Below are 72,089 nucleotides of genomic sequence, written 5' to 3' on the forward strand. Positions count from 1 at the left end.
TCAGGGAACTGCACCTAGGATAATTAGTCGCCGGACGGACTGCCTGTTGTGAACCGGCAATTAGGCTTCTGCAGTAAGGGAATTATCAATGCTGTGGCCGCAGCCCCTCATTCAGCAATATAAGACCCTTCTGTACTGCCAGCAAGCCGCAATAGCCGTACACAACGCGCTGCCACCAGTCACGGTTACTTAATTCACAGTGTTAAATTAAGAGGGTCCGTGGCAAACCCCTTGAATTAGTAGCGATTATCTATCAAAGGCGTATAGTTCGATTCTTAGAGCATGGAGACAGGCTAAATATTAAATCATTTATTTTCCGAAAGAGGACAGTGATTACAGATGAAAGTTGCTATAAAATTGAGACATAAAATATGTTCAGTACAAATATAAAATAAAAGGATTAAAAACAGAGGTACACTCACGGTTGTTCATGACTCTTTAGGCAAACCCATGCGGCGGAGAAAGAAGGCGGAGCCACACATCTCCACTCATCTGGAGTTCTTGTCAGCACGAGGATCGGAGCTCTTCTGAGCTGGTTTTGCCCAGGGAATGCCTTATAGACTTTCCTAAGTGACATCACGGAGAGGTGCATTCTGGGTTAATCCCACCTCTTTCATCCAAGTTATGTTTTGGCTACAAAATCTTAGATTAGCTATAACTTTATGGGAGAAGCTGGTATGGACTCATCAGTGGTATCATGTTTCCCAGCGTAATGAGCCCATCAAGAAAACATCAAACATCTATGCGATATGACCGTCCATTTGGGAGCAAATCGTCTCTCAGGTTCTGGACAGGTTAGAACTTCGAAAGATACGCGGTATCGAAGCTGGGACCGCTCAGGTTACAAAAATATGATTTTCATATCTCTACTTGGTACGGTTTTCGCAGGGCAGGCTCTTAAAGGTTTACTTCTAACTCCTGATTTCAAACAAAGAGTTTTTTTTCCACACTTTTTTTTCTCTTTCAGCTGAGGCTGAGAGAAGCCAAATGGTGTGACAGGAAGTGTCCTAGCTAATTAACATTCCTGCTCTGCCAGAGGAAGTGGCAGGGTTGATAACACTTGGGGGGAAGGAATTCCTTCTACTGACAGTTTAAAATGTCCTAGGATGGAGGATTTCTAGCACAGTCCAACAGAAAACATATTTTGCAGACATTGTATATCACACCTCCCCCCTTAAGAGGGCGCTAAGGAGGCATTACCTCTCAGTAATCGGCCATGCGCACCTCAGCGGGTTCGCCCCGGCGAGACAACCCATCGGCATTGCCGTTTTCACTGCCCTTCCTCTGTTTTACAGTAAAGTCGTACTGCTGAAGGGAAAGGCTCCAGCGGAGCAATCTACCATTGGTTCCCGACACTGTGTGCAACCAGCTCAGTGGGTTGTGGTCGGTTACCACCGTGAAGGCGCGTCCGTACAGGTAGGGCTGCAAACGTTGCAGTGCCCACACCATGGCCAGACACTCCTTCTCGATGGTCGAGTATGCCACTTTCCTCGGCAAAAGTTTCCGGCTCAGGTACAACACGGGGTGCTCTTGGTCCCCCGAGTCGACCTGGCTAAGCACAGCACCGAGGCCAAACTCGCTGGCGTCGGTCTGTACCAAAAACGGGCGACTGCTGTCGACTGCTCTCAACACTGGAGAGTTGCACAGGGCTGCTTTCAAAGCTTGGAAAGCCGCCTCACAGTCATCTGTCCAGTTGACTGTTTGGGGTAGCCTCTGCTTGGTGAGGTCAGTCAAGGGTTTGGCAAGGGCGCTATAGTCCTGTACGAACCGCCTGTAGTACCCTGCAGTCCCCCAGAAGGGCTTCACCTGTTTCTTGGTCCTGGGGGTGGGCCAGGACACGATTGCTTCCACTTTTTCTGGCTCCGGACTCATGAAACCCCCGCCTACCCGGTGCCCCAGGTAGTGGACCACGCTCATGCCCATCTGGCACTTCCCCGGCTTGATGGTCAGGCCTGCCTGGTGAAGATGCTTGAGCACCTCCTGGAGGTGCTGAAGGTGTTCCTCCCAGGTGGAACTGAAGACAGCAATATCGTCTAAGTACGCTACCGCGTACTCCTCCAGTCCCCGAAGCAGGTGGTTGACCATCCGCTGGAAAGTGGCAGGGGCATTTTTCATGCCGAAGGGCATGACCGTGGACTCATACAGTCCAAAGGGGGTGATAAAGGCGGATTTCTCCTGCGCCTCAGGGCTCAGGGGAATCTGCCAGTATCCCCGACTCAAATCCATGATGGATTTGTAGTTGGCGTCTGCCAACCGCTCGAGCAGATCCTCGATGCGCGGCATCGGGTGAGCATCAGAGGTTGTGATGGCATTGAGCCCCCTGTAGTCCACGCAGAACCGGGTGGTTCGATCCTTTTTAGGCACGAGGACTACAGGTGAAGCCCACGCGCTTTTTGACCGTCGAATCACCCCCAGCCTTAACATCTCATCGATCTCTTGGCGCATGACTTGTTGCACTGTTTCAGAGATCCGATAAGGTGTTCGCCGTAATGGGGCGTGATTCCCGGTGTCCACCTCATGAACCGCTAACTCCGTCCTCCCCGGTTGGTTAACACGGCCCGGAAGGGTTCCAGGGTGGCCATCAACTGCAACCGCTGGGATACGGTTAGCGAACCACTTATCTCCATGTCCTCAATGGACCCATCAGCCTTGGCTTGGTCCAGCATGTCCAGGAGGGGATCTTCCTCCCCATCCTCTGGCAGATTGCAGACCGGTAGGAGGCAAGCCTCACGTTCGTAGTGCGCCTTCAGCATGTTGACGTGAAAGGCCTTGCGCCTACCCCGAGCATGGTCAAGCGTGACCACGTAGGTGACCGGGTTGAGCTGTTGGTGGACGACGTACGGGCCTTCCCAGGCTGCCTGAAGCTTATCCGTTGGTACAGGGACCAGCACCCACACCTTTTGACCCACCTGGTAGGTCCGCTCCCGGGCGTTCTGGTCGTACCAGCGCTTCTGGTCAGCCTGAGCCTGCGTCATGTTGTCATGCACCAACTGCGTCAAGGTCTGCATCTTGTCACGGAAGCGCATGACATAATCCACGATGGACACTTCTGTGGGGTTTGGCTCATCTTCCCAGGATTCTCTTATCAACCCAAGGGGTCCCCGGACTCGCCTGCCATACAGGAGCTCGAAGGGGGAGAACCCGGTCGAGGCCTGCGGAACTTCTCTGTAAGCGAACAGCAGGTGTGGGAGGTACCGCTCCCAGTCGCGCCCTTGGGTCTCAACCAGTATGCGGAGCATCTGTTTGAGGGTACCGTTGAAGCGTTCACACAAACCATTAGTCTGTGGGTGATACGCACTCGATACCAGGTGCGTCACCTGCATTTTCTCACAGAGAGCCTCCATTAGGCGAGACATGAATTGGGGCCCTTGATCGGTAAGCATCTCCCTGGGAAATCCTACTTTTGAAAAGATGGTCACCAGTGCGTCAGCCACCTTATCTGCCCTGGTTGAAGACAGAGCTACTGCCTCTGGGTACCGGGTAGCGTAGTCTACCACCGTGAGAATGTATCGCTTTCCGGAGCTGCTGGGGACGGACAGCGGTCCTACAATGTCCACCGCGATTCTCTGGAAAGGCTCCTCTATCACCGGCAAAGGAATAAGGGGAGCCTTAAGAGCAGGCCCCGCCTTACCCACTTTTTGACAGGTGGCACAGGAGCGGCAGTAGTGTGCTACATCTCTCCCCATCTTGGGCCAATAGAAGTGTTGAGACAGCCGTGCCTTTGTTTTGCTGATCCCCAAGTGTCCAGCGAGTGGAATCTCATGGGCAATCCGCAACAACTCAGTTCTGAACTGATAGGGGACGACCAGCTGTCTTTCCCTCAACCACTCCTTTTTAGGATCTCCGGGTACTGTCTCCCGGTACAACCTTCCTCGTTCCCAGAACACCCTCTCCTTATCAGACTTGGAGGTGGGCGTCTTGGCGAGACCTCTCAATTTCCCCAGACTCGCATCTAAGTGCAGAGCAGCCTGGAACTCCTTGCTGGAGGCTGCCAGAAGTGACGTCAGGGTACCTTCTTTACTGGGACCCTCTGGAACCGGCTCTGGGTTCACCTCTGGTTCAGTCTCTCCTGTAGCAGCAGAGGGTCCAGAAGACAGTGCGTTACCTGCGATCTGGGCACTCTGACTGCGTGTGACAGCTGCTATGTATGCTGCCTCCCTGGGGATTTCTACAGACCCACCAGCCGGTGCTGCCCTGGGCTCTACCTCCCCATCCACCCCCAACACTTCAGGAGCAGTGCTACTTATGGGCCAGTTACCTTCCTCGGTGGCACTGGTCAGCTGCATGGCATAACCTTCCTCATGGTCCCCATTCAGCTCCCCATTTCCTTGAGCACCGTTGCTTGCTCCTGCCAGGGGTTCCTCAGCCGTCTCACTCCGCAGAGTGACGGGGCTGAGCACCTCGGTACCTGTGGACACATCTACCGTTTCAAAGAAAGGGTTAACGGGTTCAGTCGGCACAGATACATCAACATCATCATTCCTAGGAAAAGAATGGTTATCAGTTTGCTTTGGTACATTCACATCAGCATCAGCATCATACCTGGGGAAAGAATGGTTGTTAGTTGCATCATTACTCATCAAGGCATTAGCAGGTAACACATTCAGTTTCCCATCATCATCATCATCATCATCATCAGGGTTAACGTTACCCTTATTATCAGTTTGGGGAAGGGTGTCAGGGACGTAGTATGCAACCATCCGCCCCAAGTCAGTCCCCAATAAAACATCAGTGGGCAAATTTTCAGACACTCCCACCTCCCTCAACCCGCTCCCAGCACCCCAGTCAAGAAAAACCCGGGCCACTGGCAAGGGACAACGGGTGCCTCCAATCCCGGTGACAGTCAGGGTTTTCCCCTCAACAAACTCTTCAGGGGCCGCCAGTCCAGGACGGATGATGGTTCGTTCAGCCCCGGTGTCCTTGAGGCCTGTAGCAAGACAGGCCCCCACCTGGACAGGTTGAACGTTGTCGTCAGCCCTCCCAACCACACCTCCCACCAAAAGAACAGAGGCGTTGGGCCCGGGGGCCTTGGCTGGGGGGTTCTTCGGCCTATTCGGACAGGCGTAAAAGAAGTGACCAGGCCGCTGGCAGTGGTGACACAGGCGACTGTCAGTAGCCAGCCTGTTGTTGGCAACAGGGATAGGGCTTCCGGAGGGACGGCTAGCTGGGGCACTGGGGTTGGTTGCAGGCTTACCCCCTTTCCAGCTGGTGGCGACTAGCCTCCGCGTCTCGGGCTTCCGGTTGGTCTCGTAGTTGTCGGTGATCTGCGCCGCTTTGTCCGCGTTCGTTGGTTCGCGGTCCAGGATGAACTGTCGGACCTCAGCTGGGCAGAGATGCAGGAACTGGTCTTTGATCATCAGGTCCCGTAGCTGCTCAAAGGATTCAACGGACAGTCCATGGATCCACTGGTCAAAGTGGGTCCTGAGTCCTTGCACCACATCACTGTAGCTATCGTGTGGGCCACGTTGGAGGTGTCGGAACTTCTTTCGGTATACCTCAGGTGTCAGCCGATATTTGGCGATCAGCGCCTCCTTTACGGCGCGATAGTCATCATCATGCGCTTGCGGAAGAGAAGCAAACGCCTCCAGAGCTTTGCCTTTTAGCCCTGGGGTCAAGTACCTGGCCCATTGGTCTTCGGGCAGACGGTACTGTCTGCAGGCTTTCTCAAAGGCTCGCAGAAATGTGTCCAAGTCCCCGTCCTTTTCCATCATGGGAAAATGCTCTAGTTCTAGGCATTGCCGCCTGGAACTACAGTGCCGTATTATCATCACCCCAAGCATTGCCAATTGGCACTAGCGTGCCGTATCATCATCACCCCCAGCAATGCCGCCTGGCTCTATAGTGCCGTATTATCATCACCCCAAGCATTGCCGTCTGGCACTATAGTGCCGTATTATCATCATCCCAAGCATTGCCGCCTGGCACTATAGTGCCGTATTATCACCCCCAGCAATGCCGCCTGGCACTATAGTGTCGTAGTATCATCACCCCCAGCATTGGTGCCTGGCATTATAGTGCCGTATTATCATCACCCCCAGCATTGCCGCCTGGCACTATAGTGTCGTATTTTCATCACCCCCAGCATTGGTGCCTGGCACTATAGTGCCGTATTATCATCACCCCCAGCATTGCCGCCTGGCACTATAGTGCTGTATTATCATCACATCTAGCATTGCCGCCTGGCACTACAGTGCCGTATTATCATCACCCCAAGCATTGACGCCTGGCACTACAGTGCCGTATTATCATCACCCCCAGCATTGCCGCCTGGCACTGTAGTGACATATTATCATCACCCCCAGCATTGCCGCCTGGCACTATAGTGCCGTATTATCATCACCCCCAGCATTGTCGCCTGGCACTAAAGTGCCTTATTATTATCATCCCCATTATTGCCGCCTGGCACTACAGTGCCGTATTATCATGAACCCATGCATTGCCGCTTGGCACTACAGTGCCGTATTATCATCAACCCAAGCATTGCCGCCTGGCACTACAGTGCCGTATTATCATCAACCCAAACATTGCCGCCTGGCACTACAGTGACGTATTATCATCACCCCAAGCATTGCCGCCTGGCACTATAGTGCCGTATTATCATCACCCCCAGCATTGCTGCCAGGCACTATAGTGCCGTATTATCATCACTCCCAGCATTGCCGCCTGGCACTATAGTGCCGTATTATCATCACCCCCAGCATTGCCGCCTGGCACTACAGTGCCGTATTATCATCACCCCCAGCATTGCCGCCTGGTACTATTGTGCCGTTTTATCATCACCCCCAGCATTGCCGCCTGGGACTATAGTGCCGTATTACCATCACCCCCAGCATTGCCGCCTGGCACTATAGTGACGTATTATCATCACCTCCAGCATTGGTGCCTGGCACTATAGGGCCGTATTATCATCACCCCCAGCATTGCCGCCTGGCACTATAGTGCCGTATTATCATCACTCCCAGCATTGCCGCCTGGCACTATAGTGCCGTATTATCATCTCCCCCAGCATTGCCGCCTGGCACTATAGTGCTGTATTATCATCACCCCCAGCATTGCCGCCTGGCACTATAGTGCGTTTTATGATCACCGCCAGCATTGCCGCCTGGCACTACAGTGCCGTATTATCATCACCCCCAGCATTGCCGCCTGGCACTACACTGCCATATTATCATCACCCCCAGCATTGCCGCCTGGCACTATAGTGCTGTATTATCATCACCCCCAGCATTGCCGCCTGGCACTATAGTGCCGTATTATCATCACCGCCAGCATTGCCGCTTGGCACTACAGTGCCGTATTATCATCACCCGAAGCATTGTCGCCTGGCACTATAGTGCCGTATTATCATTACCCCCAGCATTGCCGCCTGGCACTACAGTGCCGTATTATCATCACCCCCAGCATTGCCGCCTGGCACTTCAGTGCCGTATTATCATCACCCCAAACATTGCCGCCTGGCACTATAGTGCCGTATTATCATCACCCCCTGCATTGCCGCCTGGCACTATAGTGACGTATTTTCATCACCCCCAGCATTGCCGCCTGGCATTATAGTGCCGTATTATCATCACCCCCAGCTTTGCCGCCTGGCATTATAGTGCCATATTATCATCACCCCCAGCATTGACGCCTGGCACTAGAGTGCCGTATTATCATCACCCCCAGCATTGCCGCCTGGCACTATAGTGCCATATTATCATCACCCCCAGCATTGACGCCTGGCACTATAGTGCCGTATTATCATCACCCCCAGCATTGCCGCCTGGCACTATAGAGCTGTATTATCACCCCCAGCATTGCCGCATGGCACTATAGTGCCGTATTATCATCACCCCCAGCAATGCCGCTTGGCACTATAGTGCCGTATTATCATCACCCCCAGCAATGCCGCCTGGCACTATAGTGCCGTATTATCATCACCCCCAGCATTGCCGCCTGGCACTATAGTGCCGTATTATCATCACCCCCAGCATTGCCGCCTGGCACTTCAGTGCCGTAATTTCATCACCCCAAACATTGCCGCCTGGCACTATAGTGCCGTATTATCATCACCCCCAGCAATGTCGCCTGGCACTATAGTGCCGTATTTTCATCACCCCCAGCATTGCCGCCTGGCACTATAGTGCTGTATTATCATCACCCCCAGCATTGCCGCCTGGCACTATAGTGCCGTATTATCATCACCCCCAGCATTGCCGCCTGGCACTATAGCGCCGTATTATCATCACCCCCAGCATTGCCGCCTGGCACTATAGTGCTGTATTATCACCCCCAGCATTGCCGCATGGCACTACATTGCCGTATTATCATCACCCCCAGCATTGCCGCCTGGTACTATAGTGCCGTATTATCATCACCCCCAGCATTGCCACCTGGCACTATAGTGCCGTGTTATCATCACTCCTAGCATTGCCGCCTGGCACTATAGTGCCGTATTATCATCACCCCCAGCATTGCCGCCTGGCACTACAGTGCCGTATTATCATCACCCCCAGCATTGCCGCCTGGTACTATTGTGCCGTTTTATCATCACCCCCAGCATTGCCGCCTGGCACTATAGTGCCGTATTATCATCACCCCCAGCATTGCCGCCTGGCACTATAGTGACGTATTATCATCACCTCCAGCATTGGTGCCTGGCACTATAGGGCCGTATTATCATCACCCCCAGCATTGCCGCCTGGCACTATAGTGCCGTATTATCATCACCCCCAGCATTGCCGCCTGGCACTATAGTGCCGTATTATCATCCCCCCCAGCATTGCCGTCTGGCACTATAGTGCCGTATTATCATCACCCCCAGCATTGCCGCCTGGCACTATAGTGCGTTTTATGATCACCGCCAGCATTGCCGCCTGGCACTACAGTGCCGTATTATCATCACCCCCAGCATTGCCGCCTGGCACTACACTGCCGTATTATCATCACCCCCAGCATTGCCGCCTGGCACTATAGTGCTGTATTATCATCACCCCCAGCATTGCCGCCTGGCACTATAGTGCCGTATTATCATCACCGCCAGCATTGCCGCCTGGCACTACAGTGCCGTATTATCATCACCCGAAGCATTGCCGCCTGGCACTATAGTGCCGTATTATCATTACCCCCAGCATTGCCGCCTGGCACTACAGTGCCGTATTATCATCACCCCCAGCATTGCCGCCTGGCACTTCAGTGCCGTATTATCATCACCCCAAACATTGCCGCCTGGCACTATAGTGCCGTATTATCATCACCCCCTGCATTGCCGCCTGGCACTATAGTGACGTATTTTCATCACCCCAGCATTGCCGCCTGGCATTATAGTGCCGTATTATCATCACCCCCAGCTTTGCCGCCTGGCATTATAGTGCCATATTATCATCACCCCCAGCATTGACGCCTGGCACTAGAGTGCCGTTTTATCATCACCCCCAGCATTGCCACCTGGCACTATAGTGCCGTATTATCATGACCCCCAGCATTGCCGCCTGGCATTATAGTGCCATATTATCATCACCCCCAGCATTGACGCCTGGCACTAGAGTGCCGTATTATCATCACCCCCAGCATTGCCACCTGGCACTATAGTGCCGTATTATCATCACCCCCAGCATTGCCGCCTGGCACTATAGAGCTGTATTATCACCCCCAGCCTTGCCGCATGGCACTATAGTGCCGTATTATCATCACCCCCAGCAATGCCGCTTGGCACTATAGTGCCGTATTATCATCACCCCCAGCAATGCCGCCTGGCACTATAGTGCCGTATTATCATCACCCCCAGCATTGCCGCCTGGCACTATAGTGCCGTATTATCATCACCCCCAGCATTGCCGCCTGGCACTTCAGTGCCGTAATTTCATCACCCCAAACATTGCCGCCTGGCACTATAGTGCCGTATTATCATCACCCCCAGCAATGTCGCCTGGCACTATAGTGCCGTATTTTCATCACCCCCAGCATTGCCGCCTGGCACTATAGTGCTGTATTATCATCACCCCCAGCATTGCCGCCTGGCACTATAGTGCCGTATTATCATCACCCCCAGCATTGCCGCCTGGCACTATAGTGCCGTATTATCATCACCCCCAGCATTGCCGCCTGGCACTATAGTGCTGTATTATCACCCCCAGCATTGCCGCATGGCACTACATTGCCGTATTATCATCACCCCCAGCATTGCCGCCTGGCACTATAGTGCCGTATTATCATCACCCCCAGCATTGCCACCTGGCACTATAGTGCCGTGTTATCATCACTCCTAGCATTGCCGCCTGGCACTATAGTGCCGTATTATCATCACCCCCAGCATTGCCGCCTGGCACTACAGTGCCGTATTATCATCACCCCCAGCATTGCCGCCTGGTACTATTGTGCCGTTTTATCATCACCCCCAGCATTGCCGCCTGGCACTATAGTGCCGTATTATCATCACCCCCAGCATTGCCGCCTGGCACTATAGTGACGTATTATCATCACCTCCAGCATTGGTGCCTGGCACTATAGGGCCGTATTATCATCACCCCCAGCATTGCCGCCTGGCACTATAGTGCCGTATTATCATCACCCCCAGCATTGCCGCCTGGCACTATAGTGCCGTATTATCATCTCCCCCAGCATTGCCGCCTGGCACTATAGTGCCGTATTATCATCACCCCCAGCATTGCCGCCTGGCACTATAGTGCGTTTTATGATCACCGCCAGCATTGCCGCCTGGCACTACAGTGCCGTATTATCATCACCCCCAGCATTGCCGCCTGGCACTATAGTGCTGTATTATCATCACCCCCAGCATTGCCGCCTGGCACTATAGTGCCGTATTATCATCACCGCCAGCATTGCCGCCTGGCACTACAGTGCCGTATTATCATCACCCGAAGCATTGCCGCCTGGCACTATAGTGCCGTATTATCATTACCCCCAGCATTGCCGCCTGGCACTACAGTGCCGTATTATCATCACCCCCAGCATTGCCGCCTGGCACTTCAGTGCCGTATTATCATCACCCCAAACATTGCCGCCTGGCACTATAGTGCCGTATTATCATCACCCCCTGCATTGCCGCCTGGCACTATAGTGACGTATTTTCATCACCCCCAGCATTGCCGCCTGGCATTATAGTGCCGTATTATCATCACCCCCAGCTTTGCCGCCTGGCATTATAGTGCCATATTATCATCACCCCCAGCATTGACGCCTGGCACTAGAGTGCCGTATTATCATCACCCCCAGCATTGCCACCTGGCACTATAGTGCCGTATTATCATCACCCCCAGCATTGCCGCCTGGCACTATAGAGCTGTATTATCACCCCCAGCATTGCCGCATGGCACTATAGTGCCGTATTATCATCACCCCCAGCAATGCCGCTTGGCACTATAGTGCCGTATTATCATCACCCCCAGCAATGCCGCCTGGCACTATAGTGCCGTATTATCATCACCCCCAGCATTGCCGCCTGGCACTATAGTGCCGTATTATCATCACCCCCAGCATTGCCGCCTGGCACTTCAGTGCCGTAATTTCATCACCCCAAACATTGCCGCCTGGCACTATAGTGCCGTATTATCATCACCCCCAGCAATGTCGCCTGGCACTATAGTGCCGTATTTTCATCACCCCCAGCATTGCCGCCTGGCACTATAGTGCTGTATTATCATCACCCCCAGCATTGCCGCCTGGCACTATAGTGCCGTATTATCATCACCCCCAGCATTGCCGCCTGGCACTATAGTGCCGTATTATCATCACCCCCAGCATTGCCGCCTGGCACTATAGTGCTGTATTATCACCCCCAGCATTGCCGCATGGCACTACATTGCCGTATTATCATCACCCCCAGCATTGCCGCCTGGCACTATAGTGCCGTATTATCATCACCCCCAGCATTGCCACCTGGCACTATAGTGCCGTGTTATCATCACTCCTAGCATTGCCGCCTGGCACTATAGTGCCGTATTATCATCACCCCCAGCATTGCCGCCTGGCACTACAGTGCCGTATTATCATCACCCCCAGCATTGCCGCCTGGTACTATTGTGCCGTTTTATCATCACCCCCAGCATTGCCGCCTGGCACTATAGTGCCGTATTATCATCACCCCCAGCATTGCCGCCTGGCACTATAGTGACGTATTATCATCACCTCCAGCATTGGTGCCTGGCACTATAGGGCCGTATTATCATCACCCCCAGCATTGCCGCCTGGCACTATAGTGCCGTATTATCATCACCCCCAGCATTGCCGCCTGGCACTATAGTGCCGTATTATCATCTCCCCCAGCATTGCCGCCTGGCACTATAGTGCCGTATTATCATCACCCCCAGCATTGCCGCCTGGCACTATAGTGCGTTTTATGATCACCGCCAGCATTGCCGCCTGGCACTACAGTGCCGTATTATCATCACCCCCAGCATTGCCGCCTGGCACTACACTGCCGTATTATCATCACCCCCAGCATTGCCGCCTGGCACTATAGTGCTGTATTATCATCACCCCCAGCATTGCCGCCTGGCACTATAGTGCCGTATTATCATCACCGCCAGCATTGCCGCCTGGCACTACAGTGCCGTATTATCATCACCCGAAGCATTGCCGCCTGGCACTATAGTGCCGTATTATCATTACCCCCAGCATTGCCGCCTGGCACTACAGTGCCGTATTATCATCACCCCCAGCATTGCCGCCTGGCACTTCAGTGCCGTATTATCATCACCCCAAACATTGCCGCCTGGCACTATAGTGCCGTATTATCATCACCCCCTGCATTGCCGCCTGGCACTATAGTGACGTATTTTCATCACCCCCAGCATTGCCGCCTGGCATTATAGTGCCGTATTATCATCACCCCCAGCTTTGCCGCCTGGCATTATAGTGCCATATTATCATCACCCCCAGCATTGACGCCTGGCACTAGAGTGCCGTATTATCATCACCCCCAGCATTGCCACCTGGCACTATAGTGCCGTATTATCATCACCCCCAGCATTGCCGCCTGGCACTATAGAGCTGTATTATCACCCCCAGCATTGCCGCATGGCACTATAGTGCCGTATTATCATCACCCCCAGCAATGCCGCTTGGCACTATAGTGCCGTATTATCATCACCCCCAGCAATGCCGCCTGGCACTATAGTGCCGTATTATCATCACCCCCAGCATTGCCGCCTGGCACTATAGTGCCGTATTATCATCACCCCCAGCATTGCCGCCTGGCACTTCAGTGCCGTAATTTCATCACCCCAAACATTGCCGCCTGGCACTATAGTGCCGTATTATCATCACCCCCAGCAATGTCGCCTGGCACTATAGTGCCGTATTTTCATCACCCCCAGCATTGCCGCCTGGCAATATAGTGCTGTATTATCATCACCCCCAGCATTGCCGCCTGGCACTATAGTGCCGTATTATCATCACCCCCAGCATTGCCGCCTGGCACTATAGTGCCGTATTATCATCACCCCCAGCATTGCCGCCTGGCACTATAGTGCTGTATTATCACCCCCAGCATTGCCGCATGGCACTACATTGCCGTATTATCATCACCCCCAGCATTGCCGCCTGGCACTATAGTGCCGTATTATCATCACCCCCAGCATTGCCACCTGGCACTATAGTGCCGTGTTATCATCACTCCTAGCATTGCCGCCTGGCACTATAGTGCCGTATTATCATCACCCCCAGCAATGCCGCCTGGCACTATAGTGCCGTCTTATCATCACCCCCAGCAATGCCGCTTGGCACTATAGTGCCGTATTATCATCACCCCCAGGAATGCCGCCTGGCACTATAGTGCCGTATTATCATCACCCCCAGCATTGCCGCCTGGCACTATAGTGCCGTAATATCATCACCCCCAGCATTGCCGCCTGGCACTTCAGTGCCGTATTATCATCACCCCCAGCATTGCCGCCTGGCACTTCAGTGCCGTATTATCATTACCCCAAGCATTGCCGCCTGACACTACAGTGCCGTATTATCATCACCCCCAGCATTGCCGCCTGGCACTTCAGTGACGTATTATCATCACCCCAAGCATTGCCGCCTGGCACTACAGTGCCGTATTATCATCACCCCCAGCATTGCTGCCTGGCACTATAGTGCCGTATTATCATCACCCCCAGCATTTCCGCCTGGCACTATAGTGCCGTATCATCATCGCCCCCAGCATTGCCGCCGGGCACTATAGTGCTGTATTATCATCACCCCCAGCATTGCCGCCTGGCACTACAGTACCGTATTATCATCATCCCCAGCATTGCCGCCTGGCACTATAGTGCCGTTTTATCATCACCCCAGCATTGCCGCCTGGCACTATAGTGCCGTATTATCATCACCCCCAGCATTGCCGCCTGGCACTATAGTGCCGTATTATCATCACCCCCAGCATTGCCGCCTGGCACTATAGTGCCGTATTATCATCACCTCCAGCATTGGTGCCTGGCACTATAGGGCCGTATTATCATCACCCCCAGCATTGCCGCCTGGCACTATAGTGCCGTATTATCATCACCCCCAGCATTGCCGCTTGGCACTATAGTGCCGTATTATCATCTCCCCCAGCATTGCCGCTTGGCACTATAGTGCCATATTATCATCACCCCCAGCATTGCCGCCTGGCACTATAGTGCGTTTTATCATCACCGCCAGCATTGCCGCCTGGCACTACAGTGCCGTATTATCATCACCCCCAGCATTGCCGCCTGGCACTATAGTGCTGTATTATCATCACCCCCAGCATTGCTGCCTGGCATTATAGTGCTGTATTATCATCACCGCCAGCATTGCCGCCTGGCACTACAGTGCCGTATTATCATCACCCCCAGCATTGCCGCCTGGCACTATAGTGCTGTATTATCATCACCCCCAGCATTGCCGCCTGGCATTATAGTGCTGTATTATGATCACCCCCAGCATTGCCGCCTGGCACTATAGTGCTGTATCATCACCCCCAGCATTGCCACCTGGCACTTCAGTGCCGTATTATCATCACCCCCAGCTTTGCCGCCTGGCATTATAGTGCCATATTATCATCACCCCCAGCATTGACGCCTGGCACTAGAGTGCCGTATTATCATCACCCCCAGCATTGCCGCCTGGCACTATAGTGCCGTATTATCATCACCCCAAACATTGCCGCCTGGCACTATAGTGCCGTATTATCATCACCCCCAGCAATGCCGCCAGGCACTATAGTGACGTATTTTCATCACCCCCAGCTTTGCCGCCTGGCATTATAGTGCCGTATTATCATCACCCCCAGCTTTGCCGCCTGGCACTATAGTGCCATATTATCATCACCCCCAGCATTGACGCCTGGCACTAGAGTGCCGTATTATCATCACCCCCAGCATTGCCGCCTGGCACTATAGTGCCGTATTATCATCACCCCCAGCATTGCCGCCTGGCACTATAGTGCTGTATTATCACCCCCAGCATTGCCGCATGGCACTATAGTGCCATATTATCATCACCCCCAGCATTGCCGCATGGCACTATAGTGCCGTGTTAACATCACTCCTAGCATTGTCGCCTGGCACTATAGTGCCGTATTATCATCACCTCCAGCATTGCCGCCTGGCACTATAGTGCCGTATTATCATCACCGCCAGCATTGCCGCCTGGCACTACAGTGCCGTATTATCATCACACCCACTATTGCCGCCTGGCACTATAGTGCTGTATTATCATCACCCCCAGCATTGCCGCCTGGCATTATAGTGCCGTATTATCATTGCCGCCTGGCACTACAGTGCCGTATTATCATCACCTGAAGCATTGCCGCCTGGCACTATAGTGCTGTATTATCATCACCCACAGCATTGACGCCTGGCACTACAGTGCCGTATTATCATCACCCCCAGCATTGCCACCTGGCACTTCAGTGCCGTATTATCATCACCCCCAGCTTTGCCGCCTGTCATTATAGTGCCATATTATCATCACCCCCAGCATTGACGCCTGGCACTAGAGTGCCGTATTATCATCACCCCCAGCATTGCCGCCTGGCACTATAGTGCCGTATTATCATCACCCCAAACATTGCCGCCTGGCACTATAGTGCCGTATTATCATCACCCCCAGCAATGCCGCCAGGCACTATAGTGACGTATTTTCATCACCCCCAGCTTTGCCGCCTGGCATTATAGTGCCGTATTATCATCACCCCCAGCTTTGCCGCCTGGCACTATAGTGCCATATTATCATCACCCCCAGCATTGACGCCTGGCACTAGAGTGCCGTATTATCATCACCCCCTGCATTGCCGCCTGGCACTATAGTGCCGTATTATCATCACCCCCAGCATTGCCGCCTGGCACTATAGTGCTGTATTATCACCCCCAGCATTGCCGCATGGCACTATAGTGCCGTATTATCATCACCCCCAGCATTGCCGCATGGCACTATAGTGCCGTGTTATCATCACTCCTAGCATTGTCGCCTGGCACTATAGTGCCGTATTATCATCACCTCCAGCATTGCCGCCTGGCACTATAGTGCCGTATTATCATCACCCCCAGCATTGCCGCCTGGCACTATAGTGCCGTATTATCATCACCCCCAGCATTGCCGCCTGGCACTATTGTGTGTATTATCATCGCCCCCAGCATTGCCGCCTGGCAAGATACTGCCGTATTATCATCACCCCCAGCATTTCCACCTGGCACTATAGTGTCGTATTATCATCACCCCCAGCATTGTCACCTGGCACTATAGTGTCGTATTATCATCACCCCCAGCATTGTCGCCTGGCACTATAGTGCCGTATTATCATCACCCCCAGCAAGGCCGCCTGGCACTATAGTGTTGTATTATCATCCCCAGCATTGCCGACTGGCACTATAGTGCGGTATTATCATTACCCCAAGCATTGCCGCCTGGCACTATCATGCCGTATTATCATCACCCCCATCATTGCCACCTGGCAGTATAGCGCCATATAATCATCATCCCAAGCATTGCCGCCTGGCACTATAGTGCCGTATTATCATCACCCCAAGCATTGCCGCCTGGCACTATAGTGCTGTATTATCATCACCCCTAGCATTGCCACCTGGCACTACAGTGCCGTATTATCACCTCAAGCATTGCCGCCTGGCACTATAGTGCCGTATTATCATCACCCCCAGCATTGCCGCCTGGCACTATAGTGCCGTATTATCATCACCCCCAGCATTGCCGCCTGGCAGTATAGTGTTGTATTATCATCACCCCCAGCATTGTTGCCTGGCACTATAGTGCCGTATTATCATCACCCCCGGGTGCCAGTAAGGTTGGGGGAATAGATTTGCACATGGGCCCACCGGGGGATTCCCCTGTTACCCTATGGGCCAGTCCGAGCCTGTATGGGAGCCATAAATGAGCATGACGTTCTCCGCACACTCTTATTCCAGATTTGCATGGATTTATTTCAAGTCAAAGCAGGCAAAAATGCTATACAACCGCTCTGCCCACCAAATCTGAGACAAAGATGGAGTGCAGGGCGGTGATCACCATTTTACATTAACCTTTTTGGTGCTGTTTGGCTGAATAACAGTTTCTGGCCAATCAATGCCAAAGGGGTTAATCAGGTGAGGTGACATCGCAATCAACCCACCCATTGTGACCGCTGTGATTTTTGTTGTGTCACACAGCACCGATCACAGCATGTCACTTTTTTTTTTTTTTACTAACTTTGTCACATTGCTGTGATTCTCTGGCAGAACTGACCAGCCAATCACAGCAGTCGCTAATATGGGGGGATGGTACAGACCCCCGGGGTGAGGTGCAGGGATGTTTGCTGTCAGTGACAGCAGCCATCTTAACCCGGTCACCACACGATGCAGCATGGTGACCGTAAATAGCAGCGCCTTACTAGTACTGCGGTTTGCAGTACTAGTATGGCAAATGTAGGGAAGGGGTTAATTATATCTCGCTAGGAATGCTTTACTCCACCATAGGTGGGTGCGTTTGTTGAGTAATTCCTTGTATTTATTAGTTAAATCAGTAGTGTCCCTGGATTTCAAGTCTAAAAAACTACCCGATCCCTCAATAAAGACCTTGTCCAATCGTGTAAGCCGCGCTTTTTCATGTTTGCGGTAATCCATCTGTTCTGAGATGGTTACTGTGAAAACACAGAGCATAACGACATGATATCGTCAAAATAGAAAACCTATTAAAGATCAAGAATATACAGTATCATAAGGTCCTATGCCTTGTTTAACCCCTTCCCGCAAACAGCAGTACTAGTATGGCGCAGTGATCGCACGGCCTCACTCTGAGGACTCCGGTGTATGTGACAGCTGACACCCTGCAGCAACGCCCACGATCGGTGCTAGGACCGATCGTGGGCATGTAACCACTGATGCCGCTGTCAGTAGTGACAGCGACCTAGAGGGGCATCGCGCAGGGAGGGGTCTTTTATTACATGGATGATCTAGGCATTGCACTATTGTGCACAATAAAGATTTTAACGAATTAAAAATAAATCCAACTGATCACATCCCCAGGGATACCCCTAACAGAGTACAGAAATTACATAGGAAAGAAATATGCTGGATATACAGAGTTAATACCATAAAACCGCATGGTCTAAATGAAATTACAGAGGAGTTTTTTATAAGAATTCTCATCCCTTGTAGCGAATAATATTTATTATTTCTTTTAATCAGTGCTGTGTATGTGACTTCTATAAGAGATTGTAAATGATTTTATATGGATTTGTCAATGATATTATATCATGTTCATATACTCATCTGATACAACGGATCTTCCATTGTTAGTACCACTTCAAACTACGACTTTCAATGTAAATGGTTGTTCTAAATGAATTGCTTATAAATAATGATATTGTAGACATTTGAACAAGGGGTTCCTGGTGTAATGTGTGAGGTGCGGGCTGTTTTTTAGCTGTTGTTTTTGCCTGGTGCGCTGCTGGGGATTGATCTCCGGTCCTCTTTGCTCTTTCCTTTTGTGACCTTTTCCTCTGCTCCATTATTCCTGATGGTGGTAATCTCAACCTTTTAAATAAATTTTTTTTATTTCAAATCACTAATTTTTTATTCAAAATCATCAATTATTATTTTAACTAGTTTTCCGATCTCGAGTTGTGGCTCATTCATTAGATGGGTCTGTGAAACTCGGTCCATACGTAATTTTTTGGAGCAAGTTCTTGCCTGCAGTTGCTCCTTTTCGTTCTTCTTTCTTTTTATTTTCTTCTTTTCAATAAATTCTATAAATCTCTAGAATCTATTTTATTCCTTTTGACTGTGTTGAATGTTACAACCTGAACTGTCATGTGCTGTGCTAAGTGTCAGAGTCATGAGCTTTGACACTGCTGGACATGTGATTCCCTTTGGCGCCAGATTTGAATGTGGAATCTATTTTAACAGTATGAGGTCATATTGTAGGATTATAGCAGCTCCTGATGAAGGAGTCCTGTAGACTTCGAAACGTGTTGAGAGAGTAAAACGCCATTCTTCACCTTCTACACGTCTGGACCATTGTTTGTACAGCAGCGCGGATGATAACCACAAATCCTCCTGGTTTAATGCTAAAATTCCAGTTGAGAGATGTAAGAAGCTTGTGGATGGTTATAGGAAGTGATTGATTGCAGTTATTTACTCCGAAAGGTGTGCAACCAAATATTAATTTGAGGGCGCCAACAATTTTGTCCAGCTCATTTTGGGGGTTTTGTATGAAATTATGTCCAATTTGTTTTTTTTCTCTGATTTTTTTTATGTTGTTCCAATACACACAAAGGAAATAAACGTGTGTATTATAGTGTTGAGCATTCCGATACCGCAAGTATCGGGTATCGGCCGATATTAGCGGTATCGGAATTCCGATACTTAATTCCGATACTTTTGTCATATCGGATTCCGGAATCGGAATCGGAATGGGAAGTTCCCATCATGCTATGAGCCTGCTTGCTTTGATTAAGCCAATGGGAATCCTCCGAAGTGTGGGCACATCCTGTTAGGCATGTAGGCATGTTAACTATTGGCATGGCTGTGATTGGCTGCCGAAATGATGTCATGATGCACTATAAAAGCCACTGCAGCCGCCATTTCTGGTCACTCTGCTGTGAATTCAGTTAGGGACAGGCTGCTGTAGAAGACTGTGAGGGACAGTTAGAAATAGCGATTCCACCAAACATCTAGTGCTTTACCCAGGCTACATAAACCACCACTGTAGCCTTCTTTGCCCTAGCAGCAGTGTTCACAGCTGTCTGCAAGGGCTGTGTGAGTGCAGCTCACGCTGTGGAGTGGGTCCTGCAGCCACGTCAGGCTGTAGGCCACCCAGTGTGATCACTGCTGCCTCATACATCTTTTATTTTTTGAGCTGCATTTTTTACATAATTTCAATCTAGTGTGCTTCCATCCGTATCCATATACGTTGGTTGCAAACACTAGTAGTAGACAGCGGAGCCTTTCTGCAGCCTTTCAGTGCTAGTGTCCACTTTGCTGCACTGTTCACGGCTGTCTGAGAGGTCTCTGACTGTGTGTGAGTGCAGCTCACGCTGAGTAGTGTGTCCTGCAGCTACGTCTGGCTGTAGGACGCTCAGCGTGCGTCAGTGCCTCACACATATTTTTATTTGAGTGCAGCTCATTTTTTCTTCTATTAGTGTGCATCCATCCGTCTCCATCTACGGTGGTTGCAAACACTATAAAGGAGTACACAGCGGAGCCTTTCTGCAGCCTGTCAGTGCCAGTGCCCACTTAGCTGCACTGTTGACGGCTGTCTGAGAGGCCTCTGACTGTGTGTGAGTGCAGCTCACGCTGAGTAGAGTGTCCTGCAGCTACGTCTGGTTGTAGGACGCTCAACGTGCGTCACTGCCTCACACATATTTGTCTTTGAGTGCAGCTCATTTTTTCTTCTCCTATTAGTGTGCATCCATCCGTATCCATCAACATTGGTTGGTTGCAAACACTATATAGGAGTAGATAGAGGAGCCTTTTTTTCTGGCTTGTGCCCTGCCGGCGCAGCCAGATTAGTATTACCCAATTTTTTTGGAGCCTCATCTTTTGCATTGTAGGTTACCTGCCTGCATTGTAATAGCTCCAAAAAGTTGGTGATACTATCAGTTTCAATTCTTTGTTCACATACTTTGAGTTTGTTTCCAACAAAGAAACCACAAAAAAAGTTCACCAAACACTACATTTTGAACTTGTGTAGGCCACATCAGCTCCTATTAAAGTCTAGTCCACACACACACACACTTCATAAAATTAGTGTTTCTTGTACCTGTAACCAGCTGTTCAGGAATAAGCACACTAAGGCCCCCCTTTGTACTTTTTTGCCTATCTTAAGCAGTCTTGCAATATGAAGAAGGCAGGGAGTAAGGCGCGTGGGCGTGGGCGTGGGCGTGGAGTTTCAGCAGGGAGAGGACGTGGGGATTCTGCAGGGAGAGGACGTGGGGATTCTACAGGTAGAGGACGTGGGGATTCTGGGCCTGCTGCGGGCACCAGTGGATCAGCATCCCCCAGTTTTAGCAGGCAACAGTCCTTTATGCGCAGCTTTGTAGGACCTCAACGTACCCCACTGCTGCGGGAGGAACAAATTGAAGCCGTTGTCGGATGGATGGCAGCTAATGCATCAACTTCAATTACTTCCGCATCCTCTCAGGGTCAGAGCACCGAAGAGCAACCATCTGTCTCTTCACCACCTGCCAAAGTGCCCAGGCAGTCAGAGAGACATGGACAGGAGCCATCACAGTCTCTACTTCTGTTCTCGGAATCTGTTGGCTTGGAAAGAGGGGGCCAGCCAAGCAGCATTCCTGAATGTGAAGAAGAGGGAGTATGCAGTGATGCGCAACTTCTTTGTCCCTCTGAATCTGAAGAGGCGAGTGGGCCAGTGCCTATGGTCAGCACACCTCAGTACGCATCAGATGATGACGAGACTCAGTTGCCACTTTCTGGTGCGTACGGTGCTGGCGAGACAACCCCGGAGAAGCAGCTGTTTGAAGAGGGGAGGGAAGATGATGAGGTCCTTGACCCATCATGGCGTGAGCAACAGGAAGGTGGTGGGAGCAGCTCTGAGGAAGAGATTCCCCTACCGGCCAAAACAGGAGGCAGAGGGAGGGGGAAGACTTGGTTGCCTGTACCCTCCACTTCAGCACCCGTTAGGAGCATTCCTCCTTCCAAAGGCAAACCGGGCGCTCACAAGAGTTGCAGTGCGTGGTCCTTTTTTGACACAGTTGCAGATGACATTTGCTTTGTCAAATGCAAGCTGTGTCATCAGAGAGTCAAAAGAGGGAGAAATGTCAGCAACCTCAATACCACAAATATGTGGAAACATGTGCGCACCAAGCACGAGTTGGAGTTGCAGAGACACCCTGAAGACGTAGGCCAACGTACAGCACCACCTACCACCTCTTCAGTTCGTGTTGGGCCCTCTTCCTCCAGCTCACACACTGCTGGTTCGGCTTCCTCACAGGATCGCCAAGGAAGAACCTCTGCCACTGTTGTCCGGAGACCCTGTCAGATTACACCCATAGCAGCACGTTCCCATCCATCACAGCCATCGGTAGCACAGGCATGGGATAAAAGGCGCCCTTACTCGGCAAACCATCCCCGAGCACAGTCTCTGAATGCTGGCATTGCCAAACTTCTGGCAGTTGAAATGCTGTCATTCAGGCTGGTGGACACTGACACCTTCCGGGACTTAATGGCATTGGCAGTCCCCCAATACAACGTGCCCAGCCGCTTTTATTTCAGCAGGCGAGCCGTCCCTGCCCTGCAGAAACATGTTGAGGGCAAAATAAAACATGCGCTACTAAACGCCGTTAGTAGCAAGGTCCACCTGACCACCGATGCGTGGACCAGTAACCATGGACAGGGACGATACCTTTCCCTCACTGCCCACTGGGTCAATGTTGTGGAGCCGGGTACGGATCTGGAGAGTGGAGCTGTACGTGTTCTTCCAACGCCACGGATTGCAGGACTCCAGTCTGTACACATAGACTCCTCCTCCTACTCAAGTTCCTCAGAAACAGCAGAGCAGGAGCCTGTTACGACCGATATGAGCACAGCCGTGGCCAAACGTCAACAGGCTGTACTCAAATTAATTTCTTTGGGGAATCGAAGCCACACAGCGCAGGAGCTCTGGAATGCTATCAAGCTGGAGAGCGATGTGTGGTTTGGGCCAGCGAATCTCCAGCCGGGCTTGGTAGTGTGTGACAATGGCCGAAATCTGGTGGCAGCTCTTGGCCTAGGCAACCTCACACACATCCCATGTCTGGCACATGTTCTTAACTTGGTCGTGCAGAGCTTTCTGAGGGACTATCCGGATCTTGCTGCACTGTTGCACAAGGTCCGCATAGAGTGCGCTCACTTGCGACGTTCCAGCACGGCAAGATCGCGCCTCGCTGCTCTGCAGCGACGATTTGGCCTTCCGGAACATCGCATCATATGTGACCTACCCACCCGGTGGAATTCAACGTTACATATGTTGGAGCGGTTGTGTGAGCAGCAGGCAGCAGTCATGGAGTACCAGCTGCATCAGGCGCAAACAAGTCGCACTGTGCGCCGTTCACACTTCAGCACCATTGAGTGGGCCTCTATGAAGGACATCTGCCTCGTTTTGCGTGCCTTCGATGAATCCACGCGGATGGCGAGTGCAGATGATGCACTAGTCAGCATGACTGTCCCCCTTATCTGCCTGCTTCAACAAACACTGCAAGCACTAAGGGATGAGGTTTCAGAAGAGGTGGAGGATGAGGAGTCCCAAATGCCATCTGCTTCTGGACAGTCTGCGCTACGTGTTTCCTCACAAAGGCCTAGGCAGGGGACACTTTGTGAGGAGGATGAGGAGGAGTCGATGGAGGAGGAAGACATCTCTCCAGAGGAGGGAGGTACACAAACCTCTACTCAGTATGTACAGCGAGGGTGGGGTGATGCAGAGCAGGCCGAGGTCACGCCTCAAACAGGGGACAGCGGTTCTTTGGCAGTTGGGAGTCTGCAGCACATGGTTGATTTCATGCTGCAGTGCCTGAGAAACGACCGCCGCATCGCCCACATTCTCGTCTCGGCTGATTATTGGGTGTACACCCTCCTAGATCCTCGCTACCGGGACAGCGTACAAAGGCTCATACCAACGTTGAACCGGGAGCGTAAAATGCGGGAGTACGAAGAGTCACTGGTGCAGTCCATAATGTTTTCCATTCCACCCGACAGCATTGTTGCTAGTGCTTTACAAAGCAGCTCTGTGCGTCGAGGCAGTGGAGGAAACTCTGCACAAAGAGGGAGCAGAGGCAGCGCCGCAGCACAAGGCAAGACCACTATGGCCCAAATGTGGCAAAGTTTTGTGTGTCCACCACAATTGTCTACACCATCAGCGACGCCTCGAGTCAGCAGGAGGCAACGCTTCCGTCAGATGGTGTCAGACTACATGTCTTGCCCTGTCGCTGTACTCCCAGATGGCTCTTCCCCCTTCAAGTTTTGGGTCTCTAAGCTGGATACATGGCCAGAGCTTAGCCAGTATGCATTGGAGGTGCTGGCTTGCCCTGCTGCCAGTGTATTATCGGAACGTGTCTTTAGTGCCGCAGGTGGTGTACTAACAGACCGTCGCACGCGACTATCTTCCGATAATGTTGACCGGCTGACTTTTCTGAAAATGAACAAGGCCTGGATCTCCAAAGACTTTGCCATTCCTCTTACAGACTAAATTAGTGGTTGGCAACTGTATCCAGGTCTGCTGGTGTGTTCATTTTTCTACCACCTGAACTATAATCCCTTTGCTTCAACACAGCCAGTTGTCGCTCAGATGTGTCGTCTGCACAGAGAAACACACTAGCTCCTGTGTTAGTGGGGTTCAGTAATGCCAGCTGATCCCCTGCTGTGTGGACGGCAAAGTCACCAGCTCCATCAACATTCAAACCACTACTGATTTTTAACCGTGCCCAACTTAGGTCTCTGGCTCCACTGTCTCTACTATTTCCCCTGACCTCCAACCCCGCCATCTACATCTCTGAAGTGGCGTCAGCACAATCTACACTTGTTCCTGTGTTCCTGTGGCTCAGTCCCATCAGTTTATCCCCTGATGTGTGTCCGGCAAGGTCTCCTGCTCTGTCCACATTCCCATAACCAGTAGTGGGAATGAGGACAGAGCTGGCGAACTTGCCGGACAAACATCAGGGGATCAACTGACGGGACTGAGCACCAGTAACACAGGAACAAGTGTAGATTGTGCTGACGCCACTTCAGAGATGTAGCTGGCGGGGTTGGAGGCCAGGGTAAATAGTAGAGACAGTGGAGCCAGAGGCCTAAGTGGAGCATGGTTAGAATCAGTAGTAGTCCACAACCTCCATAAAAACCGCTGCCCATTGGCCTCTGCATGCGGCATGCGTAATCCTGGGCTCCAACAGCTTCAGTTGGTGTTCAGAAGTGTCGTCTCCACAGAGCCAAACACATTCGTTAGAGTGTTAGTGGGGTTCAGCACTGCCAGCTGTTCCCCTGCTGTGGAGATGGCAAGTCTCCTGCTGCCTTCACCTGCCAAAATCCAGTAGGCCCCAGCCTGCTCCTCGCCTAATCCTGGGCTCCAACAGCGTCAGTTGGTGTTCAGAAGTGTCGTCTCCACAGAGACAAACACCTTCGTTAGAGTGTTAGTGGGGTTCAGCACTGCCAGCTGTTCCCCTGCTGTGGAGATGGCAAGTCTCCTGCTGCCTTCACCTGCCAAAATCCAGTAGGCCCCAGCCTGCTCCTCGCCTAATCCTGGGCTCCAACAGCATCAGTTGGTGTTCAGAAGTGTCGTCTCCACAGAGCCAAACACCTTCGTTAGAGTGTTAGTGGGGTTCAGCACTGCCAGCTGTTCCCCTGCTGTGGAGATGGCAAGTCTCCTGCTGCCTTCACCTGCCAAAATCCAGTAGGCCCCAGCCTGCTCCTCGACTAATCCTGGGCTCCAACAGCGTCAGTTGGTGTTCAGAAGTGTCGTCTCCACAGAGCCAAACACATTCGTTCAAGTGTTAGTGGGGTTCATCATTGCCAGCTGATCCCCTGCTGTGGAGATGGCAGTCTCTCCTGCTGTCTCCGCATTACAAAGACAGTAGGCCTCTGCCTACACCCTCCTATTTCCTGGGTTTCAACACAGCCAGTTGTAGTTCGGAAGTGCCGTCCACACGGAAAGAGATACTTGCTCCCGTGTCTCAGTGGGGTTCAGTAACGTCAGCTGATCCCCTGCTGTGTGGATGGCAGTCTCTCCTGCTGTCACCTCATTCAAAATACAGTAGGCCTCTGCCTACACCCTCCTATTTCCTGGGCTTCAACACAGCCAGTTGTAGTTCGGAAGTGCCGTCCACACGGAAAGAGATACTTGCTCCCGTGTCTCAGTGGGGTTCAGTAACGTCAGCTGATCCCCTGCTGTGTGGATGGCAGTCTCTCCTGCTGTCACCTCATTCAAAATACAGTAGGCCTCTGCCTACACCCTCCTATTTCCTGGGCTTCAACACAGTCAGTTGTAGTTCGGAAGTGCCGTCCACACGGAAAGAGATACTTGCTCCCGTGTCTCAGTGGGGTTCAGTAATGTCAGCTGATCCCCTGCTGTGTGGATGGCAGTCTCTCCTGCTGTCACCTCATTCAAAATACAGTAGGCCTCTGCCTACACCCTCCTATTTCCTGGGCTTCAACACAGCCAGTTGTAGTTCGGAAGTGCCATCCACACGGAAAGAGATACTTGCTCCCGTGTCTCAGTGGGGTTCAGTAACGTCAGCTGATCCCCTGCTGTGTGGATGGCAGTCTCTCCTGCTGTAAACTCATTCAAAATACAGTAGGCCTCTGCCTACACCCTCCTATTTCCTGGGCTTCAACACAGCCAGTTGTAGTTCGGAAGTGCCGTCCACACGGAAAGAGATACTTGCTCCCGTGTCTCAGTGGGGTTCAGTAATGTCAGCTGATCCCCTGCTGTGTGGATGGCAGTCTCTCCTGCTGTCACCTCATTCAAAATACAGTAGGCCTCTGCCTACACCCTCCTATTTCCTGGGCTTCAACACAGCCAGTTGTAGTTCGGAAGTGCCGTCCACACGGAAAGAGATACTTGCTCCCGTGTCTCAGTGGGGTTCAGTAATGTCAGCTGATCCCCTGCTGTGTGGATGGCAGTCTCTCCTGCTGTCACCTCATTCAAAATACAGTAGGCCTCTGCCTACACCCTCCTATTTCCTGGGCTTCAACACAGCCAGTTGTAGTTCGGAAGTGCCATCCACACGGAAAGAGATACTTGCTCCCGTGTCTCAGTGGGGTTCAGTAACGTCAGCTGATCCCCTGCTGTGTGGATGGCAGTCTCTCCTGCTGTAAACTCATTCAAAATACAGTAGGCCTCTGCCTACACCCTCCTATTTCCTGGGCTTCAACACAGCCAGTTGTAGTTCGGAAGTGCCGTCCACACGGAAAGAGATACTTGCTCCCGTGTCTCAGTGGGGTTCAGTAATGTCAGCTGATCCCCTGCTGTGTGGATGGCAGTCTCTCCTGCTGTCACCTCATTCAAAATACAGTAGGCCTCTGCCTACACCCTCCTATTTCCTGGGCTTCAACACAGCCAGTTGTAGTTCGGAAGTGCCGTCCACACGGAAAGAGATACTTGCTCCCGTGTCTCAGTGGGGTTCAGTAACGTCAGCTGATCCCCTGCTGTGTGGATGGCAGTCTCTCCTGCTGTAAACTCATTCAAAATACAGTAGGCCTCTGCCTACACCCTCCTATTTCCTGGGCTTCAACACAGCCAGTTGTAGTTCGGAAGTGCCGTCCACACGGAAAGAGATACTTGCTCCCGTGTCTCAGTGGGGTTCAGTAATGTCAGCTGATCCCCTGCTGTGTGGATGGCAGTCTCTCCTGCTGTCACCTCATTCAAAATACAGTAGGCCTCTGCCTACACCCTCCTATTTCCTGGGCTTCAACACAGCCAGTTGTAGTTCGGAAGTGCCGTCCACACGGAAAGAGATACTTGCTCCCGTGTCTCAGTGGCGTTCAGTAATGTCAGCTGATCCCCTGCTGTGTGGATGGCAGTCTCTCCTGCTGTCACCTCATTCAAAATACAGTAGGCCTCTGCCTACACCCTCCTATTTCCTGGGCTTCAACACAGCCAGTTGTAGTTCGGAAGTGCCGTCCACACGGAAAGAGATACTTGCTCCCGTGTCTCAGTGGGGTTCAGTAATGTCAGCTGATCCCCTGCTGTGTGGATGGCAGTCTCTCCTGCTGTCACCTCATTCAAAATACAGTAGGCCTCTGCCTACACCCTCCTATTTCCTGGGCTTCAACACAGCCAGTTGTAGTTCGGAAGTGCCGTCCACACGGAAAGAGATACTTGATCCCGTGTCTCAGTGGGGTTCAGTAATGTCAGCTGATCCCCTGCTGTGTGGATGGCAAAGTCTCCTGCTGCCTACACAGTCGTACCACTACTGATTTTTAACCGTGCTCCAATTAGGCCTGTGGCTCCACTGTCTCTCGTATTTCCCCTGTCCTCCAACCCTGCCAGTTACAGCTCCGAAGTGGCGTCTGCACAATCCACACTTGTTCCTGTGTTACAGGTGTTCAGTCCGGTCAGTTAATCCCCTGATGTGTGTCCGGCAATGTCGCCTGCTCTGTCCACATTCCCATTATGGGAATGTGGACAGAGCAGGCGACATTGCCGGACACACATCAGGGGATTAACTGACCGGACTGAACACCTGTAACACAGGAACAAGTGTGGATTGTGCAGACGCCACTTCGGAGCTGTAACTGGCGGGGTTGGAGGACAGGGGAAATACGAAAATCAGTGAAGCCACAGGCCTAAGTGGAGCTTGGTTCAAATTAGTAGTCTACAACCGATCTTAAAATTTCTTCAATGCAGCCTAAGCCTGCTCCGTGCTTGTCCCTGGGCTTCAACACAGCCAGTTGTTGCTCGGAAGTGCCGTCTTCACAGAGTAAAACACTAGCTCCTGTGTTTGTGGGGTTCAGTAACGTCAGCTGTTCCCCTGCTGTTTTGATGGCAATCTGTCCTGCTGCCTCCCAATTGACAGCACATCAGGCCTCAGCCTGCTAAGTGCTTGTCCTGGGCTCCAACATCGCCAGTTGCTCCTCATAACTGACTTTGGCACGGGTACTCCCTCCTGCCCAGCTTGGTTCCAGCCCTGCCTGCTGTTTCCGGGAAGTGTCAATGTCAGTTTGCCACCCCAAGTTGCCATGTCGTGTTGCGGTTGGGTTAGCCGAGGCTAGGGTGCCAGCAGTTTAGGTGCTTCCTATGTGGACTGCGGGTTCTGGTAAGAAAGGTTTGTTCCATAGTGCCAGTAGGACAAGCACCCCCTGTAGGACTGTGTGATTCGGTAACTGCGGCCAGCTTGCGGCATGCCAACTTTGCTTTTCAGGGGTAACTTCTGATACCCCTCCGGGTTCCAGCACCGTCAGCTGGTTCTCATCAGAGCCTTTGGCCTAGGTGCCTCCATCTCGGTATCCGAGTTCCGGCAACATCTGCTGGTCCTTGGTAGTGCTTTGTAGCACAGGTACCTCCTGCTTAGTAACCGGGTTCCAGCACCGTCAGCTGGTCCTCGGTTGTGCCATTGGCTCTTATTCCTTCTGCTGCCCCTCCGGGTGCCAGCACTGTCAGCTGGTCCTCGCTATTTCCATTTGCTCTTGCAGCTTATGCTACCCCTCCGGGTTCCAGCACCGTCAGCTGGTTCTCGTCAGAGCCTTTGGCCTAGGTGCCTCCATCTCGGTATCCGAGTTCCGGCAACGTCTGCTGGTCCTTGGTAGTGCTTTGTAGCACAGGTACCTCCTGCTTAGTAACCGGGTTCCAGCACCGTCAGCTGGTCCTCGGTTGTGCCATTGGCTCTTATTCCTTCTGCTGCCCCTCCGGGTGCCAGCACTGTCAGCTGGTCCTCGCTATTTCCATTTGCTCTTGCAGCTTATGCTACCCCTCCGGGTTCCAGCACCGTCAGCTGGTTCTCGTCAGAGCCTTTGGCCTAGGTGCCTCCATCTCGGTATCCGAGTTCCGGCAACGTCTGCTGGTCCTTGGTAGTGCTTTGTAGCACAGGTACCTCCTGCTTAGTAACCGGGTTCCAGCACCGTCAGCTGGTCCTCGGTTGTGCCATTGGCTCTTATTCCTTCTGCTGCCCCTCCGGGTGCCAGCACTGTCAGCTGGTCCTCGCTATTTCCATTTGCTCTTGCAGCTTATGCTACCCCTCCGGGTTCCAGCACCGTCAGCTGGTTCTCGTCAGAGCCTTTGGCCTAGGTGCCTCCATCTCGGTATCCGAGTTCCGGCAACGTCTGCTGGTCCTTGGTAGTGCTTTGTAGCACAGGTACCTCCTGCTTAGTAACCGGGTTCCAGCACCGTCAGCTGGTCCTCGGTTGTGCCATTGGCTCTTATTCCTTCTGCTGCCCCTCCGGGTGCCAGCACTGTCAGCTGGTCCTCGCTATTTCCATTTGCTCTTGCAGCTTATGCTACCCCTCCGGGTTCCAGCACCGTCAGCTGGTTCTCGTCAGAGCCTTTGGCCTAGGTGCCTCCATCTCGGTATCCGAGTTCCGGCAACGTCTGCTGGTCCTTGGTAGTGCTTTGTAGCACAGGTACCACCTGCTTAGTAACCGGGTTCCAGCACCGTCAGCTGGTCCTCGGTAGTGCCATTGGCTCTTGTTCCTTCTGCTGCCCCTCCGGGTGCCAGTACCGTCAGCTGGTTCAAGAGGACAAAGAACAGGAAGACAACCACCAAGATGCAGAACAACAAGAGAGAGAAGACAAAGAAGCATAAAAAAAACAAAGCAGAAGAACATTAAGCATAAGACTAATACTCTGAGCAAATGATATTATCTTATTTATAAGCAGAAGAAGACTAAGCAGTGTATGGGGGTGAGTCCGTTCCTCCTCGTGGTGCCCCTGGAAAAGGCCTGCTGCTGCAGGCCAAACTGAACGCGGACAAATCCTGTTGTAAATCTTTTGTGACAGGCAGAACGGAAGGTGTAAACTTCTAACTTTTCTAGATAACAACTACAGGAATGCCTGACACAAACAAGAATATGATGAAGAAGAATAGGAAGAAGATGAAGAAGCTGAATATGTAGAATAATAATTGTTGAATAAGAAGAATATGAAGAATGTAAGAAAAGGAAGAAGAAGAAGAAGAAGAAGAAGAAGAAGAATGTAAAAAAAGGAAGTAGAAGAAGAAGAAGAAGAATGTAAAAAAAGGAATAAGAAGAAGAATGTAAAAAAAGGAAGTAGAAGAAGAAGAAGAATGTAAAAAAAGGAAGTAGAAGAAGAAGAAGAAGAATGTAAAAAAAGGAAGTAGAAGAAGAAGAAGAAGAATGTAAAAAAAGGAAGTAGAAGAAGAAGACATACATGTCTGGCAAAATATAAATGAGGCTAACATAGTCAATATCTTTGTAACTCCTAACATCTTTAAAAAAAAAGTTTAATTCCTGCTATTCCATTTGATTGGGCTAAACCTCTATGGCTTTAATGTCTCCTCCACCTCCCACAATACATTCTACATTATTCTTAGTTGTTTTTCTTCATGTAGAATTAACCTACAAGGAAAGAAAGGGTTTTTTTTAATTCCGATATTTTGGCCCCATTGACTTGCATTGGTTCCCGGTATCGGAATCGGCGATACCGATACTTTTTTTAAAGATCGGCCGATCCATTCCGATCCGATATTTTCAAGTATCGGCTGGTATCGCTCAACTCTAGTGTATTACGAAACATATGTAATGGCGATAATATTCTGGGAGAAATACTTCATTTTCTGGAACAATTTCAAGGATGCTAAAACATTTGGCCATGATTGTATGTACTGCAGATGCACTGCATGATGACATCACAATAGAACCCTCTGTGACTCGCTGATTCACAATGACTTAGAACACTTGGTGCCACGCTGATGACATCACACAATAGAACCCTCTGAGACACACTGATGATGTCACAATTGACCACAGCGTAAAACTATGTGCAACGGTCTGATCCCAGTCATTTTCTATTGTGCATTGCAGTCACGAGTTGTGTCTTGCAAAGTCTGATATAGAAAGCGATATTTATTTATTATTATCAAGCGATAAGAGAGAGAGAAGAGAGAGAGGAGAAGAGAGAGAGGAGAAGGAAGAGAGAGAAGAGAGAGACGAGAGAGAAGAGAGAGAAAGGTAAGTCTGAACTTAATCTAATGAGTTATGGGAGTCTTTCCCAGGGGGAGACATGACCAACAGATAATTATAGAGGGACAGATATAGATTTCCCTATAGAATCATCGCCAATAACAGGAGAGACACATTCTTGTAATCGGCATTAACTGTTTCAGGAAAAGGTCAATATTTCCTCTTCTTCATTTCTCTGATCTCACAGTCAGGTGAAAGCTTGTTTTTTGCGAGATGAGTTGTTGTTTTGAAGAACACCATTCATTTTACCTTTGAAAAAAAAGTTTGCTTTTGTGGACACATTCATGCAAAATATGTATGTTTTTATCTCTTTATGTTTTAATTAGGAACAGGAGATGATTGAAATTTTTATGTTTTATTATTTGTATTTTTTTCTTCACCTTTATGTTGATTTTTACCTTATGTTTTTAGTCCCACTAGGGGATGTAAACCTATAATTGTTTGATTGTTTATACTATATACTACAATAACACAGTATTGCAGTATATATAGAAATTAATGTTCCTCCTTATGGATTGATACATTAATGATAGATAGATAGATGGATAGATAGATAGGTAGATATGGGATTTGTAGTGCTTCACCACTGATAAAGCTATTATCTTATTTTAGTACCGTATATACTCGAGTATAAGACGAGGCCCCTAATTTTGTCACAAAAAACTTATTGACTCGAGTGTAAGCCTAGGGTGGGAAATGCAGAAGCTACTGGTAAATTTCATAAATAAAAATAGATACCAATAATAGTGAAATTAATTGAGACATCAGTAGGTTAAATGTTTTTAAATATCCATATTTAATCAGGAGTCCCATATAATGCTCCATACAGTTCATGATGGCCCCATAAGATGGTCCATACAAAATACGCCCCATATAATGCTCCATAAAGTTCACGATGGACCCCGTAAGATGCTCCATACAAAAATATGCCCCATATAATGCGACACAATTGTTAATGATGGCCCCATAAAATGCTCCATATTAAAATATTCCCCATATAATGCTGCACAAAGGTTAATGATGGCCCCATAAGATGCTCCATATTAAAATATTCCCTGATGGGGACAGGTGAATATTGCATGGCTCACGGTCCCCCCAGTCCTAATCACCATCCAGACACTGCTACATCTCAGTCCCTGCATCTCCGTCCAGGTGCCGGCATCTCTCTTCCTGTCTTCCGGTGCTGAGTGGTCACGTGGTACCGCTCATTAAAGTAATGAATATGCGCTTCACACCTATGTGAGTGGAGACACGTGCATATTCATTACTTTAATGAGTGGTACCAAGTGACCGCTCAGCACTGGAAGGAAGACAGGAAGAGAGATGCTGGAGCCCGGACTGAGATGCAGGGACTGATATGCAGCGATGAGGCCAGGAGGGTGAGTATGATGTCTTCTGCTCCCCCATCCCCCCTCCCCCACCGGCAATGACTCATGTATAAGCCGAGAGGGGTATGAAAACACGCTGAAAAGCACAAAAAAGTGCTGAAAATCTCAGCTTATACACGAGTATATACAGTATGTTTGTGCCGCTATAGTTGTGAAAGTACATGTTTGTATACATATAGGTCAGTATGAGAGTATATGTGTATATACATATATATATACATGATTGTGCCCAGGGGTGAACACTGACAGCTTGGGACCCCTGTTCAAGAAATATGTCTGGGCCTCCCTCCTTTTTTTTACAACAAAGTACTTGTACTTTACATGTCAAATTCTCTTGTTATCTTTGTTATTTTCTGTTTTATTATATACCGTCCTCTCTTGTTAGATAATGTAATGCAATGACGGGTGATGGAGCATGGGAAAGCTTCTATTCTGATGGAGGAGCTGATGGACTGGTCTTCTAGTCAGATGGTGCCCCATCAGCAGTCATTTTATATCTAATAAGAGAGGACTATGTGCTAGAGAGAAGGCGCTGTGACTAACAAAAATAATGAGAATACGCTCTGTAAAGGACGGTGCTATTTATAATAAGTCATGACACTAAGTAATAATGTGATAGCACTGAACATTACAGAGAACACTATATAATAAGGGACAGTGTCATACATAGCTACAGAGGATGCTACATAATAGATGGCGCCATATATAACTAGAGGGTGGTATATAATAAGCGACGGCGCCATATATAACTAGAGGATGCTATATAATTAGGGACAGCGCCATATATAACTAGAGAGGATGCTATGTAATAAGAGATGGCGTTTAATTACATAGTTTACTCTTTTATTATATAAAAGGGGTATTCCCATCTCCACGATCCTATCTCAATATGCAGTAGGTGTAGAAATATTAGCAAATACCTCCAGTTAGGAATGTTGCATATGACATCACAATGGCTTAGAACCCCCGGTGACAGTCTTATGATGTCACAATTGGTGGTCCCTGCGTATACCTATGGACTGCATGATGACATCACAATGACTTAGAACCCTATGTGACAGGCTGATGATGTCACAATTGGCGGTCCCTGTGTATACCTATGGGTGACGGCCTGACCCCAGTCACTTTCTATTGTGCATTGCAGTCACGATTTGTGTGTTGCAAAATTTGTTATAGAAAGCGTTAATTATTTATTATTATCAGCGCCCTCCGTTAGAGAGAGAGAAACGTAAGTCTGAACTTAGCCTAAAGAGTTATAGGAGTCTTTCCCAGGGGGAGACACAACCTGCAGTTGATTATAGAGAGACAGATATAGATTTCCCTATAGAATTATTGATTCTTACCTTATTTTTTAGTTCCCCTAGGGGACTTTAACTTATTATTCTTTGCTTATTATGCCATACACTGCATTATCACTGAGCACCACAGACTGAGACTAATGTAATATTTGTACCATCTTCTGTGTTTTTCTCCAGTGTTTGCAGGGCTCTGTGAACATGACATCTCTCAGTGATTTCACCAAAGTGCCAATTTTAGCTGATGATGTGAAAATAGACATTGACTGTAAAGAGAAGGATGAAAACGGCGAAACACAGGACCTGCACGAGCGGACGGGAGTTTCCAGCAGACGTTCCATCAGCAGTGTAGTCATTCTATCCTGCATTAATATAGTTAACACCATGGCTTTCTTCATTGTTGTAGGTAGGTAGGGGTACACCGGGTTATGTCGGTGGGGCAGGGTGTATAAAGCCCCTCACTGCAACATAAAAGGAAAGAAATCTTCATGGCCAACGAGAAGGCTCGTTAGTTGCTGTGACGTCTCTTCCTGCACTTCTCTGATTACAATAATCACTTGTGTTCCTCTTTTTGTTTTGGCAGGAGCGATGCCTTACCTGAAAGTCGCCTTTAAAATGGATGACAATGGATCCAGCTTTACAAAATCAGGTAACATTTCAATATAAAATCTTATTCTAAAGTGACGAGGACGGGAGAAGTGCTTAAGTGCAACAGTCTAAAAAATCCTCAAATTTAAAAAAATGCAATAATATAGAATTGTTTTTCTTGACCTCTTGTTTTTCCCTTCCCATTCTAGCATTCACAGTCAGCAATGTCGTGTTTGGTCTAGTCTTTGGATACCTGGGAGACCGCTGGAGCAGGAAACGCATTGCGTGTACAGGCATGGCCGTCCGGTCAGCCATAAGTATCGGCAGGATCTTCGTTCCCAATGAGGTAAACTGAACATGAATTGAACCTGTCAGGTCCTCCACGCCCTCCAACCAGCAGTACTCACTTATCTAGGAGTAAATTCCTGCCTCACCAGCCCTGTAGAATGTTTATCTGTAAAAATGAGGTTAATAAAGCCTTCATATTGTCCCCATTTCCTGTGCTAATGGAGGCGCTGACTAGTTGTTGGGTCGTTAGTTGCCCCAGACTAGTCAGCCCTCTTCATGTTATCATGCCCCTGTGGGAGTGATAACATAATTTGCAGGAGTTTTTGTCATCGCCAGCTCCTGCACATCCCGCACACGCGCGCTGCACATTTCGGCAGCGTCACTGCACCTCTGCAGCTGGGTGTACGCTACCTGGCTTCAGACGTGCACTGCCCATGACCGGGAGCCATAGTTTGAACTGACGGCCATGCGCACTGCACCTTTGAAGCTGGAGAACTGTACACCCAGGTCATGGCCGGAAGCTCAGAAGATGGCTTCCGGTCATGCGCCTCTGATGCCAGGAAGCATCTGTGGATCTCGATGCCATCATGGAGCGCAATGCACGGAGAGGCCGCGGGTCTCCTGACCTGATCATCACCATCACGCTGTCTGTGCATTGTAGTCCATGATCGGACCATGATCCACAGACGTCTGCAGGAGCTGTAAAGCCTCTCACCTGTTTGTATCTAGATCAGTATTTGCAAACCACAAGCAGGAGCGGCTCAAAATTAGGGAAAGTTACAAATCTTTCTATTATGGTATTTCTTTAGATGTCTAAGAAAACGTTCTTGAATAGTCACTGAATATCTTTCTGTGTTTTCACAGTATTTTCCAGTTTTTCTGTTGATGAATGGACTGCTGGGAGCAGCACAGGCAAGCTTTAGAATTACTGCCCCCTCAATCATTGCCGACCTGTATGTGGGAGACCGGCGCAGCCGCGCGCTTTACTGCTATTACGTGGCAGGATTTATTGGCAGGTGAGTGTGGACCTATTGATTAGAGGAATTCCGACAAGGCGGACTTCTGGACTTTCTCCGGCCGCCCAGATTGTGCTCTGCAGATGCATGCATGTACAAGACATATGGATGGTATCTTACAAAACCCCCCGCAAGTAATGAGGAATCATTAATCAGAAAAGAGGAGCCGGAGAAAGACACTCGCACATGTATATGTTTCTGTGTGTGCAGAAATGATGACAACTTTGTTTTTGTTTATTACAGTGGTCTTGGTTACATCATTGGCTCTGAAGTTACAAGGGCATTCTCTGGCGACTGGCGAATAGCCTTTCTGGTAAGTAATAGGTCTGAGGGATCTTGTGGACAAACTGTGAATCTTAATTATAACTCCTATATGGTTTTAAAGGGAATCTGCCAGTATATTTTTATCATTTAATCTGAGAGCAAGGCCTCTGTAGGGGCAGAGGACCTGATTCCTGCGATGTGTTACTTACTGCTCTTTACAGTTGTTTAGAAAAAAAATCACTGTTTTATCAGCAGGAAATTATGAGGAGGGGACTAGTTGTCTCATGCCACATAGTCCTCCTGCTCTGTGTAACCCCTTCCCCCACTGATTGGTAGCTTTCTGCCTATATACATTGTACACAGAAAAAGCTGGTGTAGGCGGGGTTATAAAGGGCTCAACATTCAGAGTTCTGCCAGATCTGCATCAGAAAAAAACAGAGATTTTATCAAAACTACACCAAGCAGAGCAACAAGTGACATATCGCTGGATTAGGGGTCTCTGTCCCGACATTATGTTGCTCACATATCTGCAGAAAACACCTGGTGATAGATTCCATTTAATTCCATTTAGTCTTTTCTTCTGATGACACCTTTGTATTTGTAATATGTGATGTCTCCTTATTCATCTACACAGATCTCCCCTGTTCTGGGTATGATAGGACTCCTGTTCATGGGTGTGATTGTAAAAGAGCCGACCAGAGGAGCTGCAGAGGGAAATAACAGCAAACCGCTGAGCTCCAGAGCATGGATTTCAGATGTAAAAAATCTCATTAAAAAGTAGGTATTTTCTGTGCACTGATTGATGTCACTGATCTACCCCGTGACTTCTGTGTTATTTACATGTTTTTTTCCCCTTTTCACTTTCTGCAGCCCAAGCTTTATGTTTTGCACTCTTGGGATGCTGACTGTAAAGTTTGCTGCCGGTGCCATCAGCTCCTATGGTCTTATCTTCCTGCACCGTGCCCGGGGTATCATACAAGAGAGCGCACAAAATCAGACTGAAGTCGGCGGTTACTATGACAGGTACAAGTTTACCAAACTTTGATTTGACAATCACTGTTGGGAATTTAATTTTCCCTCTACCCCAGTTTTCCCCTTAAAAAAAAAAATTATATTTCAAATGATTATTATATCAAATTATTTATATTTCATTAATTCGAGCTCCTTCACTAATCTCTTTACCACTTTTCTTTGCAGTCTGATCTTCGGGTTAAATTCATGCATCTCTGGCATCTTGGGAGTTGTAATAGGTGTGAAGATAGCAAAAATATATAGGAAGAACAACCCACGTGCCGACCCAATAGTTTGTGCATCCGGCCTGCTCGGCTGCATCGTTTTCTTGGCCTTCGCTCTATTTATGGGAAACATCAGTATCGTGGCCACATATGTAAGTACCTGATGTGTAGATTGCTTTATAACCTTACTGGGTCTCGGAAATAGGACAGATGTAATGAGCGGTAGAAATCATAGACTATGGCGGGGGCTGTCTAGGAATGTATGGAAACTGGGGGATGAATGGATTAAAGGGAACCTGTCACCTCGCTTTTCCGCTACAAGCTGCGGCCACTGCCTTTCGGGGCTTATCTACTACATTCTATAATGCGTATATGTATTGTTCCTTATCTCTGCAGGTGCTTATGTTCTTGGGAATCATGTGTCTGAATCTGAGCTGCTCCGTTTCGGCTGATATTCGCCTGGTGAGTGGAGAAAAGCGCTAAAGTTAGCAAAGCTAAAATTCTATTTATGTAGTCAGCCAGTATGTTCTGTTTCACCCATCAAGGCCCCTTAATCCTGGCTGTATCCAAGCATTTGTTGGATAATTCCCAACTAAACTCCAAAATAGACGGCCCAAGAAGATTAAAAACTTCTTTAATAAAATCTCAGCACATAACGGGCTTCTGGGCTTTTTTTTTCAATCCTGGCTGACTGTGCTCTTTACTTCTGTTTCACATATGTTCACTTTGCCAATGTTCTCTTAACTTGCTGCGTCCCGTGACTTACTTCTGCTCACTCAGAATATTCTCTTGTTTCAGTATGTAGTATCTCCTGCAAGAAGATCAACAGCACAAGCCATATTTATGATAGTGTCCGAGCTGGGGACTGTCGGAAGCTCCTATGTCATCAGGCTGGTAAGTAACTTTTACATATTTTCACATCACTTTAAAGTTACATTCATACATCTTTTTCCATTTGAACATCCTAGAAACATAGAATGTTAAAGTTGGCAGGGACCTCCAGGGTCATCGTGTCCAACCTCCTGCTCAATGCTGGATTCACTAAACCATCTCAGATAGATGTCTGTCAAGCCTCTGTTTGAAGACTTCCATTGAAGGAGAACTCGCCACCTCTCGTGGTAGCCTGTTTCACTCATTGGTTACCCTCATTGTTAAAAACATTTTGCTATTATCTAATCTGTATCTTCTCCCTTTCAGTTTCATTCCATTGTTTCTCATGTTTCCATGTGCAAATGAGAATAAGGTGATCCCTCTACACTGTGACAGCCCTTCAGATATTTGTAGACAGCTATTAAGTCTCCTCTTAGCTTTTTTTGCAAGCTAAACATTCCCATATCCTTTAACTGTTCCTCGTAGAACATACTTTGCAGTCCGCTTACCATCCTGGTACCTCTTCTCTGAACTTGCTCCAGTTTTTCGATGTCTTTTGCAAAATGTGGTGCCCAGAACTAGACACAGTATTCCATATGATGTATGACCAAAGAGGAGTAGAGGGAGATAATTACTTCATGTGATCTAGACTCTTTTCTTCTTTTCTTAATACATCCTAGAACTGCATTTGCCTTTTTTTGCTGCTGCATCACACTGTTATCTCATGTGCAGTCTGTGATCTACTAGTATACTGTCTTTTTCAAACAAACTGTTGCTTAGTTCTATTCCTCCCATTCCGTAATTGGAATTTTAGTTTTTCTTGCCCACGTGTAGAATCTTGCATTTCTCCATGTTAAATATAATTCTATTAGTCACTGCCCTTTATTCAAGTTTATCTAGATCCTTCTGAGTCCTTTCTCTATCTTCTCTATTGTTAGCTCTTCATTCCTAGCTTTTCATTGTCTGCAAATTTGATCAGTTTACCTTCAGTTCCCTTATCTAGATCATTTATAAAAATGTTGCATAACACTGTGGCCAGGAAAGAGCCTTGTAGTACCCCACTTGAAGCACTCTTCCAATTGGATGTGCAACTATTTATTACCACTCTTTGAGTACGATCACTGAGCCATTTATGAATCCACCTAACCGTACCCTTGTCAATCCCATACTTGGTCATTTATTCAATAAGGATTGTATGAGATACTTTATCAAATGCTTTGTTGAAGTCAAAATATACAATATCTACCGCATTTCCCTGATCCACCCAGTCAGAGATTCCATCATAGAAGGAAATTAGATTAGTCTGGCATGACTTGTTTGCTACAAATCCAGGCTGGCTCTTGTTAATTGCTTGTAATCTTATCCAAGTACTTACATACATGCTGTTTAATAATTTGTTCAAAGATCTTTCCTGGTATAGAAGTAAGGCTCACTGGCCTGTAATTTCCTGGTTCTAACGTCTTTCCTTTTTTGCACATAGGGACATTTGCCCTTCTCTAATCTTACGGGACTATTCCTGTTCTTCCAGGTTTTTTCCTAGTGGCTCTGCAATTTCTTTTGCTACATCTTTTAGTATCATAGGATGTAATTCATCTGGACCAGGACATTAAAATTAATATAAATTGTCTAAGTGTTCTCTCACAATATTTCTGTTTACGGATAATGTGAATCAATTTATTCCTTTGATAGCACACCAATGATCATTTGATGTTACATTTGCTCTTTTAGAGAACACAGGGGCAAAATATGAATTTAAAAGTTTGGCCTTCTCAACATCAATTTTGAACGCTTGACTCTTTTCATTTTGTAAAAATCCTGTAGCATCTTTGACTTTTCTTTTGCTTTTCACATATCCCCAAAATCCTTTGTTACTGCTTTTGTCCTCACCTTGCAAGCTTAATTTCATTACTGGCTTTAGCTCTTCTAACGCTTGCCCTGCATTCCCTGCAAACAACAATATATTATTCTTAAGATATGCCCCATCTTTCCATTTGATATGTATTTATTTTTTTCCCTTTTAGCAAGTGTTTAAGTTCTGTGTTCATCCATCTTGGTCTCTTTAAATACTTCCAATTCTTCCTTCTTTTCGGAATTTTTACAGATTGTGCAGTGAGAATTTCATTTAGCAAAATCTCCCATCCTTCTTGGACATTTCTGTCCTCTAGAACATCCAGCCATTGGACCTCTCCTACCCTATTTCTGTGTCTATTAATATCCGCCTTTCTGAAGTCCAAGATAAGATCTGTCGCAAAGTTGCTTATTTTCATGTGTATTATTGATCTTTTCTTTACATAACCACTTTAAGTAATTAGATAATTTATTAGGTGGTCACATTTAGCAAAATGAACAATCACTTTTAGGAACGTTGTGTCCTGCAAATGAATGTTCATGGCCTAATGATTATTTATTCTGCGAATTCTACCTCTGCAGACAGCAGACATTCAGAACATACAAGTAGTATCCATACACATACATTAACCAGCAGAACTATATATGGAAGCTATGCACCAGCAAACCATTCTTACCTTGTGTGCACGGCAGGAGAACTCCAAAGACAAGATGTCCTGGAGTTGTCATAGATCATCTGCTGAAGGAGGATGTCACATCAGTCCTGTCTCTAGACAATACAATGTTATATTCTTTAATAGCATAATAAATAAAAAAGACAATCAATGAATTAATAGTGTATATAAACAGAGCTATCCGAATATGGCCACATGTAAAACATGATGCTACAAACGAGACAAAATCTTGGGAAAAGGTAATACATAATTATCAACAGTATCCCTAATCAGAATATCAGTTCAAAATAAAGTGCCAGTGCATATTCTCCAAAGATATAGGGATCCTCGGGGGGCCTTCCCAGCCCGCCAAGGAAGCCATTGCGAAATGCGCATCGGGGCACATGGCTACAGATGGACATCAATATGGGTAAGAACTATTTAGAGTATTTATGGCCCCTTAGCTTACTAGGTGGTGAGTTCTATGTGATAGGTCACTGACCAGAGAACTAGGAGAAATCTCCATGCTACTGTAGTATTACTTACCTATATGCATTTATGATTTGGTCATCCCTATATCTTTGGAAAATATGCTCTGGCACTTTATTTTGAACTGATATTCTGATTGGGGATACTGTCAATAAATATGTATTACCTTTTTGCCTTCATTTGGCTGATTTCACACTTGCGTCTTTTTGCGCTGCGCTTTTGCGCTTACATGCGCATGCATTTTTTCCCTACATTTAACATGGGTGCGCATTGTCATGCGTTTGTATGCATTTGTATGCACATGCGTTTTTTTGTAGTGTGCACCCAGGCGCACAAAATGCAACCTGTTGCATTTTTGGTGCGTCCGACCTGTCTCAAAAAAACGCATGCGCGCGCAATGCGCACAGAATTCACCCAAAAACACATTAAAGTCTATGGGAGCGCTGACGTGCGCATGGTCATGCATACGTCTGCGTTTAAAAACGCATGCGTTTTTTGTAAAAACCATGCGCAAAAAACAAGAAAACGCATTAAAAACGCATGATGTGTTTTTTATGCGCATTTGCACTGCGCATGCAGCGAAGCGCAAAAAACCGCAAGTGTGAAAGTTGCCTTTTGTCTTGTTTGTAGCATCATGTTTTACATTTTGGCATCTGTGGCCATATTCGGATAGCTCTGTTTATATACACTATTAATTCATTGATTGTCTTTTTTATTTATTATGCTATTAAAGAATATAACATTTTATTCTATTTAAAAAATTCCTTTGCCTTTTGGTGGTGTATTTGCACCATGTTTTGGTGTTTGAATGCTGTTTGAGAGCTCCACAGGGTTGATACCCATATTTATTCAGGTTGTTTAAATCCCGAATTCTGATTATGATATCTGTGTTTGAGATTGTGTTATTCTGTCTCTAGACAATGTGTAGTGCTGGGGCTGTGGAAACTGGAACCGGTGCTGTTCAGGGTTTGGAGGATGGAAGCTCCTCCACTATCTGCAGTGAGGCACCTTTTAGTTCTATGATCACCAGATTTCATTGTTATCCATTGACTGCTGTCAGTGTAAATGTGTCCAGTCAATTGTTTTTTTTACTTTCATTAACCATACATAACTGTTTATTTTGTCATATTTTCAGATATCCAACGCCATCAAAAGTCATAATCCAGACACGTCTTTATGGAGGTTCCACCGTTTACAGTACGCCCTCATGTTTTGTCTTGTTGTCGTGGCTGTAGGAAAAGGATTCTTTTTGGCATGTGCCCACTTTATTGAAAAAGATCGTAAGATGGCAGAGACAGAGTCTGAAGGTACGTGCAGAAATATGTTCATTATCCACTCATATCTCTTGCAGAATTCATTTGTATAAGCATTAGCTCCATAATCAGTAACTGCAATACCCAGCATCTGTATAATACCTCTATCTCCATAACAAAGCTCCATAACTAAATATGCATATATTTTAACCTGGTATAAATTCCGCTCTTTTTCTGGCGTTGTTTGTTCTCACATCTCCCCATTCCTGATATATGTCTTCCTGTATATTTATCAAGCATTTCAGCCAACTAGGCATGATCATCAAGCTATTTCTCAAAAAGAGAAACATTTTAAAAGTCATGCCCACTTAAAAAAATAAAAACTAGATTTACATAAAGGGAGAATTGAGAACCCTAGGAATAAAGGACGAGCAATGATAGTTTCAGGAGAATGACGGCATTTAGAACAGGTGAAAAAAATAGTTAAATGTCCGGTTATCTTGTTCAATTGTTTTTTTAACATTTTCAAATTTTACAATAATGTTAACAAGGACTATAAACTGGGGAGGGATAAAAAGGGAAGAATGGGGTAACAACGTGAAGTTGCAGGAAAGAAAGTAAAGTCAAGGCTGCTCATTATTACTAGGAATAAACCGACTATTATAATGTTGCATTTTGTACATAATATTTACAAACATTTAATTTAGTACATATCTGGTATATTTTGGTAATACACCTCCTTTAGTTTTTAAGTTGTGGATTTAGCATGTGTTAAAAAAAACACATTTACATCATGACATTCATCCAACTCAATATGGGTTTAAAAAAAAACTTTTTTACCTAAGCACAAAGTTGAACTTCTAATATTGTGCGTTGATGCCCCTTCCATTACGTCTGATGTTGAGGGAGGAATTATTTGCTTCAATTTTGTTGTAATTAAATGTTTAATCACCAAAAAGATGTAACAAGAGATATGTTGAAATTCGGGTGGAATTTCTTCTACAACTTGCTATAATACTACTAGCTATGGAGTAATATTGGATTTAGAAATTCATAGGAGTAAGTTCAAAGTTTCTTTCCACAATTCCTTTAAAAATGAACAACTCCAAAATATGGGTAAAATTTACCCCATTTTCCCAAAGTCTCTCGAGCAGAGAGAAGATTGGGAAGGAAATACTCTGTGGAGTTGCACTGGAGTAAAGTACCACCGTAACACAATGTCATAGTGTGTCTCATGGAGAGAAGCGCATGTACTGGTAGAATACGTCAGGTTTAGTGCTCTACTGTATATATAGATAAGCCTTCTGTATTATATTTTATAAACTCATTTTTTAATCCTGTTTCTATTTTTCTTTATAGATTGTCTCCTGAAGGAGGTAACAGTTGCATCTCCATAAATTGGAATTTTTTATGGCTGGACCTGAGGAAAACTTAAAGGTACGATAAGATGGGAATGGTCAGATTGTGTCTTTTGACCAGTAGCCATTTTTTACATTTTTGATAAAGAGAATATATTTGTGAGAATCAAATTTTATTCTAGTAATGATTCGGAGTAGTGTGTGATCTGCCTTGAAGAGATGTTTAGACACCGACATACATCATGTAGTTCTTCTTTATTTAGCCATTAGTCTAATATTTGGGATAGTTATCTTGTCTGAGCAGTCGAGTCTAAGTAACCATTTGAATCAATGTTAAAATCACCAAAAAGTAATTAATCTCCCTTCTGAAGTTTGTTGACAGCCATCTCCATATGAATAGAGGGTATAGTCCTAAACCAAGAATGAGCAAATATCAATTATGTTAAATCTTTTCTTACAAGGCAATATTTCAGTAACCAGGAGTACATTGCATGCCACTTACATATGATATCCAGTTGATTCATCTTCAGTCATAATCAGTCATATTTATTATTTCTGCAGATCACTATTCCAGAGAGAGGCCTGAGTGTGATCCATCAATAAATAAAGAATCCAGCCAGATGTGATGACTCTTCTACAAGACAAAAACATGTCAGAAAAAAAAGAGACAGATTCCGGGCTCGGTTTTTGTACTCACTTATGGACATATAACTTATAGGACTTTCCGCAGTCAGACGTACTCACGGAATAATGTGAGTTTCCTGCTGCATAAAGAGGCAGATTCTGGGCTCGGTCTCTGTACTCACTTATGGACATATCACTTATAGGACTTTCCGCAGTCAGACGTACTCACGGAATAATGTGAGATTCCTGCTGCATAAAGAGGCAGATTCCGGGCTCGGAATCTGTTCTCGACATTTACCAGACTTTTCATGCTGAGAAGTGTTCACAGATGAAGTGACATCTATATTAATTTATGTCTTCGTCATGAGGCCTATCATAATTAGAACCACATTGAAGACTATTGGGCAACACGGTGGCTCAGTGGTTAGCACTGTTGCTTTGCAGCGCTAGGGTTCAAACCCAACCAAAGAAAGCTGCAAGGAGTTTGTGTGTTCTCCCCGTGTTTGCGTGGGTTTCCTCCGGGTTCTCCGGTTTCCTCCCACACTCCAAATACATACTGATAGGAAATTGAAAAATAAATAATTGAATATTATTCCAACTATTATTGAGTATTCTTATCTTTGACACCTTGAATGAAGTTAATAGTCAGTATGATGACACAGCTGAACCCACAGGCTGGAAGCTTGTGTGATGGCCGAACTGCTACATTACGGAGTAGCTACTACTAGGACTTGTGAATCCACTGTTGGGAAGTGTATTAAATCTAGCTAGAATGGAGCATTGCTGGGATTTGTGGTTCAATGCATGAGGAATTATAATAGGACAAGCCATGGAGGGACTTTTATTATATTCAGTGCACCAACTGTTTCTGCAAGCGTGCCAACATCTGTGGCAACTGGGCGCCAACATTAGAATGTGTTGTTTCCATTGCTGCAGTCATTTGTAGTTTAAGTGATGTTATTGTGCTGCTTGTGATTTAAAGGGGAAGCGCCATCCCTAACATTCAAGTTTACTGCCAACCCCATCTTGTGTCTGTATTTGTATATAGTGTAATACTATTTGTTTTGCTGTTACTTGCTGTTCCCCTTACAACATTAGCCATTTATCCCCCTCTATGAATAAATCTGTTAAGTGTTCCAACCTCATCTCCTATGAGTGTGTACGGAGCGTGGACAAGGGTTTCCCAAGTCAACCATTAACAGAAGACTTTCCTGCATCCCACTACAGCTCCCAGTCAGATTCAGTTGGAGGCTGTTTTTCTTATTGAGGTGAGAACTACGGGACACTCTTTCCATGGAGGCGGATTAAAGGGGTGTTTCATAAACCAGGATGCACCCACAATGGGGGACATTGCTACATAATGGGGGAGGGATTGTAATGCATCTATCCTTATAGGATTTAGTGACCACAATTAGTGTGAAGTTAAGAAAGTGTTGGAGAGTGATTCAGGAGAAAGCAGAATAGGCCAGAGGGCCACACAGTACAGAAAGGCACAGAACGCTTAGGAAAGAAGAATGCGGTCGGCCGCCACTTGGTACAATGGTGTCCCATAGAGAATACGGGCCTATGGCTCGAATCAGGAAAGAGGAACCTTTTTCATCTCCCATCTCCCAGTGAAGGGGGCCATAATGGGAACCAGTACGGGAAAGTGGGTGCAGGAATATGGGGATTGCAGAGCCAGAAAGAGCATCTCACAGGCTAGAGGAGCCAGCATTGAGAGGGAAAGCTCAGGCTGAAAACATGAACTTGTACTGTACTGAAATTGCCATGGATTGTTTGTTATCACGTAAAGTTACACTGTTAAAGCAGAATACGGTGCCTGTTCCTGAGTGTGTGATATATTAGATAGAATAAAAGCCGGCAATTCAGCAGCCATGAAATGTAAAATCACAGCAGGAGCCGACATCGTAGAATAGATGGATTACATACAGTAAATACACATAGGATAGATGCACAGATGTATTAAAGGAGTCGGTGTCTTTCTTTCAATTAAAGGACTTTATGCTGGGTGTGTGTGTTTTCATACAATGGGGTTAGTAATAGGGGAGTCTTATTAACGCCTCTCCATTACTAACCTCGGGGTTTGGTGTCACCTGACAATACAAAGGTGACATCAACCCCCCCAACTACCACCCCACTTACCACCGCTGCAGGGCAATTGAGAAGAGCGAGGCTAAGTGCCAGAATTGGCGCATCTTATTTTTAATCGGATTTGCATTTGTCCGATTTCATCGCAAGTGGGAATGAGCCCTAATTCTGAGCTACTCCTACCCTTTCCACATGACACTGATTCACTTTCCTATTTGTGATGCTCTGTTCGTACATCTATCCAGTATTAGGCAGTTCGTTTTGTTCATTTTGCAATGCCACCAGTTTTCACCAGATAAATCAAAACTCTATTAAAAGAAAGTTTCTCTTGTTTTGTTTCAATTATTATCCAAGCACTTAATAAATAAATGTTGAGCTTATAGAGACGACTCATAGCCGACAATTGTCCCGGGGATGATCAATGCTTTCATTGGTTGCCAAAATGTGGTGGGAAGAGACGTGAATGGACGGGCCCATCTGTTATCTCAGCAATGAGCAAGAGCACAACCTGCGCCCAGTATTATTAACGATAGAAATAGTCATTGTCTGCATTCATAATAAAGTCTTGTAAAGCGGCTTTATCTGGTCAGGCACTATATCACGGACCCATCATCACCGCCTTCTTCATCAACTTAAGCAGCACAAGGTTCTGTGAGTCCAAAAAAAGGGTATTCTCTTTTCTAGTACATAAGCTACAGCTATAGCAGAGGTGAATTCATTCATTTAAAGGGGTTGTCTGGGACTTAAACATTGACTTATCCTTAGGATAGGTCATCAATGTCTGATCGATGGGGGTGCGACACTCGGCACCCCTGTGGATCAGTTGTTCCCGGTGTCAGCCCAGTTGTGGAGCTGCACAGCACAGCGCAGTCGATTGCAGAGTGGCCAAGTCCGGGTACTGCACATCAGTGCCCTATTCAAATCAACAGAGGGTGGATGTGCAGTTTCCGTCCGCGGCCACTATTCTGTAGACGTTGCTGTGCTGCTCAGTATCTGAGCAGTTGCAGACCAATACCTGGAAAAGCTGATCAACGGGGTGCCAGGTGTCGCACCCAAATGGGTCATACATTTATGTCCTATCCTAGAAATTGGCCAACAATGTTTAAATCCCAAACAACCACTTTAATAGGAAACGCTTTCTTTAGAGGAGTTTTTCTTTTCCTTAGGGTTCATTCATATGTCCATTTTATTTTCACGTACAAGAAAAATGGACTGAGTTTCATCAGTCTTTATAACAGCTTCTCAGATCAGTTCATGCAAATGGATGGCATCCGGATGCTAACAAAAAAAATCTCTAAAAAAAGATGCTTCAGGAAAAAAACAGCATTTTTGGAAGCGCCTTCCTCTTCAATGGGTTAGCCTCCTGGAAAAGATGTTGTATGCACAAAACCTAACTCAACACTGACCTTGAACTCCGTACAATTTATTAATGTCACTGCATTTATGGGTTCAATTAACTTAGTCTACAGTTGGTACGGAAAGTATTTAGACCCCTTTAAATTTTTCTCTCTTTGGTTCATTGCGGACATTTGGTAAATTAAAAAAAGGTCATTTTTTTCTCATTAATGTACAATCTGTACCCCATCTTCACTGAACAAAACATATGTAGGAATTTTTGCAAATTTATGAAGAAAGAAAAACTGAAATCACATGGTCATAAGTATTCAGACCCATTGCTCAGACACTCATATTTAAGTCACATGCTGTCCATTTCTTTGTGATCCTCCTTCAGATGGTTCTACTCCTTCATTGGAGTCCAGCTGTGCTTAATTAAACTGAGAGGACTTGATTTGTAAAGACACACACCTGTCTATATAAGACCTCACAGTGCATGTCAGACCAAATGAAAATCATGAGGTCAAAGGAACAAGCCAAGGAGCTCAGAGACAGAATTGTGGCAAGGCACAGATCTGGCCAAGGTTACAAAAGAATTTTTGCAGTACTCAAGGCTCCTAAGAGCACAGTGGCCTCCATAATCCTTAAATGGAAGAAGTTTGTGACCACCAGAAGTCTTCCTAGACCTGGCCGTCCAGCCAAACTGAGCAATTGTGGGAGAAGAGCCTTGGTGAGAGGGGTAAAGAACCCCAAGATCACTATGGCTGATCTCCACAGATGCAGTAGGGAGATGGGAGAAAGTTCCACAGTCAACTATCACTGCAGCCCTTCACCAGTCGGGCAGGGACGGACAAAGACTGTAGTGGGCCCCTGTGCAAGAAATTTTTCTGGCCCCCCCAGTGCCCTTCATAGGGAAACAAAGTTATGTAAACATATACATTGTAATATTTATTTAGAACGCAACTATCAAATCTAAATAGTAAAGTTGTTTAATTTTTTATTAAATATGCAACATGTAAGTTAGGGTGCCTTCACATAGGCGAGTTTTTTGTATCCGATGAGATCAAGCGAAAACTGCATCCGACTTGATATGGTTTTTCTTTTTGCCCTTAAGGATGCTTTCACACTGGCGTTTTTCGACACTAGCAGCAGATCCTGCAGACTTCTGCACCTCTGCCGCCTAACGGGCGACTTGTGGCACCGATCCGGCAAGCCACATTCATTCTCTATCGGGCTTGCGGTCGGCCGCGGCAAGTGCAGTTGTGCTAGATCCGTGTTACATGGTGCCACTAAAATAAACAGTGGATATGCTGCGTTTTTTATAGCGGGAAAATCTACACCATGTCAATTTTTGTTGTGGATTTTCCCACCGTAAATGTACTATATATCTAATATTGAGGCTATGCAGGGCTGGATATAATATCTATAGGGTGCTGCTGGGCTGTATTTATTATTTGCCAGTTGCAACCTCCAAATTATATATACAGGCCAGCACAGCCTCCAAATAACATATATAGCCCACTAGCCCAGCATTGCCTCTAGTTGTTAATATATACAGCCCAGCACAGCCTTCAGGTAATATGTACAGCCCAGAACAGCCTTCAGGTAATATGTACAGACCAGCACAGCCTTCAGGTAATATTTACAGCCCAGCACCGCCTCCAAGTGATATATACAGCCCAGCACAGCCTCCAGGTAATATATACAGCCCACCACAGCCTCCAGGTAATATATACAGCCCACCACAGCCTCCAGGTAATATATACAGCCCAGCACAGCCTCCAGGTGATATATACAGCCCAGCACAGCCTCCAGTTAATATATACAGCCCACCACAGCCTCCAGGTAATATATACAGACCAGCACAGCCTTCAGGTAATATATACAGCCCACCACAGCCTCCAGGTAATATATACAGCCCACCACAGCCTTCTGGTAACATATACAGCCCACCACAGCCTTCAGGTAATATATACAGCCCACCACAGCCTTCAGGTGATATATACAGCCCAGCACAGCCTTCAGGTAATATTTACAGCCCAGCACAGCCTCCAGGTGATATATACAGCCCAGCACAGCCTCCAGTTAATATATACAGCCCAGCACAGCCTCCAGGTAATATATAAAGCCCAGCACAGCCTCCAGGTGATATATAAAGCCCAGCACAGCCTCCAGTTAATATATACAGCCCAACACAGCCTCCGGGTAATATATACAGCCCATCACAGCCTCCAGGTAATATATACAGCCCACCACAGCCTCCAGGTAATATATACAGCCCACTACAGCCTCCAGGTAATATATACAGCCCACCACAGCCTTCAGGTAATATATACAGCCCACCACAGCCTTCAGATAATATATACAGCCCACCACAGCCTTCAGATAATATATACAGCCCAGCACAGCCTCCAGGCAATATATACAGCCCAGCACAGCTTCCAGTTAATATATACAGCCCACCACAGCATTCAGGTAATATATACAGCCCACCACAGCCTCCAGGTAATACATACAGCCCACCACAACCTCCAGGTAATATATACAGCCCAGCACAGCCTCCAGTTAATATATACAGCCCACCACAGCCTTCAGGTAATATATACAGCCCAGCACAGCCTTCAGGTAATATATACAGCCCACCACAGCCTTCAAGTAATATATACAGCCCACCACAGCCTCCAGGTAATATATACAGCCCAGCACAGCCTCCAGTTAATATATACAGCCCACCACAGCCATCAGGTAATATATACAGCCCAGCACAGCCTTCAGGTAATATATACAGCCCTGCACAGCCTTCAGGTGATATATACAGCCCACCACAGCCATCAGGTAAAATATACAGCACACCGCAGCCTCCAGGTAATATATACAGCCCACCACAGCATCCAGGTAATAGATACAGCCGTCCACAGACTCAAGTTAATATACACAGCACAGACTCCAGTTAATAATACAGTACAGCAACAGCCTTCAGGTAATATATACAGTGCCCAGCACAGACTCCAGGTAATATATAATACAGCCTAGCACAGCCTCCAGTTAATATATACAGTTCAGCATAGCTTTCAAGGGAACCAGTCACACCCCTCCCCGCAGGCATTTTTAAGTAAAAGAGCCACCTTGTGCAGCACTAATACTAATGCTGCATTCTGTTAAGGTGTCTCTGTTACTTAGCTTCAGTTCCACCGCTGAAATAATCGTTTATATAATTGTTCAAAAATACCTGAATTTTGACAGGGGGGCAGGTCTTTCCCCCTCTGACAGACACCTCGCATTCATCATTGATTTCGTATTTGACGCCTCCTCCGATTTCATTTGAAATGCTAGCGCCTGCGCTGTACTGTAGTTTAGTGGGTATGCGCAGTCAGCGCTGCCCGACGTGCCCGTGCTGTCAGATAACATCCCGGCCATCATATCACGCGGGCCTGAGATCCAGCCCCGCAGTCGTTTATGATTTATTCACACTGCTGGGTTGGGATTCTCGGGCATGCGCAGTGGTTATCTGCGGCTCTCTGCCTCCTGGAAATCCCTCCGCCTCATTCCTACATTGCATCGTCAGCGTTGGAATCGTCAGCTCCTCCATTATTGACGTGGCATCACATCCTCCCCTCTGAAAGCTCCTAAAGCTGAACGCTGGTGTGTGGGTCTGCCTGTGTTGGTTCTTTGCGGCTTTGGCAATGCTGGGGGTGATGATTGCATGGCACTATAGTGCCAGGCAGCAATGCTTGGGGTGATGATAATACGGCACAATAGCGCCAGGCGGCAATGCTGGGGGTGATGATTGCACAGCACTATAGTGCCAGGCTGCAATGCTAGAGTTAATGACAATACGGCACTGTAGTGCCAGGCACCAATGCTTGTGGTGATGATAATACAACACTGTAGTGCCAGGCAGCAAAGATGGGGGTGATGATAATACGGCATTATAGTGCAAGGTGGCAATGCTGGGGGTGATGATAATACAACACTATAACGCCAGGCGGCAATGCTGGGCGTGATGATTAGACCGCACTATTGTGCAAAGCAGCAATGATGGGGTGATGACTGTACTGCATTATTGTGCAAAGCAGCAATGATAGGGGTGCTGATTATACCGCACTATAGTGCCAGGCGGCAATGCTTGCAGTGATGATAATACGGCACTATAGTGCCAGGCGTCAATGCTGGGGGTGATGATAATATGGCACTATAGTGCCAGGCGGCAATGCTGGGGGTGATGATAATACGGCATTATAGTGCAAGGCGGCAATGCTTGGGGTGATGATAATACGGCACTATAGTGCCATTCGGCAATGTTGGACGTGATGATAATACGGCACTATAGTGCCAGGAAACAATGCTGGGGGTGATGATAATACGGCACTATAGTGCCAGGTGGCAATGCTGGGGGTGATGATAATACGGCACTATAGTGCCAGGTGGCAATGCTGGGGGTGATGATAATACGGCACTATAGTGCCAGGCGGCAATGCTGGGGGTGATGATAATAAGACACTATAGTGCCAGGTGGCAATGCTTGGGGTGATGATAATACGGCACTGCAGTGCCAGGTGGCAATGCTAGGGGTGATGATAATACAGCACTATAGTGCCAGGCAGCAATGCTGGGGGTGATGAAAATACGAAACTATAGTGCAAGGCGGCAATGCTGGGGGTGATGAAAATACGACACTATAGTGCCAGGCGGAAATGCTGGGGGTAATGATAATACGGCAGAATAGTGCCAGTCGGCAATGCTGGGGGTGATGATAATACTGCACTATAGTGCCAGGCGGCAATGCTGGTGGTGATGATCATACGGCACTATAGTGCGAGGATGCAATGCTTGGGGTGATGATAATACAGCACTGTAGTGCCAGGTGGCATTGCCGTGGGTGATGATAATACGACACTATAGTGCCAGGCGGCAATGCTGGGGGTGATGATAATACGGAACAATAGTGCCTGGCGGCAATGCTGGGGGTGATGATAATACGGCACTATAGAGCCAGGCGGCAATGCTGGGGGTGAAGATAATACAGCACTTTAGTGCCAGGTGGCAATGCCGGGGGTGATGATTATACAGCACTATAATGCCAGGCGGCAATGCTGGGCGTGATGATTAGACCGCACTATTGTGCAAAGCAGCAATGATGGGGTGATGATTGTACTGCATTATTGTGCAAAGCAGCAATTATAGGAGTGCTGATTATACCGCACTATAGTGCCAGGCGGCAATGCTTGGAGTGATGATAATACGGCACTATAGTGCCAGGCGGCAATGCTGGGGGTGATGATAATACGGCATTATAGTGCAAGGCGGCAATGCTTGGGGTGATGATAATACGGCACTATAGTGCCAGGCACCAATGCTGGGGGTGATAATACGATACTATACTGCCATGCGGCAATGCTGGGGGTGATGATAATACGGCACTATAGTGCCAGGCGACAATGCTGGGGGTAATGATAATACGGTACTATAGTGCCAGGTGCCAAAGCTGAGGGTGATAATACGACACTATAGTGCCAGGCAGCAATGCTGGGGGTGATGATAATACGGCACTGTAGAGCAAGGCGGCAATGCTGGGGGTGATGATAAAACAGCACTGTAGAGCAAGGCGGCAATGCTGGGGGTGATGATAATACGGCACTATAGTACCAGGCGGCAATGCTGGGGGTGATGATAATACGGCACTGTAGTGCCATGCGGCAATGCTGGGGGTGATGATAATACGGCACTGTAGTGCAAGGCGGCAATGCTTGGAGTGATAATACGGCACTGTAGTGCCAGGCGGCAATGCTGGGGGTGATGATAATATGGCACTGTCGTGCCAGGCGGCAATGCTTGGGGTGATGATAATACGGCACTGTAGTGCCAGGCGGCAATGCTGGGGGTGATGATAATACGGCACTATAGTGCCAGGCGGAAATGCTAGGGGTGATGATTATACGGCACTGTAGTGCCAGGCGGCAATGCTGGGGGTGATGATAATACGGCACTGTAGTGCCAGGCGGCAATGCTGGGGGTGATGATAATACGGCAGTATAGTGGCAGGTGGCATTGCTAGGGGTGATGATAATACAGCACTATAGTGCCAGGCAGCAATACTGTGGGTGATGATAATACGGCAATATCGTGCCAGGCGGCAATGCTGGGGGCGATGATAATACGGCACAATAGTGCCAAGCGGCAATGCTTGGGGTGAGGATAATGCGGCACTGTAGTGCCAGGCGGCAATGCTGGGTGATGATAATAAGGCACTATAGTGCCAGGCGGCAATGCTGGGGGTGATGATAATACGGCACTGTAGTGCCAGGCGGCAATGCTGGGGGTGATGATAATATGGCACTATATTGACAGGCGGCAATGCTGGGGGTGCTGATAATACAGCACTATAGTGCCTGGCGGCAATGCTTGGGGTGATGATAATACAGCACTATAGTGCCAGTCACCAATGCTGGGGGTGATGATAATACGGCACTGTAGTGCCAGTTGCCAATGCTGGGGGTGATAATACGACACTATAGTGCCAGACGGCAATGCTGGGGGTGATAATACGACACTATAGTGCCAGACGGCAATGCTGGGGGTGATGATAATATGGCACTATAGTGCCAGGCGGCAATGCTGGGGGTTATGATAATACGGCACTATAGTGCCAGGCGGCATTGCTGGGGTTGATGACAATACGGCACTATAGTGCCAGACGGCAATGCTTGGGGTGATGATAATACAGCACTATAGTGCCAGGCGGCAATGTTTGGGGTGATGATAATATGGCACTATAGTGCCAGGCGGCAATGTTTGGGGTGATGATAATATGGCACTATAGTGCCAGGCGGCAATGCTTGGGGTGATGATAATACAGCACTATAGTGCCAGGCAGCAATGTTGGGGGTGATGATAATACGGCACTATAGTGCCAGGCGGCAATGTTTGGGGTGATGATAATATGGCACTATAGTGCCAGGCGGCAATGCTGGGGGTGATGATAATACGGCACTGTAGTGCCAGGCGGCAATGCTGGGGGTGATGATAATACGGCACTATAGTGCCAGGAAACAATGCTGGGGGTGATGATAATACGGCACTATAGTGCCAGGTGGCAATTCTGGGGGTGATGATAATACGGCACTATACTGCCAGGAAACAATGCTGGGGGTGATGATAATACGGCACTATATTGCCAGGCGGCAATGCTGGGGGTGATGATAATAAAACACTATAGTGCCAGGTAGCAATGCTGGGGGTGATGAAAATACGAAACTATAGTGCAAGGCGGCAATGCTGGGGGTGATGAAAATACGACACTATAGTGCCAGGCGGCAATGCTGGGGGTAATGATAATACGGCAGAATAGTGCCAGTCGGCAATGCTGGGGGTGATGATAATACTGCACTATAGTGCCAGGCGGCAATGCTGGTGGTGATGATCATACGGCACTATAGTGCGAGGAGGCAATGCTTGGGGTGATGATAATACAGCACTGTAGTGCCAGGTGGCATTGCCGTGGGTGATGATAATACGACACTATAGTGCCAGGCGGCAATGCTGGGGGTGAAGATAATACAGCACTTTAGTGCCAGGTGGCAATGCCGAGGTTGATGATTATACAGCACTATAATGCCAGGTGGCAATGCTGGGCGTGATGATTAGACCGCACTATTGTGCAAAGCAGCAATGATGGGGTGATGATTGTACTGCATAATTGTGCAAAGCAGCAATTATAGGTGTGCTGATTATACCGCACTATAGTGCCAGGCAGCAATGCTTGGAGTGATGATAATACAGCACTATAGTGCCAGGCGGCAATGCTGGGGGTGATGATAATACGGCATTATAGTGCCAGGCACCAATGCTGGGGGTGATAATACGACACTCTACTGCCATGCGGCAATGCTGGGGGTGATGATAATACGGCACTATAGTGCCAGGCGGCAATGCTGGGGGTAATGATAATACAGTACTGTAGTGCCAGGTGCCAAAGCTGAGGGTGATAATATGACACTATAGTGCCAGGCAGCAATGCTGGGGGTGATGATAATGCGGCACTATAGTGCCAGGCGGCAATGCTTGGGGTGATGATAAAACAGCAATGTAGAGCAAGGCGGCAATGCTGGGGGTGATGATAATACGGCACTGTAGTGCCAGGTGGCAATGCTAGGGGTGAAGATAATACAGCACTATAGTGCCAGGCGGCAATGCTGGGGGTGATGATAATACGGCAATATAGTGCCAGGCACCAATGCTGGGGGTGATGATAATACGACACTATAGTGTCAAGCGGCAATGCTGGGGGAGATGAAAATACGGCACTATAGTGCAGGCGGCATTGCTGGGGGTGATGATAATACGCACTATAGTGCCAGGCGGAAATGCTTGGGGTGATGATAATACGGCACTGAAGTGCCAGGCGGCAATGCTGGGGGTGATGATAATATGGCACTATAGTGCCAGGCGGCAATGCTGGGGGTGATGATAATACGGCACTATAGTGCCAGGCGGCAATGCTGGGGGTGATGATAATACGGCACTGTAGGGCAAGGCGGCAATGCTGGGGGTGATGATAATACGGCACTATAGTACCAGGCGGCAATGCTGGGGGTGATGATAATACGGCACTATAGTGCCAGGCGGCAATGCTGGGGATGATGATAATACGGCACTGTAGTGCCAGGCGGCAATCCTTGGAGTGATAATACGGCACTGTAGTGCCAGGCGGCAATGCTGGGGGTGATGATAATATGGCACTGTAGTGCCAGGCGGCAATGCTTGAGGTGATGATAATACGGCACTGTAGTGCCAGGCGGCAATGCTGGGGGTGATGATAATACGGCACTATAGTGCCAGGCGGCAATGCTGGGGGTGATGATAATATGGCACTATAGTGCCAGGCGGCACTGCTGGGGTTGATGATAATACGGCACTATAGTGCCAGGCGGCAATGCTGGGGGTGATGATAATACAGCACTGTAATGCCAGGTGGCAATGCTGGGGGTGATGATAATACGGAACTATAGTGCCAGGTGGCAATGTTAGGGGTGATGATAATACAGCACTTTAGTGCCAGGCGGCAATGCTGGAGGTGATGATAATACAGCACTTTAGTGCCAGGCGGCAATGCTGGGGGTGATGATAATACGACACTATAGTGTCAGGCGGCAATGCTTGGGGTGATAATACGGCACTGTAGTGCCAGGCGGCAATGCTGGGGGTGATGATAATATGGCACTATAGTGCCTGGCGGCAATGCTAGGGGTGATGATAATACAGCACTATAGTGCAAGGCGGCAATGCTTGGGGTGATGATAATACGGCACAATAGTGCCAGGCGGCAATGCTGGGGGTGATGATAATACGGCAGTATAGTGCCAGGCGGCAATTCTGGGGGTGATGATAATACGGCAGTATAGTGCCAGGCGGCAATGCTGGGGTCGATGATAATACGGCACAATAGTGCCAGGAGGCAATGCTTGGGGTGATGATAATGCGGCACTGTAGTGCCAGGTGGGAATGATAGGGGTGATGATAATACAGCACTATAGTGCCAGGCGGCAATACTGGGGGTGATGTTAATACGGCAATATCGTGCCAGGCGGCAATGCTGAGGGCGATGATAATACGGCACAATAGTGCCAAGCGGCAATGCTTGGGGTGAGGATAATGCGGCACTATAGTGCCAGGCGGCAATGCTGGGGGTGATGATAATACGGCACTATAGTGCCAGGTGGCAATGCTAAGGGTGATGATAATACGGCACTATAGTGCCAGGCGGAAATGCTGGGGGTGATGATAATACGGCACTATAGTGGCAGGCAACAATGCTGGGGGTGATGATAATACAACACTGTAGTGCCAGGTGGCAATTCTGGGGGTGATAATACGACACTATAGTGGCAGTCGGCAATGCTGGGGGTGATGATAATAGGGCACTATAGTGTCAGGCGGCAATGCTGGGGGTGATGATAATACGGCGCTATAGAGCCAGACACCATTGCTGGGGGTGATGATAATACGACTCTATAGTGCCAGGCACCATTGCTGGGGGTGATGATAATGCGGCACTATAGTACCAGGCGGCAATGCTGGTGTTGATGATAATACAGCACTGTAATGCCAGGTGGCAATGCTTGGGGTGATGATAATACGGCACTATAGTGCCAGGTGGCAATGCTGGGGGTGATGATAATATGGCACTATAGTGCCAGGCGGCACTGCTGGGGTTGATGATAATACGGCACTATAGTGCCAGGCGGCAATGCTTGAGGTGATGATAATACGGCACTATAGTGCCAGGCGGCAATGCTTGGGGTGATGATAATACAGCACTGTAATGCCAGGTGGCAATGCTGGGGGTGATGATAATACGGAACTATAGTGCCAGGTGGCAATGTTAGGGGTGATGATAATACAGCACTTTAGTGCCAGGCGGCAATGCTGGAGGTGATGATAATACGACACTATAGTGCCAGGCGGCAATGCTGGGGTTGATGAAAATACGGCACTATAGTGCCAGGCGGCATTGCTGGGGTGATGATAATACGGCAGTATAGTGCCAGGCGGCAATGTTTGGGGTGATGATAATACGGCACTGAAGTGCCAGGCGGCAATGCTGGGGGTGATGATAATACGACACTATAGTGCCTGGCAACAATGCTGGGGGTGATGATAATACAACACTATAGTGCCAGGCGGCAATGCTGGGGTGATGATAATATGGCACTATATTGCCAGGAGGCAATGCTGGGGGTGATGATAATACGGCACTATAGTGCGAGGCGGCAATGCTTGAGGTGATGATAATACGGCACTATAGTGCCAGGCGGCAAAGCTGGGGGAGATGATAATACGGCACTATAGTGCGAGGCGGCAATGCTGGGGGTGATGATAATAGGGCACTATAGTGCTAGGCGGCAATGCTAGGGGTGATGATAATACGGCACTATAGTGCCAGGTGGCAATTCTTGGGGTGATGATAATACGGCACAGTAGTGCCAGATGGCAATGCTGGGGGTGATGATAATACGGCGCTATAGTGCCAGGTGGCAATGGTGGGGGTAATGATAATACGGCACTGTAGTGCCAGGTGGCAATGCTGGGGGTGATAATACGACACTATAGTGGCAGTCGGCAATGCTGGGGTTGATGATAATACGGCGCTATAGAGCCAGACACCATTGCTGGGGGTGATGATAATACGACTCTATAGTGCCAGGCACCATTGCTGGGGGTGATGATAATGCGGCACTATAGTACCAGGCGGCAATGCTGGTGTTGATGATAATATGGCACTATAGTGCCAGGCGGCAAAGCTTGGGTTGATGATAATACGGCACTGTAGTGCCTGGTCGCAATGCTTGAGGTGATGATAATACGGCACTATATTGCCAGGCGGCAATATTTGGGGTGATATTAATATGGCACTGTAGTGCCAGGCGGCAATGTTTGGGGTGATGATAATACGGCACTTAGTGCCAGGCGGCAATGCCGAGGGTGAAGATAATACGGCACTATAATGCCAGGCGGCAATGCTGGGCCTGATTATTAGACCGCAGTATTGTGCAAAGCAGCAATGATGGGGGTGATGATTGTACTGCATTATTGTGCAAAGCAGCAATGATGGGGGTGCTGATTATACCGCACTATAGTGCCAGGCGGCTAAGCTTGGGGTGATGATAATACAGCACTGTAGTGCCAGGCGTCAATGCTGGGGGTGATGATAATACGGCACTATAGTGCGAGGCGGCAATGCTTGAGGCGACGATAATACGGCACTGTAGTGCCAGGCGGCAATGCTGGGGGTAATGATAATACAGCCCTGTAGTGCCAGGTGGCAATGCTGGGGGTGATGATAATACGGCACTATAGTGCCAGGCGGCCATGCTTGGGGTAATGATAATACAGCACTGTAGTGCCAGGTGGCAATGCTGGGTGTGATAATATGGCACTATAGTGCCAGGCACCAATGCTGGGGGTGATGATAATACGACAGTATACTGCCAGGCGGCAATGCTGGGGATGATGATAATACGGCACTATAGAGCCAGGCGGCAATGCTGGGGGTGATGATACTGCAGCACTATAGTGCCAGGCGGCAATGCTTGGGGTGATGATAATACGGCACTATAGTGCCAGGTGGCAATGCTGGGGGTGACGATAATATGGCACTATAGATCCAGGCGGCAATGCTGGGGGTGATGATAATTCGGCACTATAGTGCTAGGCGGCATTGCTGGGGGTGATGATAATACGGCACTGTAGTGCCAGGCGGCAATGCTTGGGGTGATGATCATACGGCACTATAGTGCCAGGTAGCAATGCTGGGGGTGATGATAATATGGCACTATAGTTCCAGGCGGCAATGCTGGGGGTGATGATAATTCGGCACTATAGTGCTAGGCGGCAATGCTTGGGGTGATAATAATACGGCACTGTAGTGCCAGGCACCAATGCTGGAGGTGATGATAATACGGCACTATAGTGCCAGGCGGCATTGCTGGGGGTGATGATAATACGGCACTATAGTGCCAGGCGGCAATCCTGGGGGTGATGATAATACGGCACTATAGTGCCAGGCGGCAATGCTGGGGGTGATGATAATACGGCACTATAGTGCCAGGCGGCAATGCTGGGGGTGATGATAATACGGCGCTATAGTGCCAGGCGGAAATGCTGGGGGTGATGATAATACGGCACTGTAGTGCCAGGCAGCAATGCTGGGGGTGATGATAATACGACACTGTAGTGCGAGGCGGCAATGCAGGGGGTAATGATAATACGGCACTATAGTGCCAGGCGGCAATGCTGGGGGTGATGATAATACGGCACTATAGAGCCAGGCGGCATTGCTGGGGGTGATGATGATACGGCACTCTAGTGCCAATTGGCAATGCTTGGGGTGATGATAATACGGCACTGTAGTTCCAGGCGGCAATGCTTGGGGTGATGATAATACGGCACTATAGGGCCAGGCGGCATTGCTGGGGGTGATGATAACACGGCACTGTAGTGCCAGGCGGCTATGCTTGGGGTGATGATAATACGGCACTATAGTGCCAGGCGGCATTGCTGGGGGTGATGATAATACGGCACTGTAGTGCCAGGCGGCAATGCTTGGGGTGATGATAATACGGCACTATAGTGCCAGGTGGCAATGCTGGGGGTGATGATAATATGGCACTATAGTTCCAGGCGGCAATGCTGGGGGTGATGATAATTCGGCACTATAGTGCTAGGCGGCAATGCTTTGGGTGATAATAATAGGGCACTGTAGTGCCAGGCACCAATGCTGGAGGTGATGATAACACGGCACTATAGTGCCAGGCGGCATTGCTGGGGGTGATGATAATACGGCACTATAGTGCCAGGCGGCAATCCTGGGGGTGATGATAATACGGCACTATAGTGCCAGGCGGCAATGCTGGGGGTGATGATAATACGGCACTATAGTGCCAGGCGGCAATGCTGGGGGTGATGATAACACGGCGCTATAGTGCCAGGCGGAAATGCGGGGGATGATGATAATACGGCACTGTAGTGCCAGGCAGCAATGCTGGGGGTGATGATAATACGACACTGTAGTGCGAGGCGGCAATGCAGGGGGTAATGATAATACGGCACTACAGTGCCAGGCGGCATTGCTGGGGGTGATGATAATACGGCACTATAGTGCCAGGTAGCAATGCTGGGTGTGATAATACGACACTATAGTGCCAGGCAGCAATACTCGGGTGATGATAATACGACACTGTAGTGCCAGGCGTCAATGCTGGGGGTGATGATAATACGGCACTATAGTGCCAGGCGGCATTGCTGGGGGTGATGATAATACGACACTGTAGTGCCAGGCGGCAATGCTGGGGGTGATGATAATACGGCACTGTAGTGCCAGGCGGCAATGCTGGGGGTGATGATAATAATAATCTTTATTTTTAAATAGCGCTAACATATTCCGCAGCGCTTTACAGTTTGCACACATTTTCATCACTGTCCCCGATGGGGCTCACAATCTAAATTCCCTATTAGTATGTCTTTGAAGTGTGGGAGGAAACCCACGCAAACACGGGGAGAACATACAAACTCCTTGCACTATAGCATTATCATCACCCCCAGCATTGCCGCCTGGTAATATAGTGCCATATTATCATCTCCCCAGCATTGCCGCCTGGCACTAGAGTGCCGTATTATCATCACCCCCAGCATTGCCGCCTGGCACTATAGTGCCGTATTATCATCACCCCCAGCATTGCCGCCTGGCAGTATAGTGCTGTATTATCACCCCCAGCATTGCCGCATGGCACTATAGTGCCGTATTATCATCACCCCCAGCAATGCCGCTTGGCACTATAGTGCCGTATTATCATCACCCCCAGCAATGCCGCCTGGCACTATAGTGCCGTATTATCATCACCCCCAGCATTGCCGCCTGGCACTATAGTGCCGTATTATCATCACCCCCAGCATTGCCGCCTGCACTATAGTGCCGTATTATCATCACCCCCAGCATTGCCGCCTGGCACTATAGTGTGTATTATCATCACCCCCAGCATTGCCGCCTGGCACTTCAGTGCCGTAATTTCATCACCCCAAACATTGCCGCCTGGCACTATAGTGCCGTATTATCATCACCCCCAGCAATGCCGCCTGGCACTATAGTGCCGTATTTTCATCACCCCCAGCATTGCCGCCTGGCACTATAGTGCTGTATTATCATCACCCCCAGCATTGCCGCCTGGCACTATAGTGCCGTATTATCATCACCCCCAGCATTGCCGCCTGGCACTATAGTGCCGTATTATCATCACCCCCAGCATTGCCGCCTGGCACTATAGTGCTGTATTATCACCCCCAGCATTGCCGCATGGCACTACATTGCCGTATTATCATCACCCCCAGCATTGCCGCCTGGCACTATAGTGCCGTATTATCATCACCCCCAGCATTGCCACCTGGCACTATAGTGCCATGTTATCATCACTCCTAGCATTGCCGCCTGGCACTATAGTGCCGTATTATCATCACCCCCAGCAATGCCGCCTGGCACTATAGTGCCGTCTTATCATCACCCCCAGCAATGCCGCCTGGCACTATAGTGCCGTATTATCATCACCCCCAGCAATGCCGCCTGGCACTATAGTGCCGTATTATCATCACCCCCAGCAGTGCCGCCTGGCACTATAGTGCCGTATTATCATCACCCCCAGCATTGCCGCCTGGCACTTCAGTGCTGTATTATCATCACCCCCAGCATTGCCGCCTGGCACTTCAGTGCCGTATTATCATTACCCCAAGCATTGCCGTCTGGCACTACAGTGCCGTATTATCATCACCCCCAGCATTGCCGCCTGGCACTTCAGTGACGTATTATCATCACCCCAAGCATTGCCGCCTGGCACTACAGTGCCGTATTATCATCACCCCCAGCATTGCTGCCTGGCACTATAGTGCCGTATTATCATCACCCCCAGCATTTCCGCCTGGCACTATAGTGCCGTATCATCATCGCCCCCAGCATTGCCGCCGGGCACTATAGTGCCGTATTATCATCACCCCCAGCATTGCCGCCTGGCACTACAGTGCCGTATTATCATCACCCCCAGCATTGCCGCCTGGCACTATAGTGCCGTTTTATCATCACCCCCAGCATTGCCGCCTGGAACTATAGTGCCGTATTATCATCACCCCCAGCATTGCCGCCTGGCACTATAGTGCCATATTATCATCACCCCCAGCATTGCCGCCTGGCACTATAGTGCCGTATTATCATCACCTCCAGCATTGGTGCCTGGCACTATAGGGCCGTATTATCATCACCCCCAGCATTGCCGCCTGGCACTATAGTGCCGTATTATCATCACCCCCAGCATTGCCGCCTGGCACTATAGTGCCGTATTATCATCTCTCCCAGCATTGCCACCTGGCACTATAGTGCCATATTATCATCACCCCCAGCATTGCCGCCTGGCACTATAGTGCGTTTTATCATCACCGCCAGCATTGCCGCCTGGCACTACAGTGCCGTATTATCATCACCCCCAGCATTGCCGCCTGGCACTATAGTGCTGTATTATCATCACCCCCAGCATTGCCGCCTGGCATTATATTGCCGTATTATCATCACCCCCAGCATTGCCGCCTGGCACTTCAGTGCGTTTTATCATCACCGCCAGCATTGCCGCCTGGCACTATAGTGCCATATTATCATCACCCCCAGCATTGCCGCCTGGCACTATAGTGCGTTTTATCATCACCGCCAGCATTGCCGCCTGGCACTACAGTGCCGTATTATCATCACCCCCAGCATTGCCGCCTGGCACTTCAGTGCCGTAATTTCATCACCCCAAACATTGCCGCCTGGCACTATAGTGCCGTATTATCATCACCCCCAGCAATGCCACCTGGCACTATAGTGCCGTATTTTCATCACCCCCAGCATTGCCGCCTGGCACTATAGTGCCGTATTATCATCACCCCCAGCATTGCCGCCTGGCACTACAGTGCCGTATTATCATCACCCCCAGCATTGCCGCCTGGCACTTCAGTGCCGTAATTTCATCACCCCAAACATTGCCGCCTGGCACTATAGTGCCGTATTATCATCACCCCCAGCAATGCCACCTGGCACTATAGTGCTGTATTATCATCACCCCCAGCATTGCCGCCTGGCACTATAGTGCCGTATTATCATCACCCCCAGCATTGCCGCCTGGCACTATAGTGCCGTATTATCATCACCCCCAGCATTGCCGCCTGGCACTATAGTGCTGTATTATCACCCCCAGCATTGCCGCATGGCACTACATTGCCGTATTATCATCACCCCCAGCATTGCCGCCTGGCACTATAGTGCCGTATTATCATCACCCCCAGCATTGCCACCTGGCACTATAGTGCCATGTTATCATCACTCCTAGCATTGCCGCCTGGCACTATAGTGCCGTATTATCATCACCCCCAGCAATGCCGCCTGGCACTATAGTGCCGTCTTATCATCACCCCCAGCAATGCCGCCTGGCACTATAGTGCCGTATTATCATCACCCCCAGCAATGCCGCCTGGCACTATAGTGCCGTATTATCATCACCCCCAGCATTGCCGCCTGGCACTATAGTGCCGTATTATCATCACCCCCAGCATTGCCGCCTGGCACTTCAGTGCTGTATTATCATCACCCCCAGCATTGCCGCCTGGCACTTCAGTGCCGTATTATCATTACCCCAAGCATTGCCGTCTGGCACTACAGTGCCGTATTATCATCACCCCCAGCATTGCCGCCTGGCACTTCAGTGACGTATTATCATCACCCCAAGCATTGCCGCCTGGCACTACAGTGCCGTATTATCATCACCCCCAGCATTGCTGCCTGGCACTATAGTGCCGTATTATCATCACCCCCAGCATTTCCGCCTGGCACTATAGTGCCGTATCATCATCGCCCCCAGCATTGCCGCCGGGCACTATAGTGCCGTATTATCATCACCCCCAGCATTGCCGCCTGGCACTACAGTGCCGTATTATCATCACCCCCAGCATTGCCGCCTGGCACTATAGAGCCGTTTTATCATCACCCCCAGCATTGCCGCCTGGAACTATAGTGCCGTATTATCATCACCCCCAGCATTGCCGCCTGGCACTATAGTGCCGTATTATCATCACCCCCAGCATTGCCGCCTGGCACTATAGTGCCGTATTATCATCACCTCCAGCATTGGTGCCTGGCACTATAGGGCCGTATTATCATCACCCCCAGCATTGCCGCCTGGCACTATAGTGCCGTATTATCATCACCCCCAGCATTGCCGCCTGGCACTATAGTGCCGTATTATCATCTCTCCCAGCATTGCCACCTGGCACTATAGTGCCATATTATCATCACCCCCAGCATTGCCGCCTGGCACTATAGTGCGTTTTATCATCACCGCCAGCATTGCCGCCTGGCACTACAGTGCCGTATTATCATCACCCCCAGCATTGCCGCCTGGCACTATAGTGCTGTATTATCATCACCCCCAGCATTGCCGCCTGGCATTATAGTGCTGTATTATCATCACCGCCAGCATTGCCGCCTGGCACTACAGTGCCGTATTATCATCACCCCCAGCATTGCCGCCTGGCACTATAGTGCTGTATTATCATCACCCCCAGCATTGCCGCCTGGCATTATAGTGCTGTATTATCATCACCCCCAGCATTGCCGCCTGGCACTATAGTGCTGTATCATCACCCCCAGCATTGCCACCTGGCACTTCAGTGCCGTATTATCATCACCCCCAGCTTTGCCGCCTGGCATTATAGTGCCATATTATCATCACCCCCAGCATTGACGCCTGGCACTAGAGTGCCGTATTATCATCACCCCCAGCATTGCCGCCTGGCACTATAGTGCCATATTATCATCACCCCAAGCATTGCCGCCTGGCACTACAGTGCCGTATTATCATCAACCCAAGCATTGCTGCCTGGCACTACAGTGCCGTATTATCATCAACCCAAGCATTGCCGCCTGGCACTACAGTGCCGTATTATCATCACCCCCAGCATTGCCGCCTGGCACTATAGTGCCGTTTTATCATCACCCCCAGCATTGCCGCCTGGCACTATAGTGCCGTATTATCATCACCCCCAGCATTGCCGCCTGGCACTATAGTGCCGTATTATCATCACCCCCAGCATTGCCGCCTGGCACTATAGTGCCGTATTCTCATCACCTCCAGCATTGGTGCCTGGCACTATAGGGCCGTATTATCATCACCCCCAGCATTGCCGCCTGGCACTATAGTGCCGTATTATCATCACCCCCAGCATTGCCGCCTGGCACTATAGTGCCGTATTATCATCTCTCCCAGCATTGCCACCTGGCATTATAGTGCCATATTATCAACACCCCCAGCATTGACGCCTGGCACTAGAGTGCCGTATTATCATCACCCCCAGCATTGCCGCCTGGCACTATAGTGCCGTATTATCATCACCCCAAGCATTGCCGCCTGGCACTACAGTGCCGTATTATCATCAACCCAAGCATTGCTGCCTGGCACTACAGTGCCGTATTATCATCAACCCAAGCATTGCCGCCTGGCACTACAGTGACGTATTATCATCACCCCAAGCATTGCTGCCTGGCACTATAGTGCCGTATTATCATCACCCCCAGCATTGCCGCCTGGCACTATAGTACCGTATTATCATCACTCCCAGCATTGCCGCCTGGCACTATAGTGCCGTATTATCATCACCCCCAGCATTGCCGCCTGGCACTACAGTGCCGTATTATCATCACCCCCATTATTGCCGCCTGGCACTATAGTGCCGTTTTATCATCACCCCCAGCATTGCCGCCTGGCACTATAGTGCCGTATTATCATCACCCCCAGCATTGCCGCCTGGCACTATAGTGCCGTATTATCATCACCCCCAGCATTGCCGCCTGGCACTATAGTGACGTATTATCATCACCTCCAGCATTGGTGCCTGGCACTATAGGGCCGTATTATCATCACCCCCAGCATTGCCGCCTGGCACTATAGTGCCGTATTATCATCACCCCCAGCATTGCCGCCTGGCACTATAGTGCCGTATTATCATCTCCCCCAGCATTGCTGCCTGACACTATAGTGCCGTATTATCATCACCCCCAGCATTGCCGCCTGGCACTATAGTGCATTTTATCATCACCGCCAGCATTGCCGCCTGGCACTACAGTGCCGTATTATCATCACCCCCAGCATTGCCGCCTGGCACTACACTGCCGTATTATCATCACCCCCAACATTGCCGCCTGGCACTATAGTGATGTATTATCATCACCCCCAGCATTGCCGCCTGGCACTATAGTGCCGTATTATCATCACCGCCAGCATTGCCGCCTGGCACTACAGTGCCGTATTATCATCACCCGAAGCATTGCCGCCTGGCACTATAGTGCCGTATTATCATTACCCACAGCATTGCCGCCTGGCACTACAGTGCCGTATTATCATCACCCCCAGCATTGCCGCCTGGCACTATAGTGCTGTATTATCATCACCCACAGCATTGACGCCTGGCACTATAGTGCCGTATTATCATCACCCCCAGCATTGAAGCCTGGCACTACAGTGCCGTATTATCATCACCCCCAGCATTGCCACCTGGCACTTCAGTGTCGTATTATCAGCACCCCAAACATTGCCGCCTGGCACTAAAGTGCCGTATTATCATCACCCCCTGCATTGCCGCCTGGCACTATAGTGACGTATTTTCATCACCCCCAGCATTGCCGCCTGGCATTATAGTGCCGTATTATCATCACCCCCAGCTTTGCCACCTGGCATTATAGTGCCATATTATCATCACCCCCAGCATTGACGCCTGGCACTAGAGTGCCGTATTATCATCACCCCCAGCATTGCCGCCTGGCACTATAGTGCTGTATTATCACCCCCAGCATTGCCGCCTGGCACTATAGTGCCGTGTTATCATCACTCCTAGCATTGTCGCCTGGCACTATAGTGCCGTATTATCATCACCTCCAGCATTGCCGCCTGGCACTATAGTGCCGTATTTTCATCACCCCCAGCATTGCCGCCTGGCACTATAGTGTCGTATTATCATCGCCCCAGCATTGCCGCCTGGCAGTATAGTGTTGTATTATCATCACCCCCAGCATTGTTGCCTGGCACTATAGTGCCGTATTATCATCACCCCCGGGTGCCAGTAAGGTTGGGGGAATAGATTTGCACATGGGCCCACCGGGGGATTCCCCTGTTACCCTATGGGCCAGCCCGAACCTGTATGGGAGCCATAAATGAGCATGACGTTCTCCGCACACTCTTATTCCAGATTTGCAGGGATTTATTTCAAGTCAAAGCAGGCAAAAATGCTATACAACCGCTCTGCCCACCAAATCTGAGACAAAGATGGAGTGCAGGGCGGTGATCACCATTTTACATTAACCTTTTTGGTGCTGTTTGGCTGAATAACAGTTTCTGGCCAATCAATGCCAAAGGGGTTAATCAGGTGAGGTGACATCGCAATCAACCCACCCATTGTGACCGCTGTGATTTTTGTTGTGTCACACAGCACCGATCACAGCATGTCACTTTTTTTTTTTTTTACTAACTTTGTCACATTGCTGTGATTCTCTGGCAGAACTGACCAGCCAATCACAGCAGTCGCTAATATGGGGGGATGGTACAGACCCCCGGGGTGAGGTACAGGGATGTTTGCTGTCAGTGACAGCAGCCATCTTAACCCGGTCACCGCACAATGCAGCATGGTGACCGTAAATAGCAGCGCCGTACTAGTACTGCGGTTTGCAGTACTAGTAGGCAAATGGAGAGAAGGGGTTAAATATATCTCGCTAGGAATGCTTTACTCCACCATAGGTGGGTGCGTTTGTTGAGTAATTCCTTGTATTTATTAGTTAAATCAGTAGTGTCCCTGGATTTCAAGTCTAAAAAACTACCCGATCCCTCAATAAAGACCTTGTCCAATCGTGTAAGCCGCGCTTTTTCATGTTTGCGGTAATCCATCTGTTCTGAGATGGTTACTGTGAAAACACAGAGCATAACGACATGATATCGTCAAAATAGAAAACCTATTAAAGATCAAGAATATACAGTATCATAAGGTCCTATGCCTTGTTTAACCCCTTCCCGCAAACAGCAGTACTAGTATGGCGCATTGATCGCACGGCCTCACTCTGAGGACTCCGGTGATCGGGTGCAGGTGTCAGCTGTATGTGACAGCTGACACCCTGCAGCAACGCCCACGATCGGTGCTAGGACCGATCGTGGGCATGTAACCACTGATGCCGCTGTCAGTAGTGACAGCGACCTAGAGGGGCATCGCGCAGGGAGGGGTCTTTTATTACATGGATGATCTAGGCATTGCACTATTGTGCACAATAAAGATTTTAACGAATTAAAAATAAATCCAACTGATCATATCCCCAGGGATACCCCTAACAGAGTACAGAAATTACATAGGAAAGAAATATGCTGGATATACAGAGTTAATTCCATAAAACCGCATGGTCTAAATGAAATTACAGAGGGGTTTTTTATAATAATTCTCATCCCTTGTAGCGAATAATATTTATTATTTCTTTTAATCAGTGCTGTGTATGTGACTTCTATAAGAGATTGTAAATGATTTTATATGGATTTGTCAATGATATTATATCATGTTCATATACTCATCTGATACAACGGATCTTCCATTGTTAGTACCACTTCAAACTAAGACTTTAAATGTAAATGGTTGTTCTAAATGAATTGCTTATAAATAATGATATTGTAGACATTTGAACAAGGGGTTCCTGGTGTAATGTGTGAGGTGCGGGCTGTTTTTTAGTTGTTGTTTTTGCCTGGTGCGCTGCTGGGGATTGATCTCCGGTCCTCTTTGCGCTTTCCTTTTGTGACCTTTTCCTCTGCTCCATTATTCCTGATGGTGGTAATCTCAACCTTTTAAATACATTTTTTTATTTCAAATCACTAATTTTTTATTCAAAATCATCAATTATTATTTTAACTAGTTTTCCGATCTCGAGTTGTGGCTCATTCATTAGATGGGTCTGTGAAACTCGGTCCATACGTAATTTTTTGGAGCAAGTTCTTGCCTGCAGTTGCTCCTTTTCGTTCTTCTTTCTTTTTATTTTCTTCTTTTAAATAAATTCTATAAATCTCTAGAATCTATTTTATTCCTTTTGACTGTGTTGAATGTTACAACCTGAACTGTCATGTGCTGTGCTAAGTGTCAGAGTCATGAGCTTTGACACTGCTGGACATGTGATTCCCTTTGGCGCCAGATTTGAATGTGGAATCTATTTTAACAGTATGAGGTCATATTGTAGGATTATAGCAGCTCCTGATGAAGGAGTCCTGTAGACTTCGAAACGTGTTGAGAGAGTAAAACGCCATTCTTCACCTTCTACACGTCTGGACCGTTATTTGTACAGCAGCGCGGATGATAACCACAAATCCTCCTGGTTTAATGCTAAAATTCCAGTTGAGAGATGTAAGAAGCTTGTGGATGGTTATAGGAAGTGATTGATTGCAGTTATTTACTCCGAAAGGTGTGCAACCAAATATTAATTTGAGGGCGCCAACAGTTTTGTCCAGCTCATTTTGGGGGTTTTGTATGAAATTATGTCCAATTTGTTTTTTTTCTCTGATTTTTTTTATGTTGTTCCAATACACACAAAGGAAATAAACGTGTGTATAACGAAACATGTGTAATGGCGATAATATTCTGGGAGAAATACTTCATTTTCTGGAACAATTTCAAGGATGCTAAAACGTTTGGCCATGATTGTATGTACTGCAGATGCACTGCATGATGACATCACAATAGAACCCTCTGTGACTCGCTGATTCACAATGACTTAGAACACTTGGTGCCACGCTGATGACATCACACAATAGAACCCTCTGAGACACACTGATGATGTCACAATTGACCA

This window comes from Dendrobates tinctorius, unplaced genomic scaffold, assembly GCF_039654945.1.
Source record: "Dendrobates tinctorius isolate UK_male_01 unplaced genomic scaffold, ASM3965494v1 ptg000211l, whole genome shotgun sequence".
NCBI lineage: Eukaryota > Metazoa > Chordata > Amphibia > Anura > Dendrobatidae > Dendrobates > Dendrobates tinctorius.